This window comes from Protopterus annectens, chromosome 3.part0 (genome assembly GCF_019279795.1).
Source record: "Protopterus annectens isolate FY-2018-M chromosome 3.part0, PAN1.0, whole genome shotgun sequence".
Lineage (NCBI taxonomy): Eukaryota > Metazoa > Chordata > Ceratodontiformes > Protopteridae > Protopterus > Protopterus annectens.
In genome coordinates, this window is record NC_056731.1 from 1,305,367,300 (window position 1) to 1,305,439,388 (window position 72,089).

Here is a 72,089-nt window from a genome sequence, read left to right on the forward strand (position 1 = left end):
CCTGTGCCACCCAGTAGATGGCCTTGCGGAACATCACCCCTAGCAAACCTTGAGTAAAGCTGTGAAGTGAGCCAAATAACTATGATAACTCCCTGAGTTGCCTGCACAGACATTGAAAATTATCCCTTGGGCATTACAGACAACTTGGCAGTTAGTCAGATTCCTGTTTGTTGATGTGTGTCCTTCCTGTTTAGAAGGTGGTGCTTGGTGCTTTTATTTCTATGCGAGTGCAGTCTATGGCACTCAGGATGTCAGGGAAGTGTGCTATAGCATAAAATTCCTGCATTGATTTTGCTATCTCCTCTAGGGTGTGTGGAAAATAGATGAACTCCCTTGCAAGTTCTAGCATAGCATTACATAGCATTGAGACATTGGTGAAATACTCTGGAGGTTGAGGCCTGTGACACCTCTAGTATACCCTGTGCGGGTCTCTGGAATTAACAGCAGCTGAAATCCTTAATGCTACACATACATTAATTTCCACTTGTATAGGTTCTCCTCGATTTCCCCTGGGTCTGATGTGGGTGTGGCAGATGTTGCAGAGTTCCTGTAGTATTTATCAACCCTCTATCATTCTACTATTTCAATGTCACACAGTCCATGATATGTAAAATGTATTCTGAACACCATTTTTCTCCTTGGATAAGGTCTATCAGCTGCAACAGCAGAAATAGATTTAAGCATGTTTTATATGCACATGCAAGAGAGCAACAGCAGCTCCTAACATTGTTTTTTTTTCTAAGTGTGCTGGTGGCTGTATTCCAAAAGGTTTTAGTGTCATGGCAAAAGGCTACACCATCTCTGCATGGTTATTTTATAGCTTCCTGACTGGATCCACCATGTTGGATTGGTTCATTAGCTTGTTGTTCAAGTGATTATGCTTTTACTAGCATAATCTGCTTTTTTAACTTTGTAGAGCAATTAATGAATTCAAAATAGCATGATATTGTGTGTGCACCTGATAGCAGCAAGAAAATTAGTTGTTCATGAATCCAGCCCATTAACTAATAGTTTGCTTTTGTTTGTTTGTTTTTTTTGTTTGTTTGTTTGTTTGTTTGTGTGATGGCCATACCCTGGCCCAGCAATCAAGGAGCCTCAATCCTCACCACTAACACCAGTGAGGGGTGTCTCATATAGGAGGAAAGGCTAACAAATACAGACAGTAAAGTGCTATTTCCCTTAAAAGCACACAGAGATCACAGTCAGTCCAGGGCTGGTCGCTCCCTTGCTCTCCAGGTCCCCAATAAGACTCCCCACTGACAAAGCTATAGGGTCCAGATCTCAGCCTAGTGGGCAAGCTAAAACCTCCAGCACCCTGTCTGTCCAACCAGTGCTTCGTGTCCCTGCCCAAGTAGCTGACGCACACACACACACACACACACACACACACACACACACACACACACACACACACACACACACACACACACACGCACACACGCACACATGCACATACGCACACACGCATACACACTTTGAGAAGAGTTTATACAACCACACAGACACTCCTGGGGAAGGCTGGCACAGGTTCTCCAGCTGTGTCCCTTTTTCCCAGACTATATGGTAGTACCAGCTGCCACCACCCACTAATATTTATCAGCTAGTCAAAGGCCCTTATAAGGGTGTCCAATTATTACTGTGCAATATTATTATTCAATTGGTAGTATAGCCCAGGGCTAAAGCTATTGAAGTGGCTTTGTACAATTTTACCAAAGGCATACACGTATTCTAAAAAGCATAAATTATCTCTACAAAAACAGCCACAGCTGGAAGAGTTTAAAATATTTAATAACAAATAGTCAAAACATAAGACAATACTTTTTACTGCACAGTGCTAGGCAAGAGTTCACAGATCACAGAGAAATGCTTAAAATAATTCAGTAGTACAGTTCGTACATCACAGAAAAACACTTAGTCTAATCTTTCTAGTTTCTAGCTATCTCTAAGAGAAAACACAAGTCTAAGATAAACGTACATATAGAGCAAGACAGTGCTAGAGAGTTGGATGGTCAAGACAAAAATGCTTAATGCTCTTTGATTCTCTATGTTTTTAAAATCACATTCCTGGTTCACATTACATCATTTTTCACACTTCTCTGGGTTACATTACATCATTCTTCACACTTCCCTGGGTTCCCAGGCTAAAAGAAACTACATTTACATTCTTCACCTCTGGGTAGAAACCAGAGCAATAAAGGACATGTATGCATGCAAATTCTGGCCATTAACTCTGGCCTTAAAATAATAGGCAGGATGCCCCACTCTAGACTCAATGGCTCCGAGTCCTAACATCAAAGGGTCACAACATGCTATACTTGGTCAGTAGAGTGCACTGTTGTTACATTTTTTTCCAGTTCCACATGTAACACTGTTTTTGCCATTTAAGACAACAAGCCTGCGGTTTACATTAATATTTACAGATGACGGAAGTATCTCCAAAATTCTATCTGGCTAGGCTGCCAGCCTTCATCTATTTTCATCCAATCTTCACATATCTCCCCACTTGGAGAACTCAAGCTAGTTTTTCAAGTGACCCTTGAGAAATGCTGCTTGAGGGACTTAGGTCTATCTGAATATACCTTACCCCATTCCCTGTCTTGAGAGCCCATCTGCATTGGCATTGCTAATCCTACTGCAGTGCTGCATAGACATATCATATGCTTGCAACCACAGGATCCATCTTAGCAACTTTGCATTTTGCTGGCTGGCTCTGTTTAACCATGTTAGGGGGTTATGATCTGTCAAAACAGTGAATTTCCTTCCATACAGATAAGGCTGAGGTTTCTGCAGTGCCCACTCTATGGCTAGACATTCATTTTCTACATCTGCATAGCATTCCTCCCTGGGTTGGAGCCTATGACTGAGATAAATCACTGGGTGTTCTTCCCCCTCTGAAGAAATCTGGCTAAGTACAGCCCCCATGACATGGTTCAAAGCATCCACCTGCACAACAAATTCTTCACTGTAATCTGGACTGGCTAACACAGGGGGGGTCTTCCCAAAGCTTTTTTAAGCTTCTGGAATGCCTGCTCACATGCTGAATTCCACACTATCTTATTTGGCATGTTCTTCCTTGTCAGGTACGTGAGGGGAGCTGCTATGGTACTATAACTGGGGATGAACTTTCTGTAGTACCCTGCTGTCCCTAAAAATGCTCTCACCTGCTTTTTAGTAACAGGTGCAGGCCATGCCTGAATGGCTTCCACTTTGACAAGTTCTGGCCTTATCTTACCACTATCCACTCTATGTCCTAGGTAGGAGACCTCCACCATACCTACCTGAAACTTGCTCGGCATAATGGTCAACACTGCCCTCTGTAGTTTGCCCAGCACCTCCCTGACATGCTGAAGGTGCTCTGGCCAGGAATGGGTGCAGATGGCAATATCATCCAGGTAAGCAAGGGCAATCCCTCCTGCTCCTATTAGGATATTATCTACCAGCCTTTGGAAAGTCATTGGGAGAGTCTTCATCCCAAAGGACATCTTTGTGAACTCATACAAGCCAAAAGGAGTCACAAAGGCTGACTTCTCTCTAGCACTGGGAGTCAAGGGCACCTGCCAGCAACCCTTGGTAAAATCAATGGTTGTAAGATACTTAGCCCACCCAGCTGCTCTAGGGCCTCATCTGTCCTAGGCATGGGGTAAACATTGGTCTAGATGTGACTATTTTATTTCCTGTAGTCCACACAGAACCTGGTGCTGTCATCCTTGTTTGGCACCAGCACCACTGGGGAGGCCCAGGGACTGTTGGGCTCTTGAATCTCCCCTAGTTCCAACATCTCCTGTAGCTCTTCCCTCAGGGTCTGTATGACTCTCTCAGGCACCCTATAATGGGCCTGCCTAATAGGCCTTTGGAGTACTGTATCCACCTGGTGCTGCACCAGGTGGGTGCTCCCTGGTTTCCCAGTGAACATGTCCCTAAATTCCTGCAACACTGCTCAGATTTCTCGAACATGGGTAGGAGATAGCTGCTGGGACATTGCTATCCCTTTCATGAGGTGCCAGCCTGAGCCTCACTGATGATATCAGTCCCCAGATCTCCCTCAGACTCCTCCTGCAATCCACTACAAATGCTCAGCACAAAGGCTTCCCTATCATGGTAAGGTTTCATCATATTAACATGGTACAATTTTTGCCCTTGCCGTCTGCCTAGCAGTTCTACCATGTAGTTAACATCACTTACCTTTCTTATCACCTTGTAGGGTCCCTCCCAAGCTGCTTGCAGTTTGTTGTGTCTGACAGGAATGAGAACCATTACTTGCTGCCCCTCAGCATACTCTCTAGCTCAAGCATTCCTGTCATACCATACCTTTTTCTGTTGTTGGGCTTCTGACAAGTTCTCCTGGGCCAAGCCCATGAGTTCCCAGAGCCTTGTCATGAGGTTTATTATGCATGCTACAACAGACTTCTTGTGAGACTCGCACTCACCTTCCCACTCATCTCAAATTAGATCTAGATGTCCCTTCACCCTATGCCCATACAGCAACTCAAAGGGTGAAAAACCTGTGGCTTCCTGGGGAACCTCTCTGTAAGCAAACAACAGATGTGGCAAATATCTGTCCCACTCCCTCTTAAACTGATCTGAAAATGCCCATAGCATTGACTCGATTGTAGAGTTTAACCTCTCAACAAGACCATTAGTCTGGGGATGATAGGGGTGGTCTTCATGTGCTTCACCCCACAGGACTTCCACAGACAAGCCAGCAGGTCTGACATGAAATTGGCACCTCTGTCCATCAGTATTTCTTTTGGGAAACCTACCCTGCTGAAAATCTCTAACAAAGCATTTGCTACCTTCTCTGCCTCAATGGAGAAAACACAGTTCTAACATACTACTTACATAAAGAGAGCATAATGCAGTGCTGAGTTGGATGTCCAGGCAAAAATGCTTAATAATTTGTGGTTCTCACTAATTAAATTGAAACTCCAGTTCTGCTAAATATTACATCATACTTTACACCTTCCTGATGTTCCCAGGCTGACAGAAACTGCATTTACATTATTTTACACTTAGAACAATAAAGGACATTCCACATGTAAATTCTGGTCATTAATTTTAGCCTTAAAACAATAGGCAGGAAGCATTCATCTAGCCGAACTGGAGCCGACTTGTAAAACAGCAAAGGCAGTGATGAAATAATTTTAATTTCAAAGGACCAACAAGAAATGCTTGATTTAGCTTTCTTTACAGCAGATGACAATGTTGCCACATTGTTTTAAGTTCAACCTTTCACAACATATTCTTTCTTTTAAGAAGCAAGCCTGCATTTCAACATTTAACAGTATTTACAAATGATAGAATTATGTATAAAATTATATCTGGCTAGGCTGGTCTGAAAATTGACAGTTTCAGCAAATGTGGATCCAAGATAAAATAGTGTGGAGTCATCTACATATTGGATGTTTCTAGAGGTATTAGTCTGAGTTGCCTCCTCCATTACTGTCTAGATAACAGCTCCCTCTTGTTGACTCTTACTCAGGGTTAGGTAGAGCCCCTGCATCTAATATTAAATTATGTTGTGGCTTACAGGAAATGGCCTGATGATACATTTCAGCTATTTTGACAAGAAGGAATAACTGAGTCTTTTCTTTATCTCTCTACCACAGAGCAGAATACCCATTCCAAAAACTATAGACTTACACATTCTTGGAAACTAATTACTAAAAATTGTTTCTCACTCTTTCATACAACATTTCTAAGGTACCCTGACCTACAAAAACTCTCGGAATTGGTATATCTTACTTGCATTTTCTTCCCTAAATTGTCAACATTTCCCTTCCCTAACTTTCCACGTTGTACTAAGTTGTGCTTCCATTATAATCCAGATGCAGTAATTCCATTTATTGATCACAGGGCACTGCAACAAATCTCAGGTTCATAGGTTTATAGGGTCATAAATATACATTAGGCTACCAGGGCCATTATAAATCTAGCCATGCAGCCCAATCCAGCTGTGTCTCCAATTATCTTGAGTGTTTATATGGAGAGGTATGTTTGTTATGAGGCTGCTAGAGGTTTTTTAGGGGGGGTATGTTAGTTAGGGAATATTTACTGTCGGCCTCTGTCTGTCAAAGTCATGGGGGTCATGGGGGCCAGACCAAGGGTGAATTTACAATTCACCCTTGGTCTGGCCAAGGGTGAATTTACAATTTCACATCCAATGGTCAAAGTTACATTTCAAGAGAGTCAGGGATAAACTCTGCTTTACATGAATGGAGATCCTATTCCATAGCATGGGGACCTTTTGAGACCCATATCAGTCTCACCAACATGTTACATTTATGTCACAATCAAATTTAAGTTCCGCGAATCAAGTATTTTGGATACAATTCATTTTCCGTTATGCAAGAGATTCATCAGCGATGGATCTGAGGATGCCTTTTATGGCAGGCATAGATCACCCCTCAGTAACCTGTAGGAGATAGAATATAGAGATAAGGACTTAAAGAGATCTGAGTAGGATAGTGTGCTAATTCCCTGGATCCACATGATGAAGAACCTTTGTGAGCTCTCCATCTGTTTCATATGCCTGGTCAGGTACATCAGCGAGATCATTGTACTCAATGATGGGTCTGAAAAGGGCTGAATAAAATGATACTATAACTTCCTTGAACTTTGATGTTATACCCCTACTTATGAGTTGGGTGACTTAGAATAATTTTCTTAAAATCTTGGTTATATGTTGGTCAAAGGACACATTACTATCTACATGTGTCCCCAGATCCCTAACTACCAGGTCAACTGTTAGGGGTGTTTTTTTCAATGGAATAATTAACCTGGGTGGATGTTGTCTCAAAAGGTACTATAATGCACTTCCTGACATTGACTTTAAATTTATGGCTTTGACACTAATCATTTGACTGTGTTAGACCCTCTTGCAAGATTGTAGTGCCAAGGAAAGACTTTATAATGGCTCTCAATTTACAATCATTTGCAAACTTGGTAAGTCAGAGGCCCCTGACATTAGCCTTGACCTCTGAAAAGTAGAAGATGCACAGGAACAGTCCCAGCATGGAGTGCTGAGGTTTCCTGATGATGACCAGTTTTTTGGTGGAGGTGGTGTCACCGCTATTGACTTCTTGGTTTCTACCTATGAGCCAGATGGCAATCCACGTGGTTATGTAAGGATTTAAGCGTAGATTGGTGATATTGTCAACAATAACTAAGATAGTTATTGCATTGAATGTCATTGTCAGGTCAAAGTAGGTGGTATGCACACCTTCCTTCATCCATTGCCATGGTGACCATCTCAAAAAAGTCTATCAAGTTAAGTAGGCAAGAAGTCCCTTTGACAAAGCCAAATTGGGATGGATCCAGTGTCTGTAGTTTGCCAATGTCTTTGTTGATCATCTCCATAAGAATTTGACCAATGGCTTTACATATTCATCTGGTCAGACAGATATAGTCAGACAGCCTGTATTTTCCAGGGTCAGTTGATGGACTACCTATGTGAAGAGGGATAACTGTTGCAGTCCTCCAGTCACATGGTATGCAGTCTGTTTTGAGGATGTAGCTGAAAAGTTCCTCAAGTGGTTCTGGTAGGTCAAGATTTAGACTACTCAGGATGCAACTTGGGATATTGCCATGACCCACTGAGGCAGTGTTTTTGGCCTTAGTGAGCACCTACATAGCCTGCTCCCTGCTATTAGTTGGGGATGGGGAGGTGAAGTTTGAGCTGAATTTGTCAGCCAGCAGATATGGTAGCCATTTTGCTCAGTGAAGGTGGTACCATTTATCACCAGTTTGGCATAATGTTTTGTGTTACCTTTAAGGTTTTGGACAAAGCTATTGAAGGCCTTGTGGTTGTCCTTAGGCTGTGATGCTATCCTGACCTCATACTTGGCCTTCTAGGACTTAATAACTTCTCTTAGTTTCCTAATTAATCTAATCAGTGAACTCTTATTGATATAAGAGTTGCTCTTTCTGATTTTGGCCATAACTTTTTTTTTCCTTTTGTTATATAGTCCATCAAAGTTAGGATTCCACCAGTGTAGTTAATTTTTGGTAATCATTATGAGCATACTTCTGGTGGGGACAGCAGCCTCTATGCAGTCATTTACATGGTTATACTGGGTTTCTTTGAACAGTTCCACATAGGTTGCTGTAAATTCAGAATTTGGGGAGTATTGAATTTGACAAGCCACCACACAATAGGGTGTAGTTTGCTTTAGAATCATTCCTGTCTGTTACAGGTTTACTTGGGTTTTCCAAGTTAATTTTTTTTTGAAAGCGATAGCTTCGGGGTCCAACCTCTTCAATGAAGATGTGACATGGAAGGGAAGGTGCATCTCTCTCTCTCTTGTTGATGAGTTTTAAGTCCAATATATTTGAACCTCTAGAGCACAAAAGTTCTGGTTAAGGGTGTTTGCATTGATAAAGTCTAGGAAACATTGTCCCTGCTTGTTGAAGGCAATGTATGCTTCCCAGTCAACAGAAGGGTAATTAAAGACACTCATGAATAGGGTATTAGGTTGGATGGTGAGTGTTTCCAGTAGTTACAGGCATGAGTTATGGAATTTCTGGGGCCATAGATGGTGACCTACAGCATGGTAAGATATGGTAAGTGACTTTATCTACGGTGGTTTACATGTGGATGTACTCCAGGGTACCATCCTGTTTAACCAAGTTAGAGGTATATTTGTTACTAATGTTGATCAAGACACCTTCACATTTAGCTCCTGTCTGTCCTCCTGGTGGTCTAAATGTGTGGAATGCACTGAAGCCTTGAACTGCCAAAGTACTTTCTGCAGCTTTAAACCAAGTCTTGGTAATGCAACTGATCCCTATATTTTCCAAATTGAGGAGAGCTTGTAGGGTGTGGAGTTTCTTGTTAAGGCTCCTCACTTTAACTAGTAACATCTTTACATTCCTTGTGCTTTATTTGCTATGTCATTAGGTTTGTCATCTGGCATTGCCTAGAAAAGGCTCTAAGGTTTAGCCATTATCTGTAAGCCCAGAGTAGACAGGGACAAACCATCCTTTGGAAAGCCACTCAGTTTGTTAGCCATATCCTCGCATGTTGAGAGATATTAAATCCTCCAGGAATGACATCAGAAACTAAGTCAATTGTTAAAATCATTCATTTTTTGATCATACTGTAGCATCATATTTGGTGAGCGAAGAATGCTGTTCAGTTGAAGGCACATACCTGTCTGTGATACACATTCATTCAGAGACATCCATAATGTCTGTCTTCATATAGTCCAGTGAGATACATCTCTTGTCATTTACATGCACATGAACTAAGAATCATACTGGACCCTGTGGTGCAATGACCTGAGTGCTTGTATAATGTGACAAATCCTGGCTCCAGATAAGCAACTATCTTTTACCATCTCATTGTCCAGTCTGGTATGTGGGACATCTGTGCGTCACATAATGGAGTCCCTTATGATGAGAATCCTGGATAACGTGTTTGTTTGCCTTATGGGCTTCATTCTTGGGGGATCATTGTGTGGTGGTGGTGTTGCTGTCGGTGTGTGCTTTGAGAGTGCTGAGGATAGGCTTTGTTGTTTGTAGGCATAGGAGATCTTTCAGGATTAGGAAGGTTACTTTTTAGTGCCTCAGCATAGGATAGTCTATGTGTGTGGCGAACGGTGTGTGTGATGGATGTAGTGTGTGTGTATGTTCTTGACAACCATGTTTGTACATGACATTTTTGCTTCCAAGGAAATTATATACATCTCTCGCATACTGTGTTTGTGCCTTTAAGGAGTAAGTGGTTGTCTAAGAACATGAGACAGTTTGTACATTCTCTCAGGATGCCCATATGGTCCAAGCTGGCTATCGAGCATTAGGAAATTGCATATCCATGTTGTCCAGTCCTGAATTAGGGAGACTATTATGGTTTAAGGACTGGGTTTTACAGAGGTCTGCTGGGGTGGTTCCTATGATTAAGGCTAGATGTAGTGAGTTTTAAGAGATGGCATTAGGGCTGTTTGAATGCACAAGCTAACTGGTCTATGTGAAGATCCATGCAATACCTCATTAAGTTACAGATTATAGTCCTAAAACTAGTTTTATAGGGAAAGCTTACTGTGTAAGCATTTGCATCTCTACAGGCACTGCCAACCATTGCTCTGTGGTGAGCAGCTCTGCTCAAACATGCCTACTTTTTAGCAAACAGGAAAAATAAACATTAAGGTGTATACAGTGGTGATATGTGTACTAACAGAAACTGAAATGGGAAAATGAAGTAGAAATGAAGCACCAGGTCTTGTTAAGGGTGTGATGGAGTGCAGAGAAGGGGGAGAAGTAAATAAGGCCCTCTGTCTTGGGCTTATATGATTTTAAGTAAAATGAGAGGAAATACCATAAGAATATGAAGAAATCATGGCTGAGGAATTAGGTACTGAGATAACTGAACAAGAATGGTCTCAGGCTGTTTGAATAATCAACATACACAATGAAATATGGATGCTTCAGAATTTTTGCATGGATATGCCTGTAAAGGTATTTTATACCCTCTAGAGGCTGAAATGTATGCAGTGACTGAAGTCGTATGTCAAAGATGCTGCGGGGAGGGGGGCGGGCAACCAAGTAACTGAGTGTACATCTTTTTAGAATGCCAAAAGTTACCATAGCATTTAAAATGTGCATAAGTCAATCCATACAGGACAAAATGTTGACAGTGGTTCAAGGAACATAACTTTACATTTCACAGAATTTTGGAGGTTTTGGTGTAGTTTTTTTCTTGTGGTATACTGCTGTTTTGTGGTGTTATTAATATTTTGAGCTATTTTATATCCAACTGATACTGTCTCTAACAAGGCATTCTTAGGTTCTTCTGAATTACTCAGAATATTCCATTGTCTGAAAATTATATTTTTCACCATCCTACCATCCTTTTTAAGTTAATGCTGATCTAGTTTGCTGTCTTCATTGACTAATATTAAGCTCAGAGATACCATTAAACAAATAGCGTCAGGAAACACCTAAGTGCTTTTACAATGCTACCAAGTTCAACTATGAACATAATTCATGAATAGCTCCACCTGGTTTTAATTAAAAAGTACGTTTGTGCTTCTGGGTTTGTTTTATATCTGGAGGAAAAGGTGTATCCATAAGCACTTTTGTGGCAAATATATATATATATATATATATATATATATATATATATATATATATATATACATACATTCAAATATAAAAGTATCAAAGTGGAAAAATGAATATATTTTAACAAATATAATATATTTTTAAAATTGGTACAATTTTATAAAAAGTTTGTTGATGATACTTTTATGGGTGGCCACGGTGGTGCAGCAGTTAGTGTTGTCACCTCACAGCAAGAAGTTCTCTGGTTCAATCCTCAGCTGGAGTGCCATCTGTGCGGAGTCTGCATGTCATCCCTGTGGTCGTGTGGGTTTTCTCTGGGTGGTTCAGTTTCCTCCCACTTTCCAAAGACATGCTATAGGTGAATTGGACACTCTAAATTGGCTCTAGGCTGGCAACTTGACACTGTAAAACTCTACTACCAATCATGAGCAGACAGGTGATCTGCTGTGGTGACCCCTAACCAGGAAAAGCCAAAAGAAGAAGTTGATGATATTTTTATGCTTTGGGGTGGAACACAGGATGTATTTAATGAAGAACACAGGATGTATTTAATGAATTTTCTGTTTATTTGACTGCAACTATAAGTCGTTTAAAATTTAAGTTACCTAATTCAGGAAATAGTATAGATATATATATGTGTGTGTGTGTGTGTGTGTGTGTGTGTGTGTGTGTGTGTGTGTGTGTGTGTGTGTGTGTGTGTGTTTTTCCCTACATTTGGGAGAAGTTGTAATTGTATGTCTGTAGGTGAGAACAGGAATACAACTATTAGATGAAGAGATATGAGATCTAGAGGAATGTGGGGAGGAATATGGGAGGCAACACAAGGGTGGAAAATGAAAAGAATGGTATACGAGGATGGGTAATAAGGAAAGCAATAAGATCGGTTGTTGGACTCAGCTATGGCTTTTTGGGAAGACAGGGTATATGATATCAGATAGATTACTGTTACAGTTCCATGGCTGAATATTTTCTTTCAGTGCATGTTTAGCTATCTTGGGATGATAAAATTTTGTTTATTGGTAAAAAATATGCAAACTGCAGTCTTGGTGTGGACATCTTGTACCAGATAGATAAAGCTTGTAGATTAGGAATATGGTAGGCTGTTCTCTGGAGTGATTCCAATATGGACTGCACAATTGATGTAGCCTGATTGTGATCATGAAGTGAAAATAAACATAATGATGTTAGAAAACATAAATAAAGGACGATGCGTAACAATGATTTTGCTCATATCATTGCCCACATAACTCATATACTAAAATAATACCACATTTTCCCCATTGTAGTGCTTTATACATTGGGAAATGCACAAAATGCTCCTCATTTTCCATTGTGTTGAACTCACAACCGCCACTGCAAATGGTGTGAACCTCTGCATCCACAGACAGTATATGTCAAGTCCGGCAAGTACATTTGTTGCATGGGTAGGAAGTGGCATACATTAGTGTAGTCCTGTGTTTTAGGGTCTGACTACACATTATTATATATACATATATGACATCTCATATGCAATTAACAGCATCCCTGTTAGTGGTGAGCTCAAGGTACAAAAAGCTTTATGGTCTACATAGTTACTGCCCATGCTGCAAGGTCAAACACTCAACAAATCCTATTATGACATCTGAAGCCTGTATGCAGTACACCACGGATACAAATGGAATTAATAGATAAACCTGTAAAATATCTTATGCACAGTGCAGCATGTGTATTTGCCATAGCTTTATATCCAGACACCTGGCATGAATGTCAAACATTGTATTTGAAGTTTATTACTATTAAAAAAAAAACTTCACTGTCTTAACTATACGTGCTAATCATAACCTTAACCTTACCCCTGTCCCTAACCCCAACCTTGCTCATTATGTCTGTAAACACCCTTTCCTATGAAAGGAGGCACACAAGCACACACAGACACATGCACTCTTCAAACATACCAGAATCCAAGCCCGACACCTCTCTCCCCTTCACTAGCCATTACTCTATCCTTAATCTGCAAAGACACACACACACACACACACACACACACACACACACACACACACACACACACACACACACACACACACACACACACATATGCAACTCCAATGCTTAAAATTATGTTACAATCAAAAGTATGAGCATTACAAAGCACTTCTGCTTAACTAACATTTGTCACTGCACACAAAGCATGCATTCAACCACTTCTGACACCAGGACATCCTCTGAATATCTGAAAGTTCATCTGCACTTAAAGAACCCATGTTTATATCTATATCTGTATCTATATCTATATCTATATCTATATCTATATCTATATCTATATCTACATCTATACCTATACCTATACCTATACCTATACCTATACCTATACCTATACCTATACCTAAATAGTGTATACATGAACGAAGACATGACATTCTTCTTAATACATTGTACATATCATTTAACCTCTCTGTGAAAGTGCAGACAAAGAATATGAGGTGTGCTGTCACCGGTGATGTATTCAGATATCATGGGATTATATTGCTGGACCCTATATATGCACAACAGTTACCTGACACACCCTGACATAGATTGTGTGAGCCTTGTGCAGTGATATTAAGGTTCTATTTTGCAGATATGAAGTTACTATAGCACAGATGCACATAGAGCTACTGCATAAATCATTGTTAGAAACAGAAACATTAAATGAGATTTAGCATGCCCCAACTAGCCTTTTGATAATAATTCCAAAAAAAATGTCTGTTGGACTCCTTGTCCAAAAAAAAAAAAAAAAAAAACAATAAAAACAATTTTGAGAGATAACACTGAGGAAATAAAATATCATCCACCTTGAAATGTATTCTAGTATCTTGCAGTCTAAAAAGATCCTATAGATTAGTATCTCCATGAGTATGTCTGAAACAACACAGCTTCTGGTCAAGTTGTATTAGACTGACCACCTTATGAACCCTCATTAATACAAGGCATGGTTAAAGGATTTTTCAATGGTGCCATTTTTGTCATTTTTAGAAAAGCATTTGAGCTCATGAAACACAACATCCTCCTCTAATACTTTGTTGAAATAGACATTTGATCAGACTCCTTTCCATGGTCTCTCCAACCACCCATTCTATGTCAAAGTCTATTCCTTTGTTCTTGCCAGTGCAGTGTTGTACAGGGATAAAGCACTCATTATAGTCTAGACAACCCAGGTTTGATTGAGGTTGTCTGAAGCACTGGCAGGGAGGGTTGAGCATGCCGATTCTCTGGTGAGGGCGGGAGTGAATTCATCTAGGCATTCCCTATGGGAAGGCATGGCCGATAGAAGGGAGTAGCCCTTGAAAATAAAATAGATGAAGGAAGTGGGATAGGGTAACTAAGGGATAGGACATAAATGAAAACATCCCCAGGTAGAAGAAGTCAGTGGCATGACCACCCAGAACACCCTTAGGTTTTACAACAGCCATAGCTATAGAACTCACACAGTCTGAAGTCTATAGTACAGGATGATAGACCCAGGGAAGGATAAAGCACTGCTTACTGGAAATAATAAAATAGATGGGGAATAAAAAACAAACAAATAAATAAAGTCAATTCCTTTTTTTCTCACACTTCTAGCCTTAAAAATTGGGTTTCACAATAGTCGGTACATGCCCCCTGCGATTCTCTATCTATACATAAACAAACTGCTATTTGTTCTATCTCATCTCTGCATTTTACTGTATGCAGACATTATCTCTTTCCACTGAAATCATTCCCTCACTAATCTTTAGAAGATCTCCATTCCAACTTCCTCTTACTAATCCACTGGATCAGTAACAAATGACTCCTACCCAACTTAAAAAAAAAATAAATAAATAAATCCATGCTCTCTGTGGACAAGAAAAAGCTTAACAAAACTCCACATCCTTTGCAAGTTTGTGATCATAACAACACACTTATACAAAATGTCTCTTTGAATTACCTAAGCCATTTGCTGAACTGAGCTCTTATAGTCTACTTCCACCTTAACAATAAAAGAAAAAGCATTAACCCCATACTATTTTGGGTTATTAAAAGGACAGGAATAGGGAAAGTCAGTATTGCATTCCAGTTGGAATATGGCTTCGACATATTGCATCAGCAGCAAAATTAAACTCCTGGAATAATTTACCACTATAAGTTAAAAAGGCAGTCATGTAAGTACCTCTGAGGCTAGTCCTTATGACAGGATGGGTAGACACAAATTTACATCTGGATTGTCATATATAGCCTTGCTTGATTCAGGAGTTAAGAATTATTAAGTGCTGGAAAAGGGAGGTACAACCTTTAAGCCTATTAAGTCCTTGAAAATGAAGGCAGGGGTGGATGAGCTTTTATTTTTTGTGTTTTTTGTTTATGACCACTTGCCTGCTATTGCTCCTATGTTTCTAAGCTCCACACAAATCCTAACAATTGCTAATTAAGTGCGCAAAGTCATTGCGCTCACAACAAACTACTGAAATCACTGCTTAACATTGGGAAGAGTATACTGGCCAGTAAAACAAAAAGCTGACATTGTATTAGGATCACAACTATTCCTTCTGCAAACGAACCAAACATTATTTCGCCCTTAGCAGCCAAGCTAATTAGGCTCTTCATCCTACCCAATATTCTGAACTTAGTAAATGGCCTATCTCCAGAAACTCATAAAATGCTAATGCCTCTCTTTTAACCACATCATTTAATTTATCCTTCCTTCCTTTCTTTTTAACACCCACTATCTTCCCTTAACAATACTTAAATCTATTTCACAACTCTTGCACCACAACATCTTATTTACCTTTCATATTTCAAAATTTCTGATGAATCCATGCATTTATAATCCTCTGATACATTGAATGTCATATCACTTACCTTGTTTTGACCTTATTGTAAACATTTTAAAATACTACTGTATATAGTCATTCAGTCCTGTTTTGTATATAACTGTCATGTAATCTTCTTAGAATATTCTTGTTTTTGCTAAAATGTAGATCCCTCTTCTTCTAGTTAGGCTAAGAGTGGAACAGTATTTTTTGATCAATGCTCAACCTCAGTTTATAAATTTAAATCAATCATCAATCAATCAATGAATCTCAAGACTCTCAGAAGAATTTGTCATTCCTAGCATCACAAGCTGTTTTTAGCTTTTGTCTAGGTTTTCTTTATCTGAGGGGGTACAACTGTAAGATTTTTCATCTAAGATTAGGCAGCCATTCCTGCATGTATTATTTTTAAATGTCCTTGTATGCTGTCATATTTTCTGATCAAGATGGCTGAAGACAGACACGAATGAAAAGCTTCATATTCAAGGTTTCAAGTGATATAGCGTTTTGTATTTTGTGACATAAAAGCAATGATTTCTTCATTGGAAAAAGTGAAAAGAAGACATAATAAGTGAGTTAGCATTTTGTATAATTACTAATATATGTTTTTCAAATTTTAATTTATCATCATCCAGGATACTCAACTCTAAACAGCATTCAGAGTTATCAGTGTTATTCAAAGGATGTAAGCCTTGTAGACAGTTAAACTCTTTTGTATTAAACCCTAGGTGCTTCTGCTTGCTCACTGATGTACTGAATTTCATTTTCTTAACATCTGTGAAGACAGAGGTGTAGATAGCTGTTCTTGTTCCCAATACTCAACCCCTTGGCATGCCCCTCCCCAACATTTAGATAAGGAGGCAAAAATAAAAAGCTTCCTCAGACTTGTGGAGTATCTACTACAGCTTATCTTGCACATGGAGAGATACAGAGCATCAGTTCAGACTACAAATAATGCCAGTAATGCACTTATATGATGCCAACCTTGGCCCCAAACACTTTCTGGCAAGAGCTGCTGCACCCTGCACCTCATCATAGCTACACTTCTTGGTGAAGAGCTCAGATCTTCTAGATTATGATGCTAGGTCATGATTGCATTTTCAGCACTGAATATTCAGTTCAGTTTTAACCTGTCTGCATATTAAATGTGCCACATCTCAAAGAGAAAAAACCTAAACCTTGTAAATAAAGATAGAAAAGAGATTTGTCTAAAACAAATATTTATTTATGTATTCATTATTAACTGATCTAGTTCCAGTAGGCAAGTGGCCTCTTTTCAGGGGAGACCCAAAGTGGTGTTTATATTACTTGAAGAAATTTGGATAGGACAATGAGGAATTTCCCCTACTCATTTCTGGTTAGCATTAGTGCCAGAAGGCCACTACTGGAAAAGAGAGCAGTTATGTAGAGAGAGCTGAAAGAGCATTTTGAATGCTGGGCAGATGAGTCAATGTATTCAAATGATGTAAATGTGGATATTACAACTAATACAGAAAACTGATGACTGCACTTGCAAGTTACTTGCATTCAAGGTGGATTAGATAATAAAACCCTTAATTGGATTATGTACTTTCATGATCTACTATAATTTGAAAGATGTTTTTCAGTTTTAGAAGAAGCATGCATTCAAAATGATGATGTGGGCTTACTTTCAACAAGGGATTGTGCTTTAGATTGAAAAGGGGCTCAAAATAATGATGTGGTACAAGTAAATATAAATAAGGTTAGTCTGAGTACAAGCAAGATGTATGCTGCTGCTGTTGCTATGACCAAAGTTGGTAAAAAAGATACAAATGTTCAGAACTTTTCTTTTATTAAGCAATGGCCAATAATTTGTTATGAATCCAAAAATGTGAACATAATTAACAGATTCTCATGGGATGAATTTATTTCCCCATTAGGTGTTTCAAATGGTGATGTTCATGCTTTTATACATATTGGACTGAGACATTTTGCTTTTTTTTTTAAGTCACATGATGTGGCTAAAAAAATAGTGGCTTAGGACAAAAAATAATTTTTTGTGCCTTGTAATTTATTTTTAGTTAAAGGTTATATGTTAAGATTGAAATTTATAACTTCTGAAATGATGTAAGGATAAAAAGTGGGTTTAATTACCACGTGCAAACAAGATAATGAAGATAAAATAATTAACTACACCATAATCTAAAAAATCCCCCTATCATCCCAATCCACAACATCATCCATCACCTCGAAGGGATATCAACTGTACTATCCCACTATCCAACAATAACCACCCAACACCACTTCACCAAATCATAAAAAATGCTAAAAAGCTAATCAACTACACCAGAGTACCCTACCTAATCCAGATGCTGCCCACCACCCAAACACAGCTGGCTAAGACCCCAACACAGCACTACCTACACACCAACACAATAAACCACAACAAAAAAACAAAAAAAAACAAACAAACATGTCATCCTCAAAGTTTCCCTTCCTACCTATCACCAACTACTCCAACAACACTACAACAACAACACAACAACTCTAAAACACAACACAAAAACAACCACACAACCAAAAAGTCAATCTCTGCACAAGAAATCAAAAATCAAGCCGCACCACACAACTCAACACTATTACCTAACACCCTAGGGGTTCCCCAGAGCTCCATCCCAGGACCCTACTCTTTTCTAGTCCTACTCTACATTCCTCCTCCACATATAGTCACCCTCCTGTCCATCACCACACCCGCACTATTTCTATTCTTATAAAACTAATAAATTATTATCCAAAACCCAAAAACAGTCTCACTGCAGTTGAAGCACTGCACTTGAAGACTAAAACAAACTATTACATTTAATCCTTTACTTTAAAAAAAACTACCCCATTTACCTTCCCAATACCCCCCCAACTTCCCCCATACCCAATCTTCTGTTCAAACCAAAAACTACTATATCCCCAGACTCAAATTCCAAATTACTAGACACTACCACCAACAACAAACACAAAACCATTAAATTAAAAAACAAACTATTAAAAAAATTAAGAAACTTAGAATAAGATCCTTTCTTACTCCCAAAGCAAGAGAAGCCAGAAGCCGCAACCCGCTCTCTCCCTCTCCTCTCCTCCTCTCCTCCTCACCTCACCCCCCACCAACAATCTGTACAAATCTGACCTAAATAGCCTCTGCTACATTTTGCTATTTTTGTTAGGATTTGTTTACACAAAACCATAAAACCCATCCAACCTGCACCTAGGCTCAACCCTGAACTAACCTAACCTAACCAACAAAACTAGCTAAACTAATTAACCAAGATCCTCCATCATCCAGATTCCATCCCTGCACTCCATCATTAATCACCCCTAATCACAACTCTAACTAGTCTCTGTAGTCTCAGTTCAGCACTACTACAAAACAGTCAAATCCTGTAACTGTAAACTCTGAGCTGTCTGCTGTTTGCAAATTCCATTGGTAAAATTGGAAAATTCAACTCACCACCATCACCACCACCTCATCAATCCAAAAAATCAAACTCCTTCACTTTAACTTCAAAAAAGCTGCTCTGTCAATCTCTAAAGACTAAAACTCCACCCCTCCAACCCCCACTTCTCCTCATGTTTCTCCTCATCCTCTTTCCTCTTCTCTATCTAGCATTTTCTCTTTCATTTTTTCCTTATTATATGTTCATCATAATCATAATGTACCTGTACCTACTACATATAATATTAGTTTTATATGTTTATCATTTACATAATCTTATCGCAATAGTCTTAGTAAAGAGCAGTAGTTTCTCTGTTCACTTATCTCTTTATGTACCTGTGTATTAATATCAAACATAAAATATATTCTCTGTTTATAAGTAACGTAAATCAATCAATCAATGAGCTTTTTCTCTCCTGCCTCCGCTGAAAAAATGGATGTATATCCAGTCGGATTTTCCCGGTCAACAAATGTAAAATAAATAAAATAAAATAAATAAAAATGTTATGGTAAAAGAGGTTTGTAGAATTTTACATGGGTAACTGAGTTGCAATTGGATTGTAAAGATTGGAATATTTATCATTTACCTAATGTTATTTCTATAAATGGTAAAAAGGGAATGTTAAAATATAGGGGACATCCCAAACATGTTTTTTTAATTGTGTTTCTTGCAATCACTTGATGAATGAATGTCTTAACAGGGAATGTTTTTAGTGTGGGAAGATAGGATATGTGGCTAAAAATTGTGTAGAAGGTGTGCTGCAGCCAATCTTTTTTTGTTTAATTGTGATATAGTAAACGGAAATGGGAAAACTGGTGAATGACAAAGTAACCGGTGTAAATTAATTTGTTGGTACTAAAAATATTATGAACATGTGGAGTCAAGGGTTGATGATGGGGAAAATGAATGCACAATATTCATATGCAAAATCTATTTGATTTATTAAGCATTGAAGATGATATAAAGGTAGAAAAAATGAAGGAAGTGATAAAGATTCAATTGCTAAGGGAATACATAAAAAAGATAAAACTTTCACAAAATGAAATTGTTAAAATGGGAAAGGAATAGCATTAAAGTACTTTCTTAAATGTTAATAGACTTGAATGGCAAAAATGCTGTCAAAAACAAGTTTATGTTATTTTTCTGCAGGAAATTAGTAAGTTAAGTAATTTAAGAGGGAAATATACTGAAGCTCTATAGGGAAAGAGACTAGGTGGAGTATTGGGGATTATGTATATTCTCAAATTTCATTTTTGTTAAGAAGGAGTGTATCAATATTTTAGATTTGAATGTTGTTATTCCAAGTAGATGCGTTGTGTACAACACAAGGGATGGTACATGTATATAGAGTTTAATAGTAGCATATGTGTATCCACATGTTAAAAATAAGAAAAACTTTTCCAAGAACTTAAGATTTATTTGATGCCAAAAGTGCATATAGTTATGGTAGGGGACTTTTACTGCAATTTAAGGAAGCATGATGGGAAAGCTGAGAATGATGTTGAACAAGTAAGCTACTGATCTCACAAGGACAATTTCAGTTAGTCAAAAGAAGAGATTTTAACTATGTTACAAGTAATTAAAAACAAAGATCATTTTTTGCAGAAGGTTTGATTGAAAAAGACTGTAAAAAATATGAGGTATATTTTTCTGATCATTATGCTATTAGGCTGATTTTTTTTACTGTTAGCTAGTACATTAAAGATGGTAATGGTGTTCAAGTATTTGACATAGAAGAAGAGACGGAGGGTTTTAAGACTGAAATGAATAAGCTATGGGAAAGATCATTTTGCTATGATATTCTATGATACTTTAGAACAATGGTGGATAGTTCATAAAGAACAATATTGTAAATAATATCTTTGAATAGAAGAGGCATTTTGCAAAACTAAAACAAATTATATATAATGAGATATTGTAGAAATGTGAGGCTTATTTAATTAAAGACAAAAGCATAAAATGCAAAAGAACAAAAGACAGATAAATGAAGATAATGTATTAAGAATTATAGAAAAAGTATGTTTTTGGTATTTTGGAGGAAATGCCACCCATTAATGGGACAAGTAGCAAAATTGATAGTGGCAGGATGATATGTGTTAGATCTAAATATGGAGAATGGGAGTTTGAACTAAAGGGCATTTTGGAGGATGTTAGAACATATTTTTTAAATGTATATAAAGAATTTGTTGAATGCAACACAGATGAATTAAATATTAAAGAAAATCTGAAAGCAAGATAATGATGGTTAAAATGATAGATTTACAAGAACTGAATGATGTCTTGCACATTGTTAAGAAGTCAAATATGCCAGTCTCTAGTGGTATAATTTATGATTTTTATAAGAAAATTGATGAAAAGAAAAAATATATTTTTTGTTGAGATTGTTAATTACTCACTAGAAAATAATATAAATGACAAGAAGATATGTGAAGGTGTTATTAAATTTATTTTAAAGAAAGGTGGTAGAAAATATATTAGAAATTATAGAATATTGTCTTGTAATAATGTAGATTAGACAATTTTTATGAAAAATAAAAAAAAATATTAGTGAAGACTATGAAAAATAATTTAGATAAAGTTATATATGCTATAGAATGGAGAAAGGCAAAGGAAATTGTGATTATTGTCAAAGAGTTGGAAAGTAATTTTACTCTAAATGAAGTGAAGCAAAGATTACAATCTGTGATTCTAAGAAAGGTTATGATAATGTAAGTCAAAGGTAAGTTTTGATATTATGTCTTAAAAAAGTTGGTATAATAAGTTACTAAATTTGTTACGTCTGCATATAATAATTCCTTCAACAGAGATTTGATTAATGGCTAGTTTACAGAAGAAATCTAGTTTATGAGATATGTTAAACAAGGTTTTCCTTTTACTATGTTTTATTTACATTAATAATGAATATTGTGACAGAGAAGGCAAAAAAGGCTGCATGAAAGAGTTCTTGGATTTGTGATAAGTTAAAGTACATCTTTCTATGACATATGATGATGAGGAATGTATTAGGTATGTATGTTTGAAGAATAAAATATATAAAAATAAAGCTTTTAGAGACATTAACATTTCTAACACTTTTTAAAAGCTGAAGTTCGCTTACTAGATTTAAACATTGGTAAAGTGGATGTTTTATATACATACACACACACACACACACACACACACACACACACACACACACACACACATACACATATGTAGAATGACATTTGGTAGAAATAAAAAATACTTGGTGCATGGAAAAACTTTGATTTTATCTTTTAAGAAAAGGATGTTTTTGATTCATTGTTAAGTGTTACACAAGATAGGTTATGGTGGGAATATTTATCATTTTCATGTTGACAAAGAAACAGAATTAGTAGATATTTTTTACCTCTATGTAGGGGTTGAGATCAAATCCATTTTGAATTGTGAGGGATTGTGAAGAAAATGATGGTGGACTTGGATTGACTACTCCTGTTGTGTTTATTGCTCCCTTAAATTTATTTTGGATTAAAAAAAATAATAATAGAGTTGAAAAGAGCAGTGCAAGAAGAATTTTGAGTTAAACATTTAAACAGGAAAGGTAAAATGCATTTGATTGAAGAAAAACAGGATTATTATTATTTGATTAAAAGATGGAACATTTTGTGGAATTAGATGCTGGATGCAAGAAGCAGTTAGAGTTGCCGCCTCACAGCAAGAGGTTCTCTGGTTAGATCCTCGGCCGGGGTGCCTTCTGTGCGGAGTCTGCATGTCCTCCCTGTGGTCACGTGTGTTTCCTCTGGGTGCTCCGGTTTCCTCCCACATCCCAAAGACATGCTGTAGGTGGATTGGATACTCTAAATTAGCCCTAGGAGTGAGTGAGTGTGTGTGTGTGTGTGTGTGTGTGTGTGTGTGTGTGTGTGTGTGTGTGTGTGTGTGTGTGCCTTCCGTGCAAGGTTGGGCACCAGGCTGGCAACTCAACACTGTAAAACTCCACTGCCAATCATGAGCAGACAGGTGATCCACTGTGGCGACCCCTAACCAGGACAAAACGAAAGAAGAAGAAGATGCTGGATGCAAGAAAATATGTAATGAAAATATCATGAATAGATTTCATTATATACATGATTGGGAAGGTAAAGATGAGATGATTAAGAGGTTGATAGGAGATAATAAGGAAGTTTTAAGAAAGATTTAGAAATGCATAATTCTATGTGACATCTGATAATAGAACATTTACCTACTAAAGTGGAAATAAAATAAAAGCAAATGTTGGATAAGTTGTATAGAATTTGTAATGTTAAAGAAGCCATGGAGAATTTTTTTTCATTGAATGTCAACAAACTAATGATATGTGAAATGTATTTTGAAAGACTTTAATTATGGTTATTTTTGTTTTTTAAAAATATTAATACAGGTACGATTATTTATGTGCTTTATGGGGGGTTCTTTTTACGCATTTATATTATGCTGTCAAAAACTCAAACTGTTGACAGCGTAATAATCAACACGAAAATGTTGAAACCCCTGAACATCGAACACACAAAAAAAAAAACACCCAAACACAACACAAATTGCTCTATGCAGGGGGGAAAGCCCACCTGCACCTGCCACACCCCCGCTACTTAAATATACCAACTCCGAGATCACACTACATTGCAGTAAATGGAAATCTCCCCTTACTGAGATTTCCATTTACACGTGCGATGACTTTTGCTTTCGACATTTTGCTGCCAACAATATCAGCTTTGATATTGTCGGCCTTTGACAGGGTGAAGTAGACCCCTTTTTACTAATTTATGATGTTTATGGATATGGGATTCAAGAAATACAATCAAATCTGGGATGCTTTTCTTGTTTTGTTTAAGATTAATAAATAGTTATCAAAAAAGGGTGGGGTGGAATTGAGTGAAAAAAATGCATTTGTTTATGATATATTTCATGCAATTTTAATTATAATGTGTTTATGTGGTTTTAAAAAGATGTCTGAATAAATAAAGTCTCCTACTCTTTTTGATAGTTGTCAGGGGAACTTTTACATGCACCTGAGCTGAAACAAAGTTAATCAGATTGGACCTCAGTTTGCTGTATAATCTGAAGGATGACACAGTCAGGAGTAGATTACCCCCCCTTATGCTGCACTGCATTCTCAGCAAACCATCTGCCTGGTGTGAGAATAGAACCCTTAGCATGTGCTACCTCTTGCACAACTGACACTGCCACAGTGTTTTTGGGGTACATCAGATAAGACAGAATTACTCAGCAATACAGTTGTTATACTTTCCAAGACAAGCCTGTCTGACAGCTAATATTAGGTCTGGCCTAAACTATATCTCTTCATAGCTTTGAACTGTTTGAATAATAATATGTCATTTAAATTCATCAAAAGCTTTCAATGTTTCTAAATATACACCTCCAAAAATTCAAGAGGGCCTTAACAGCAACATGATGAATATAATGGATGCATATCATACCTGTGGAAGCATGGAGGTGTTTAGGTGAAATGGCAGATTGTTTAAAGAAATTTTGGAAAGTGAGAGGATGCCTGAGGAATGGAGAAAAAGTGTTTTGATACTGATTTTTAAGAATAAGTGCGATGTGCAGAGCTGTAGTAACTACAGAGGGATTAAATTGATCAGTCACAGCATGAAGTTATGGGAAAGAGTAGTGGAAGCTAGGTTAAGTAGGGACGTGATGATTAATGATCAGCAGTATGGTTTCATGCTGGGATAAAGCACTACAGATGTGATGTTTGCTCTGAGAGTGTTGATGGAGAAGTACAGAGAAGGTCAGAAGGATTTGCATTGTGTTTTTGTAGACTTAGCGAAAGCACATGACAGGGTGCCTAGAGAGGAGTTGTGGTATTGTATGAGGAAATCAGGAGTGTCAGAGAAGTATGTAAGAATGGTACAGTATATGTACGAGGGAAGTGTGACAGTGGTGAGGTCTGTGGTGGTAGTGATGGATGCATTTAAGGTGGAGGTGGGATTACATCAAGGATCAGCTCTGAGCCATTTCTTATTTGCAATGGTGATGGACAGGTTGACAGACAAGATCAGACAGGAGTCCCTGTGGACTATGATGTTTGCAGATGACATTGTGATCTGTAGTGAGAGTAGGAAACAGGTGGAGGAGACCCTGGAGAGATGGAGATATGCTCTAGAGAGAAGAGGAATGAAGGTCAGCAGGACTAAGACAGAATATATGTGTGTGAATGAGAAGGAGGATAGAGGAATGGTGAGGATGCAAGGAGTAGAGGTGGCAAAGGTGGATGAGTTTAAATACTTGGGATCAATAGTTCAGAGTAATGGTGAGTGTGGAAGATAGGTGAGGAAGAGAGTACAGGTAGGATGGAGTGGGTGGAGAAGTGTGTCAGGAGTGATTTGTGACAGACGAGTGCCAGTAAGAGTGAAAGGGAAGGTCTAAAAGAGGGTGGTGAGTCCAGCTATGCTATATGGGTTGGAGACAGTGGCATTGACAAAAAGGCAGCAGTTAGAGCTGGACGTGGCAGAGTTAAAGATGTTAAGATTTGCACTGGGTGTGACGAGGCTGGACAGGATTAGGAATAAGTATATTAGAGGGTCAGCCCAGTTTGGAAGGTTTGGATACAAAGCCAGACAGGTAAGATTACATTGCTTTGGACATGTGCTGAGGAGGGATGCTGAGTATATTGGAAAAAAGATGCTAAGGATGAAACTACCAGGTAACAGGAAAAGAGGAAGGCCTAAGATAAGGTTTATGGATGTGGGGAGAGAGGACGTGCAGGTGGTTGGTGTGACAGAGCAAGAAGCACAGGACAGGAAGAAATGGAAACAGATGATCTGCTGTGGCGACCCCTAATGGGAGCAGCCGAAAGAAGATGATGATTAACTTATTTTTAGGAACCCATGCAACTTTTAGCATATGATATTCAGCTCCCTACAGTTCTTTCTCATTATGCCAATACACAAATGTTCAGTTCATTTAGTGACGTTTGCTCAACAGAATAGTAGTCTTTGATGCTCAGATAAATCATACTTGAGCCTAACTTTAGAAATCAAGACTTACACTTTATAACCTTCTGCCTATCGGGAACCTTATTTGTACAGGAATATTTATTAAACCTATGAAAGTCATCAATGTAAGATAGTAGCTTTTTAATATCAGGATTGGCAAGACTATTTATCAGATGATTTTTTTAAATTTATTTATTTTTTATGTTTGGTCTGATAAAATTGTACATTTACATTGTGGAGACATTGTACTACTTAACCAGGATGATGTAGGAGAGTCCATATATTTAAACAGTTCAGCATCAACCCTGAAGCCTCACTGTAACAGTGATAATGAGTGAGAAGAGTATTTAAATTCACATACAGTTTTAGCCTGCCTCTGATGTTTATACAATAATGATTTGTGTTTATGGATATTGTAAAAAATACTATGCTCACATTTTCTTCTTTAAACACCTTTAAAAACTTTTTTCTTCCTTTGGGCCTGAGTGAACAGAAAATGTGATGGACTTGTTAATAATAAGAGCATTTTATAGTAAGTCTTCATTTTTTGCAGGATTTAGTTACACATTGTGTCAAATGAAATTATCCGATCATGAGGTTTAGAACACAAATGTCTGTAAGAGAGTGCATGGTTTAAAACAAATTTAAAACACTGAAAGCAACAATGCTGCTAACTGAGGCTAAGGAGCAAATCTGTTATTCATATTCAGGTTTTACAGTGGTGTAAGCTTTCTGTTCTGCTACTGATTTATTGTTATGTCATGACCCATTTAGTGGACTAACAGATCTAAACTGGTAAGCAATAAGCAGAAGCCATTCTCTGGTGTGTGGATTTATTGCCAGAAATACAAAATCCCGCTATTGAGGAAGTGCTGCAAAACTGTGCTTGCAGGTACTACAGTGTGTCATTTATATCCACTTCCTGCCTCTGAAAATACTCCAGTGGCAAGAACATTGGCTGCCATCTTTGTTTTGGATTTTGCTGTTATTGAACATCCTCAGACAGTATGCATGCTCATATAATGACACAGGCCACATGGTCAGGGGTACAATGATCACATGATTTAGGTAGAATCATTCCTGTCTGTTACTGTTGTACACTGCAGTGCACACATTATCATTGTTGTCTGACTGGCTGCTAACTCTGCAGTCTGCTGCATTACTACCATCAGTGATGATTGACGCTTCATTCATGTTGATAGGGCTTTGGTTCTGCATTTCTATGCCATACCATTAAAACATTTTTTTGAAATTCAATATTAAAATGTCAAGCCTTTCAGTTGTGACTTGCCTTTTATGGATGTGCAAGGTTATGGCCATGCTCATTTGTTCATACACAGTGTATGTTTTCTGATCAAAACATCAGTATCCAATTGCTAGTGCGTGATATTGCATTGAAATATTGTGCTGCTTGCTACAGAATTTGTTTTCAGTTAGCAACACTACATTGGTGTGGACTATATATGTAAATCCAGACCATGCATTTTAGCTTTCCATATATGCAAAATAAACACAAAAACCAAGGCAGGGTCTGTCTTTTCTGTATAGCTTCTCTTCATGGCTACCTGTAACATATAGCTAGTATGCTGTACCATTGTGTGAGTTAGCATGCAACAGCAACACTATGTCATTTGGCACTATTTGCTACTACACTATGTAGCATGTCATTGCCACTGTCACATGTTCTTATCTAATAACATATAACAGTAACACACAGCTTGTATCATCTGCTACTGTAGGAGTCAAAAGTCCTTTTTACCACAGAACTGATTCAGTAGTAGGATAGTGTGAAAAAATTAGGGAATTCAGTAACAGTATCAATAATTTAAGGTTTAGTCTCCCATTTCAATACCTTCTCAAACCTATCATTGACATTTCATATCCAATCTAATATGCTAGCTTGCATATGTATGGAATGACTCACAAAATATTCCATGTCATGTAATACATTCATTTTTCATTTGAATGTAACCTTTAAACAACAAGGCAAATCTGAATGCAAACTGGTATTTAATATAATTGACTTTACATCAGTTTTTATCATTTGCATTTATGCATCTTAATTCGTTATTTTGTCTAAGAATCCCTTTGATGCCACACTTTGGAATGCTACCAGGGATCATTCACAATGTATCTATGACAAAGGCTAAAACTATGAATAAAAAGTCCAGTGGTTATGAAACCCATTTTATTAATGAGAATTGGGTATACTGATGCAAACAACTGAAGGAAAAGCACAGAGGTGCAATGAAAACAGAACAATTATGGTAGCACACAGTAGTTGCATTATAATTCCAAATGACTAGTGCATTGTAAAATAAAATTAAATAAAAAATAAATCGTAAGAGAAAACAAATTGCAAAAGTTCAACTTAATCGCATTATATGAAAGGATGTTAATGAAGCTGGTTATTTACCTGGATAAGTCCCTATCCACATTTCAGGTTAGGAAAAGCCGAAAATAATGCCAAGCTGCCCATGAAGGAATTAAAATTTTATCACAGCAAACCTATTTAGTCAGCACACATAGTGAACAAAAAACCTTCCATGTGCCCTAACAGTAAACAGGCATTAGGCAATGCAATAGAAAACCAAATCACTGGATGGCAGAAATAAAAGACATCTAATATACATAGATTCCAACAAAATGATAAAGTGAATGGGCATGCGAAGCCTAAGAAAATGGTGACCGGATCTGTTTTTGTGTCCTGCGTTTCTGAAGGAACTTGGCAAACACTACTGTGAGGCAGAACGAATGACGCACGACAGAGCTATACCCACCGAGTGAAGCTTGTCATTCATTTTGTTTCACATTTATTCAAAATTGGGCCTGCCTGCTACTTGCAGTTTGGATTCTTTTGTGGGTCAGCTGAACCTCGCAAGCGTACTTACGTAGGATCTAAGGGGGTCGCTACTGAGTATTTTTTATAAATCGGAATATATGTTTATTTATTTATTTTGTGTATGTCTAGGTGTGTTTCCTGCTTTCTGGTTGATTCCACACTGTATCAATGGCAGGGCTGAAGAATTTGTTATCTTGCTGAATAATTTAGCAGCTGCAAAAACACACAATTATAACGCTACGGTACACAATTCAAAAACAACCAAGAAACTGCAAAAACAATTTGAGCGCCCCCTTTTTCATTAAAACAAAGTTTTACTGTCTCCCATGAAAACAATTCAGTAGTCCTGCTTTGCAGATGGTGAAATCTTGCAGTGACCTCATGATTGGTGCATACCTCTCAACATCTTAACACAAGAAATCTGGACAAAGCCAAAAATAATAGTGTGACAAAAGTCCAAAAAAAAATAGATCTTAAGTATTGCTCTTATGAAGTTGGAAAGTTGCTACAGTAAAAAGTTTTGTGTTGCCATGAATTTTCTGGAGGATATGAAGTCTGAAACTCAAATGTCTTGTCATTCAGTTGACAAATACCTTGTTTAATTACTACTGCCCTTTACTGTTTGATGTTTTGTGTAAAGCATACCTTTGTTACCACAGCTAAACTCTCCTTTATAATATAACATATTTTTGTATATTGTAATGCCAAGACTTAATATTGTTATTTGTACTACACTGTTTGTGACTTATCTCTGCATATATTTGTAACTAAGACTTGGACTTAATTTAGACCAAGACTTAAGCTCTGATGGACCAATTGTATGCTGTAATTGTCTTTGTATTTGCCATCTTTGCTTCCAAACATACTCCTTCTCTCATAATGTTACACTATTCTCTAATACCCATACTGCTGGCTACTTATGTAATCAATTTGTATGAAAACCAGATGCTTATTGATTATCAGTACCCAAATGGCCATACTATCACACCAGATGTAAAACAGCCCACCTTTAGAAAAATAATCAATATGGGTCCAACTCTAAGCCCTGCCTACTCTTTCAGCATGCAAACCCCAGGCACACAAGCTGTAGAGCCAAACAATATTACAGACTTTTAAACAAACTCCTGAAACTTATCACTAAGTATAGCCCTAGTCTTATACTTGGTGGTGGCATTCATCCCAACCCTGGCCCATCCACCTCTGATATATACACATATATATATATATATATATATATATATATATATATATATATATATATATATACCCCCTCTTTCTGCCACCAAAGCCACAAAACTACATTTAGTAGACCTACCAACTCTCTCATGGCCTGTCACCTCAATATTAGAAGCATCAATAACAAGGTACATGAACTGCATGCACTCCTGGCTGTCCACTCCCCTGAGATTCTCTGTCTATCTGAGACCTGGTTAAAACCTACCACAACTGACAATGAAGTGTTACCACCTGGGTATAACATTCACAAGCTAGACCGTGCTTTCAGGAAGGGGGGTGGGGTAGCAATACTCTATAAATCTGCATTGAATGTGACCATAGATGTTAATCAACCACCTCAAATTAATAATGCAGAAATCCTGGCCACTAAATTGCAAATTAACAAAAGTAAATGCATTGACATTATCTGTATGTATATTCCCCTGGGTAATAATATAGCCACATACGAAGATACCCTACACTGGATTTCATGTCATTACCCACAAGAAACCCTATTAGTTGGTGGCTTTAACATAGACTGTGCCACCTGTTCCTCAGAATCCCCTACCACCCACATCAACCTGCATGCATTTACTCAAATCATAACCACCCCAGCCAGGCTAGGTAATTCCAAACATAAAGAAAGCATACTAGACTGGGTACTTGTAAATAGCAACCCCCAACTATATACTGCTGGTACCCTCCCCGATGATCTGAGTGATCGCCTTCTTACTTATATAGTTAAGCAAAAAGTCATTATTCCTCATCACTCCTTACTCAGGAAAGTCAGAAACAAAGTAAACTTTAACCCTGTCAAATACAAACAGGAACTTAACTCCTGTAACTGGTCTATGTTAAAACACCTCCCCTTAGAAGAGGCAGTTGCATATTTTAACAGTAGAGTTCTTGATATCCTTGACTTGCATGCACCTGCCCATTCTAAGTGAACAAAGGCAAAAACTGCCCCATGGCTGTCTAAAGAATGTAGACTAAAAATTTCAAGCAGAAACAAAATCTGGGCTCTATGGCACTCCACTAAAGACCCCTACAATCATGTTAAATACAGGCAAGCTAGGAATGAGACTAAAACATCCATTCTACAACACAAAATACGGGTCTATATTATATCATTGAATGCTTAAAAAAGCGAACGCTGATTGATCAACCTAATTTAAGCGAAAGCTTACAATCTCGAACTGCCAGATCAGCGATTTTTTTTCCCAGGGAAAAAAATCACTGATCCAAAACACATACACACAACACAAGCACACCAAACAAACAGAAATCCACACACATACACCTAAAATCTGATACCTAACCCTACACTAAACTATGCGCACACCACTAACTACCCACTTACCTTAACCCAAACCCTAACCCTAAGGTTTGTCACTATCGCACACTCACCTCACTCACTCCCTAACCCTAACTCACTTAAATCCGTCCTAACCCTCATGTCCACTCAATCGCACACACACCTAACCCGAGCCCTAACCCTAACTCACCTAAATCACCCTAACACTCACATCCACACAATCGCACACTTACCTGAATCCGACCGGTAACTTTCCACCATAACACTGAAAATACCAAAGCAACAGAAATGGACAACCAAATTCTTTCCCTAGGAAAAAAATTTGAGTTTCTGCTGCTTCAATATTTTGCAGTTTTGCCAAAATAAGTTTGATCAATCAGCGTTCGCTTTTTTAAGCGTTCGAGGATATAATATAGACCCCAAAATACAATACTATTGTAATTTACAGACAGCAAACCAGAACAATCCTCAGAAGTTCTGGGCAGATCTGAATAATCTACTCCATCCTGGAGAAATGTCTACCCTATCCCCATTGCTACCATTGATAAATCTCCTGAGGATGTCTGACAGTTTTAACCATTTTTTTACAGAGACAATTCAAGCTGTAGCTAGCCAACTACCTCCCAGGTCCCCTGGCCCTGACAGTACCACCCCTATAAACCTACTCTCTTTCAGCTTCCAACCCAATGTCCACATCACTTATCCGTACCTTGCTCAAAAAAATTAAAACCCACCACACTCTCAGCTGATCAACTCCCTGCTGAGTACCTTAAAAAATCAGCTGATGTCATAGCCTAATCAGTATCTATACTAATTAACTGCACCATAGCAGAGGCAAAAATTCTGACCATTTGGAAAACATCCTAAGTAATCCCACTACATAAAGGACGTTCCTCCACTGAATTCTCCAATTACAGACCGATAGCTATACTTTCTTCACTAGCTAAGATTATGGAAAAATGTATGCACAAACAACTCATGCACCACTTAATTCAGAATCCCCTCATGGCCGATACCCAACATGGCTTCCGTCCACACCACAGCACAACCACAACCCTACTAGCATTCACCAATACCATTAATAATAATCATAACAATAATCAAATATCCTCAGCCCTCTTCTTGGATCTTTCAAAGGCATTTGACATGGTGGATCACCAACCTTTGATTCACACCCTGCAATCTTTCTGTCTAAATACCAGTGCCATTCAATGGTTTAAATCTTACTTCAGTGGGAGGCATCAAGTTGTCCTCTGGCAGAACAAGCTCTCCAAAATATTACCTAATATCCCTGGAGTGCCCCAAGGCTCTATATTAAGACCCCTACTGTTTTCCATCTTTATAAACAACCTGTATGCAATCATCCTGAATGTCAGCTGTATCCAATACGCTGATGATTCCACCCTGATTTGCTCAGCCACATCTCCCTCAGAATTAAGGTCTGTTACCCAATCCACCTTTAATACTATAGAAACCTGGTTCTCTGAACGTCGATTGTTGCTAAATCCCCAAAAAACTACAATGCTGCTATTCTCTTCAACACAAAGGTCCACACAGTTTACCTTCAGCATAAATGCAAAAGATGGCACAATAATCACCCCGAATCCTCTACAAAACTGTTAGGAATAATAATTGATAATAACCTAAAATTTGACCTTCGTGTAAACCAAATGATCAAAACCATCAATAAAAAACTAAGGTCACTGTATAGAATAAAAGCCTCTCTAACCCCTCCGACTATGGTTGTCATAGCTCACTCCCACCTGCTTTCAGCACTTTTATATGCATCCCCCTTCTCTCTAATCTAAATAAAACTATACTTAATAGACTCTCAATCTGTTACAACCACATTGTCAAGTTTACCACTGGCCTACCTTTTAGAACACACCATTGCATCAACCTTAAACAGCTTGGGTGGCTAGAACTTCCCAGTCTAATCTAATATAACTTTTTGATTATGGCTAATAAAATCCTCTATTATCCAGATAGCACACCAGCTCTTAAAAATATGATCACCCCCCACAACAATCCAAGACTGCTCCAATCCTCAAACAGACTACAAATGAAGACAATTCAAATTAACAATGTGGCTGGTGACTCCCTCTTTGCAAACTCTGCAGGCAAAGCATGGAACCTCCTTCCAGCTAACATTACTTTGCTCTCCTCCCTATCCCAATTCAAAGCTAAACTCAAACAACATCTGGCACTAAACTGGCTTTGCCACTGTAACAAGCCTGGCTAATTCTCACCATGAATGTGTATAATCTATTAATTAAATTACTGTTATTTTTTCCTCTGACTGTTACCAGGGGTAACTCAAACTTGTGATATTGTCTATTTCATGTCTGCTTATGTCATTTGTAAATATCTCATCTGTAATATGCCTTCTTTGTTATTACTTATCTGTCTACCGCGGAGCTTTTCTCCCCAGGCCTCCACTAAAAATGGACATTAATCCAATTAGACTATCCCGGTCAACAAATGTAAAATAAAATAAATAAATATTGTCATTCTCATTTGCAAAATATGGACCCATCCAAATTACTGCAGAGATTCTCTGATTTTGTTTTTGAATTCCCATTTAGAAAACATTTATACTCCACTGCAGGATTGCAATCTATCTGTAAAATACTTGATTAATTGTCTGGTTGGAGATGGCATCTATTTATCTAGCATAAACGTCATGCGCCTCTGTTCCCATGATATATGCTGTTTTTTATATTTTTGTACTGTAAGTGATTTGTTAAAATTTAGTTTTATTTGGTATTTTCTCATTCAATATTTATCCATTTGCTTCTCTATAATGCCACTAAGACATCACAGAGGACATTAAAATCATACAATACCACAAAATAAATTTAGTCATACTATGCATTTTTAAATGTTAATGTCCATAAAAACAATCCATCTGCATAACATATGCAATAAGGATCATTATCATATTAATCATATATCTGAGTGTAATTCGAACTTAAAATAGGAATTAAATGATTACCAATTACTATTGTCTCATTTCTGCAAAAAATGTCAACTATGTAAATCTTTTCTAAAAGTAGAATAAACTATCTACAATATATGTGTAAGGAGTGTCAAATCACACAGACTGATTTTGGTTATATTTATATACTCAAACTTCCTTTTATGACATAGCCAAATTCTTCTAAAGAGAAAAACTTTTAATATCACATAGTAGCACAATATTGCAGTTTGCATGATGGAAGCTGAAGATGGTAATACATTTACAGCACTCATGCGCATACTTCCAGATCAGTAAGAATGCTGAGTTTCTGTTTCCTTATCCAGTGAGAGTGTTCTTATTCCTTAATGGCATTGCCTTACCCCAGTATCTGAGGCAAGCATGGAAGTTCAGAATTTAATACGTGTGATGTCAGCCCATGTAATGCTGACTGTACATAATTCTGCCCAGATTGCATTGCAAATTGTGTACAGAAAGTTCTGTTCATTTTAACTGTTTGTTCATAGGTTCATCGGTTGGTACTAGGCTATCAGCCCTGGGGCCTATACAAGCCTAGCCATAACAATTCCCTGGCTATTTCTTCCCAGAGTATTTACTTCCCTAGACCCCTGTCTGTCAGGGTGACTGACATGATCCCCGGGGTGAATTTACTTCACTGGACCCCTGTCTATCAGGGCGACTGATGTGATCCCCGGAGTGAATTTCCTATCTCCCATCCAGTCATCAAGGTTCCTTTTGAAGAGGGACAAAGAGGCGCTCTGCTTGACATGTATGGGCAGTCTATTCCAGAGTCTGGGGAGTCTCTGGGTCAGGAACCTATCCCTCCAGCATGTTTTGTTCATTGTGATGACAAGGTTTAGATCCTTGGAACATGTGTCTCTGAGGGATTGGGATTTCTTTAAGTGTAGCATGTCCAACAGCTCTGGGTTTGACATGGCCTTGTATGTTAAGCAGAAACCACCTCTGAGTAGACGATATGCGACAGAGTATAGGTGGAGTTTTTTTAGAAGGTCATAACAGGGCATCTGCTTTAGGCCTGTGATTCTTTTAGTGAGGTATTTCTGCAGCCTTTCCAGTTGTTGCAGATGTCTTGAGAGGTATATACCAAATGGGGCATTGTATTCTATAATGGGTCTAATGAGGGGTGAGTACAGTGGGGCAATGACCTCCTTTTTTCTGGATGAAAAGCCATTAGTGATGAGGTGTGCCGCATAGAGGAATTTCCTGACTTTTGTGGTGATGTGGTTATTGAAGGTGAGACCACAGTCCACCTGTGTCCCTAAGTCTTTTATCACACTTTCAGTGTTTAGTGTTCTGCCATCTATGTGGTAAATCATGGGTACATGTTTTTTCCCAAAGGGGATAACTATACATTTCTTGGCATTGAGCTTGAGCCCATGGCTCTGGCACCAAGCATCTGTTTCTGTAAGGCCCTTTTGTAGAATATCCACATCATTTGGGGATTCAATAATGGCTCCCAGTTTGCAGTCATTTGCGAACTTTGTTAGCCAGAGTCCCTTAGTGTTGGCCTGTACTTCAGAGAAGTAGATGCCAAACAAGAGCGTTCCCAGGACTGAACCCTGAGGTACTCCACTTGTCACTTGTCTGGAGCTAGATTTGGAGTCAGCTACTTTTACAGTGTGGGTTCTGTTAGAAAGCCAGTTGGCAACCCATCAAGTGAGGTAGGGGTTAATTCCCAGCTTAGTAAGTTTATCTACGATTCCAGAGTGGGGGATGGTGTTGAAGGCCTTGGTGAGGTCCCAAGGTACCTTTTTCCATGGCTATGGATACTGATTCGAAGAAGTCAGTCAAGTTCAGGAGACAAGATCAGCCCTTCACAAACCCAAACTGTGTAGGGTCCAGTGTTTGAAGGTTGCCAATGTCTTTGTTTATAAGTTCCATGATAATATGTTCCATGGCCTTGCAGATCAGGCTCATCAGACTGATGGGGCGGGAGTTCCTGGGATCCAAGGTGGATCCCCCCTTGTGGAGTGGGATAATGTAGCTGTGAACCACTCAGTGGGCATGAAGCCTGAGGTAAGCCTATGATTAAACATGACACTTAGGTGAGGTGCCAATTCATTTTGTAGTTCATGTAGTACACAGCCTGGGATGTCATCTGGTTCCATGGATGCTGTATTCTTAACTTTGGAGAGTGCGTTTTTTACCTATGTGGCAATTATTACCGGAATTTGGCAATCTTTCGGTATTGAGATGGGCCCTTTAGGGTGTGAGAGGGGGTGAAGTTTGCACTGAATCGATCTGCCAGGATATTGGCAATATCCTTGGGATCAGTATATTTAATGCCATTCTGTTGTGGCTCAAAGGAGATCTGAGTATTGCCATTTAGATTTTTGACATAGCTATAGAATGCCTTGTGGTTGTCTTTGGAATCTTTGACAATTTTATTTTCATAACCAGCTTTGTAGGATTTTATGAGGGATCTCAGCTTCTTACTGAGGCTGGTAAGGGAGTTTTTTTGCATCCTGGGATTTTCCTCTTTTCTGCAACAGTTTCTTCCTTTTGTTGTAAAGTTTGTTTATGGCAAGGGACCACCAGATTAGCTTGCTTTTTTTTGGAGGAGAGTATCTTGGTTCTACTGGGGATGGCACAATTCATGCATGAGGGGATGTACTTGTACAGTGCCTTAGTGTAAGATTCAGCAGTCGAACTTTCAGTGCCCATCTGCATGGGTGTCATGAAGTTTGTCACTTCTAACTTGAGTAGCAAGAAGTTGGCTTTTGAGAATTTTTTTTTACGGAGGTTTCCTTACTGGGGGGTGGTGGTGGTGGGATGTGGATGTCAAGGGTGATTAGCTTATGGTCAGACCTGACCAACAAGGGGGTGACCATAGGTGTGGAGCATCAATTTCCCATATTGGTAATGACCAGGTCTAGGATATTGGAGCCCCTGGTGGGACTAAGGATTAGTTGATCTTGAGCATTGGAATTTATGAATTCCAAAAATCGTTGGGCAAAGGTGTTGGTACACAAGTAGTTTTCCCAGTTAATGGCAGGGTAGTTGAAATCACCCAGTATTAGGGTGTTTGGTTGTATCTTAATCTTTTACAGTATGTTTAGAAAGGTATAGTGAGAATCTTGGGGCATGGTGGGGATCTGTACCAAGCTTCAATTTGGACTGCAGTCTTACCTAGTGTTAGTTGCACCTGGAGAATTTCAGACGCATTGTGTTGGGCAACTAGCCTGGTGTTGTGAATATCCTTGGTGAATACGGACACTACTCCACCTTTAGTGTTTTGGTCCTGGTTTTCTGGCCAAAAAATGTGGTAATAGTTCTAGCCTGGTATTGCAGGGGTGCTCTCTGGAGCCCTGAACCAGGTCTCAGTTACTGCACAGATATCGATGTTCTCCATTTTTAGGAGTGCCTCAAGAGAGTGCATTTTAAGGTTTAAACTTCTAGCATTGATTAGCATTACATTCAGATTTTGCATGCTTGTACCTGTTATGGTGGTGGATTTGTCATTTGAACTTTGTCTAAAAAAGGCACTATAGGGGTGGCAAGAGCCTTAGCCAGTAACCTGAATCCCAGGGGCGACAGGTGGCAGACCATCTCTGGCAAAGCATCGTGGTCTGTCGAACATGTTGTCCCAGGCAGACAGATACTGGATCCCCTCTGAATGACACCAGAAGCCTAGCCAATTGTTGAAGTCAATCATTTTGTCCTTATACTGTGGTACCATTCTGGGTGAAGGCAGGATGCCACTTAAGGCTAGGGTCATATCTGCCTGGGCCACATGATCCGAGAGCTCTTCCATGTCTCTTTTCATGTAGTCCAGGGAGGTATGTACCCATGTAGCTAAAGTAGTTAGGAAGACAAAGACTCTAAAAATCCCTACATGTGAGGCAGAGCACCTACGCTGAGCTTGTTGGTGCAAGAAATCTTGCAAATAATGAGGAAATCTTGACCAATGGATGGGAGATCCAGGGATTACCTCTCAGATTACCAGTGTCACTGCTCGACAGAAAAACAGCAAAATAATGGGTATAGGGCAAGGTCTAAAAAAAAGGAACGATGGGCTAGGCGCATGGGGCTAGGCTTGGCAAGATAGCCGGGCAGACTAAGTAATTCACTCCAACATCGACAATGACAGAGTCATATTTGTACTTGTTGTGGAGTGACTTGAGTGCATGCATTATGTGGCATATCCTGGAACCCGACAGGCAACTGACTGTAATTTTCTCCTTGTTCAGCCTGGTGAATGGGACATCAGTGTGCCTGACTATAGAGTCACCTATGACTTAAGTGTTGGGTACATTGTCTTGCCTTAGGGGCTGTTTTTGGGTGGCACACTGGTGTTATGAGCTATGTGATACTTTGGTTGTGATTGGTGTTTGTTTGCATTTCACTTTCGGATGTCCTTGTTGCTTAGTCAGGTTACTGTTAAGGGCCTCCACATATTTGGGTTTAGTGTTGCTATGTGTGGGTGTTGTTGGTGTGGGTTTAGAAGGGATATGTGTTGCTTGAGTTTGTAGTACAGGTGTTAACCTTCTCCTCTTGACTGTCTAGCACAATCTAGGGTAGAGAGAGCTTTGCTTCCAGTTTGGCTAGGTATGCACTTCTCTCGCAGGATATAGTCTTGAGTGGTAGGAGGAGAGGGTTGTCTGTGTACATGAAGCAATTGCTGCATTGCCCCAGTATGCCCAGATTCACCAGGTGGACAGGAGAAATTACTGGAAGCTGACCCTTAGACATGCCTGGTTTGGTGCTTTTTTTTGTATAGTACAAGAGCTGTTTTCCCTTACCTTAGCAAGGTACTTTGCAATTATAGGCTTAGTGCCTATGATTATTTTCTCCTTATTAACAAGGAGAGTTGAATGCTTGTATTGTTTTAAGACTTCCTAGTGCTTTCCAGCAGGTTTTAAAGCATGTGCTAGTCACAGAGATGTTTAAAGTGTGCACTAGAGGAGTTAGATGTGAAAGTAGGTAACTTAAGTTTTACCTGTCTAAACAGTTAAGTTTTAGTGGAGAGTCACTATTTTTAAAACAGCAAGATAAATTGAAAGGGGGTTGTCACTTTTGTATTCTGGTACTATGGAATACGTAAGGATGGCCAATAAATCTAAATAGTTGAAGGGGAGTGATTTCACAAAATGATAATTTTGTGCTTACTCACACAAGCCAGTCAAAACAGAGAGGACATGAGATATATGGTCAAATTAACATAAGGGGAAGGCAACTAGAAAGACAATGGTGTTTAAGAAGACTACAGTAACTGAGTAAGAGGGTGGGAAAAAATTCTACCTGACTCACAAGAGACAGAGCTGTGGTCTCTTTTCAAGTTTTAATATGCAGTTAAAAGCAGAATACAAGTAAAACACAAGGTAAATAAAACAAATCACAGTATTCAAAATAGAAAAAGGCAATAAAGTAATACCACAAATAAAAATCAAACTAACCTTTCCCTCACAGCTAAGAGTAGCAGAGTCTGGGTGAGCCTTTCTAGTAACGCTCTGAAATGCTTTATTTAACCCCTTAAATAGAAGGTTCCATTCCTAGCTCCACCCCCTCAGTTCACAGATGATTAACCTTAACTGACCTGTTCTATTGGCCTGTACTAATTTCTGCCTGACTCACAAGAGACAGAGCTGTGGTCTTTTTTCAAGTTTTAATATGCAGTTAAAAGCAGAATACAAGTAAAACACAAAGTAAATAAAACAAATCATAGCATTCAAAATAGAAAAAGGCAATAAAGTAATGCAACAAATAAAAAGCAAACTAACCTTTAAATCACAGCAAAGTGTAGCAGAGTCTTAGTGAGTCTTTCTAGTAAAGCGTCTTAGTACTTTCTTTCCACAGGTTCTAGTTCCATTCATGTGACCCAACATGGGTATAATGCCTGACCTCAATCAAAGTGCTAAAATTGTGACCACATAATATGTACACATAAATGACTATTTTGACTTTTCTCATGTTGAATTTATAATTCTATATTTCTTCTAATAATGATTTGTACCTTAAGAGCTGCAATTTCATGAATAATCACTTGCCTAGCATGTGTATATGTTAATGGCACTTGGATAATCAATAGCATTCACAATGATAAATATGTTATGGACATTACACATAAACATATTTTGCAGTGTTGGAAAGAGGTCTCTCCCTCTTCCTCTTTCACCTCAGGGAGATAGATACATTAATAAGAAATGTATAGATGTTTTTTTTTTGCATGTATATAATGTGACTATGTCGAATAGTACAGCTACTTTAAAAGATACCATGTCCCAAAATTTCTTGAGTCTGTTTTGACAGTTACTAAAGTGTTTAATTCGAGTGAAAGAGATGTATCATTCTTGCTCTGCTGCCATTTTGTGAATGTTGTGTTTAGAATAAAGGTCTTGTTCCTCACTGCCTATGATCTGTCCTATTATTTAGATTTTGATTCTGTAAGTGATAGGTTATTTTTTTTTTCTGTCTGGTGTTTTCCCATAATATATATATACTCATGTGGTTCTTTATAATGTTATACTTAAGACAACACAGAGGACATCAGAGTCATAGAATACCTCAAAATAAAATTGCATGTATGTATGCATTTGTTATATGTTATGGTCATTTAAATTGATAAGCATGTGCAACATATATAAGAAACAATTGATATAAAACATACATACCGTTTTACCATGCTAATCATATAAATGAGTGTCATTTAGAATTAAAACAGAAATAAAATTATTACTGACTGCTATCGTCTATATTCTGTAAAATAACTTCAAATGGATAAATTGCATCTAAATGTAGACTAAACAATGTACAATGACCCACTTATAAAAAAATGAATGGCAGTGTAGGACTATGTGTTGACTTGAAAAAGCTTTATGATGCAGTCATTTGACGCACAATTATTTTACCTCCTCTAGAAGTATTTGCAACTTACCTGGCCAGTGCCAATGTTTTCACCACATTAAATGCTACCAGTGGGTTTTGCAAATATGCCTAGATACAGACTGTCAAAAGCCCTCAACCTTCATTATTTCAGTGGAAAGGTTCTGTTTTAAAAGACAACCATGTGGTATAACTACATTACCAGACATACTTAACTATGAGATGGATTGAACAAGTAAGAAAGTATTGTTGCTGTTGTAAATAATGAGGTGTTTGTTTTTTGTCCTAATAACACGCACACAACTTGACATTAGAGGCAGTGTTTCATGCCAATTAAAAATGATTTCTGAAACTGAAAAAAGACAAATGCTTCTTCAGAATGTCTAAACTTCAGTTTTTCTTTCACACCATAACTGATAGCAGAATCAGACTTAATACAAGTAAGGTCAGTGCAAAAGTAGTGCTAAGGAGACCAACCAGTGTTGCTGGCCTAGGAAATGTTCTAGGTGGTGACAACTTCACAGACAAGTTTACATCAAACCTGTCTACACTGCTACATCCACTGTCAGACTTATTAAAGAAAGAGGTAGCCTGGCCATGTAGAGATGCCAAGCCAAACTCTTCAAGAGTATAAAAAAAAATGCTAACAGCTGTTTGCTATCATGGTATGATCTCACCAACAATAGAGACCATTGATGCCCATCCCTGTGCCCTAGATGCTGCATTATTCCAAATGGATGAATAAGTGTTACAACCAGTTGTTTTTTTAAATAAGAAAGCTAAATGATGCTGAAAAGAGATGCAGATGGGATTTTGTGATAAACGCTGAGCATCAAGAGAACATGACCAATGACTACAAAATTTCTAGAAATGTTGTAGCAAGTTACCAAGAATGACTTTAGTTAAAGATAGTTAGCAAGTATGCTTGAGACAGATTGCCCAAACACCAAACATAGACAAAAAAATCCAATGTACAAGTATTACACAATCAGAGCACAATTGCCAAACATGATAGCTTGTTACTATAGCAACACAAAATCGTAGCGTCCTTAACAAGTATCTGAATTTTTTTTGTCAAAAATACTTTTATTGAAGTTTTCTGATACAGTAAAAACAGGATAAAACAACAACAATATACAACTTGCATTTACAATACATAAAAACTATAACTATATACACATTTACAATAGAAGTCACCACAGAGAGCATTAATAACTCTAAAACTTGATTACAAAGACTGAGAAACCAAAACACACTTATGCAATTAGGGAAGAGAAAATAATAGGGAGAGCATATCGGAGAAAAAGTATGTGGATTGAGATTGCTGAATCCAAGATAGAAAACTGATATAATGTACGATTCTTTATAATTATAGTCATAGTTTTTGTTTGGAGCAGCGAGAGATATAGACTGAATGTTTTGTCACAAGTTAGGAGCATAAACAGGTGGGAAGAAATGAGATAATATCATGTATTGCTTCTTGAGGATTAGGTCTAGCAATAGCTCCCAATATTTGTGATAGTACTGTTTATGTTTAGTGTTAATGTACGCTAATTTGTGAAAACATATATACTTTATAGCTAAGGTGCAGAAATCAAACCATGAGATTGAAAATTGATCTGTCCATTTTTTGGTGATATAGAATTTAACAAGGGCGCAAGTAGAGATAAGAATATGTTTTATGATTTTGGGGTATTTGGGAGAGATGCTATGTAATATAGCTGTTTCCCATGAAAAGGTGGATTTTTCTTAACCCATCTTCTCTAATCTTACTCTTAGTGAGCACTATAGATTATACACTTTTTTACATCCTTAAAAAACATGTAAGATATCTGCTATTTGGCTTTGGCAAAATGGACTTTCTGCTGAGAATTTAGGATTAAACTTATGACAGATTGATGGTGTGTAATAAGCTTTGTTATTGACCATGATTTGGGTGTATAACAGGCATTTAAAGGGAATACGTTTAACAGTATTTTCTATGGCCAATTTTCTATTTTCAACCAAAATTAGCTGGTTGTTACTTTGCCAATAGATTGAGAATAAAAGTGAGCTTGGATCTTTTATGTTTATAAGTCTTAGAGATCATTCTATCTTTAGAAGCAAGGGTTTGTATTATTAAAGTAGATAGGCTGATTTCTTGATGGTCTATTTTGGTGCGGGACAGCTTAATTTTAATTAAGTAAAGGATTTGTGAGAGAATAGTGACATAATTCTTAGGGAGTCCAAGTTTCTCACTTAATTGGTTTCCTGACATTCATATAAATCCCACATTGTACAGTTCTTTATAGGAGGGAATTTAGTTAGGTTGATTGGTTGATTGTTGATTGATAAATTAGAATTTAAGTGGATCGTCGACGAGAAGACAGGGAATGCCTTTAGAACTGTCGAGGGTGCAGATTTCGATGTGGCGCTTCCGGAAGTCCGTCTGTAATAGCAGTCCCCCATTGCAAGTATTCTGCATGGTTTCTAGGCTTAGAAACCTGACAGGACTGGTTTTTAACCTTGTAAGGACACTTTAACATCAAGTAATGTACTGTTTCGATAATTTAAGCACATAAGAACATTTTTAAACACTGGTTAATTAGTTACTAATATAAACCCTGTCATATATGGTAGATTAAAAGGCTGTATGCAGTACTGTTAAATATACAGATTTTAGTACATTTTGCAACTTTATAATATATAATTTAACCTTTATACTTTTACTCAGGGGTGATAGCTAAATATTACATTATTTACATATTAGTTTATATGAGTAGAAAATAGCAATAGTTTATAATGTATAAATAACGAAAATGTTTATTTAAAGGTATGTGTGTTTTTATATAGGGTTATAACTTAGCTTTTTTCTATAATAGAAGGAAAACTTGTCCATTTGTTAAACTTGTATTTTTTCAAATGTTATTTTATGAGTATATAGGTGAGGTTTAGTATGTATATATAGCACACTAATCATAATTACTAAAGTTTTGTAACAGTAATTTATATCTTTAATATGATTTCTTTTTTCAATAACAACTAATCCAAGATGTAGACAACAGTAATATTTGTTAGGGAATGTTTAGAATAGACTTTGTAATAGTTAGGTTAGTTAATATAGGTCTTTACTATAGGATGTGTTTAAGATTTTATAATTTAAGATTTTTTTGTTTCTGTGTTTCTTTGACCCTTTCAGTCTTCTATGTTATGCAAGACCTATGTATGTCCTGGTCCGGGGTTAGAGTGGATAGGCACTGGTATAGGACGGGATGTCAAGAATGCTTCCAATGTTTTTCAAGCTATTTTACCTTTCCTTTTTGTTTTCCCTTTTAAACTTTTACTTTATAACAACTTTTTAAATGTGGGAAGTAGACTCATGGAACATTAAAGGACTCCAGAACTTAAAGAAGAGGAAGTTCATTTTACATTTATTGTTGCAGGCTAAGGCAATGTTTATATTACTTCAAGAAACACATTTAACTAATGATCAATGGGTTGATATCCAAAAAAGAAAATGGATTAGAGAAGTAATAGCCTCAGAAGGTAAAACTAACAGTGCTGGGGTAGCTATAATTATTAAAAATAAATATAAGGGAAAGATTTTAGACTCTAAGGCAAATAAAGATGGAAGATGGTGTTATGTTGTTCTCTTAGCTACCCAGTTTGAAAAACCTATTTTATTGTTAAATGTTTATGCACCCTGTAATGACCAGCATCTATTCATAACATTGTTATATCCAATTTTGACGCAATATGATATATATTATACAATTATTGGAGGAGACTGGAATTCTTATCAGAATCCGAAGTTAGATAGATCTTGTCCACAAAGAGCATTTAATAAACAAGTGGTATCAGTATTAAGTGATGTTAAGGAAGACTTTCAACTATATGATCCTACTCAGTATTTAAACACTGGTAATAGTATAAATAATTATACCTTTTATTCCACGTGTCATAAAATGTGGTCCAGAATAGATTTATTTTTGATTTCAAGAATAATGGTTAATCTGGAACCCTTAGTTGTTACACGTGCACGTTACTTGTCAGATCATTCAAAAATGTCATTAAGTTTTGCTAAAGATCCAATGGAGGCCCAGCGGCAAAGAGGTTTTAACTGGTCTCTTAACCCAAATTTGTTGAATAAGGAGGAAATATTGCATGAAATTATAGGTCATCTTAAAGAGTTATTAGATAGATTAAAAAAACAGCAAGGTGTACCTGACATTGATTGGGCGACAGTTAAAGCACAACTAAGAGGGATCTATTTGCAAAAAGCTTCATACTATAAAAAAATACAAAATAGAGATATACAAAAATTGGAAGCTAAAATTAAGACACTTGATCAAGAATTGAGTCAACATTTTAACACTCAAACAGAGGTGGAATTACTTAAATGTCAAAAAGATCTCTTCTTAATACAAAATAGTAACTTGACATTTCAGGAACATAGGATGTTAGTGAGGTATGCCAATCATGTGCAAACACCAATAAGGGCATTAGCTAGGATAATTAATCAGTCGAGAACAGCAGTACAAATTTCGGAAATGCATTTTAGAAATACAAATTATTTCAAAACTGAAGATATCATAAATGTCTTTGAGCAGATATATACTAGTACATATGGTGAGCACAGTGATTTATCCCCCTATAGAACTAGCAAGGAATTTTTACAAAATATTAAATTTCTGAAAATAGAGGACAGTATTCAAAGAGATTTGATTAAACCGATATCTGAAGAAGAAGTGATATATACAATTCAATATATGAAATTGCATAAGTCACCAGGTCCTGATGGTATGATGGTGGAATTCTATAAGAATTTTGACAATATCTTTGGCAAAATACTCTCACGTGTATTTAATTATATAATGAAGAACAAAATTAATGATCCCCAACTCAATGCTTCAAAAACTATTTTTTATGCCTAAACCTAATTCTGATTCTCAAAACCCTGACAATTATAGACCAATTTCATTAATAAATGTAGATATGAAAATTTTAACCTCTATTATAGCTAATAGATTAAAAAAAGTTATGCAGCATATCGTGTCTAGCGAACAGGCTGGCTTTATGGCAAATAGACAAACTAGTGATAATCCACTTACATTACATACTTTAGTAGCTTATGTTAAACAGAAGAACCTTAACATGTATGCGCTTATGGTTGATGCACAGACAGCTTTTGAAAGGGTTCATATGAACTTTTTGTTTGAAATTTTACCATATTTTAATATATCTCATGAGTTTGTTGAAGTTTTAAAAATTCTATATAGTAATCCTTACACCACATTGTTATATAAACAGAAATTTTTCTAAAAGAATACCAATCAAAAATGGAACACGTCGGGGTTGTCCTCTGTCTCCTTTATTATTTAATATATACATCGAACCGTTATTTCTATACATTAAGCAGAATATACACCACAATGCCCCACTAGTTTATGGAACAAAAATATCAATGGCAGCGTTCGCAGATGACCCGAATATTTATTGTACAACTCCAGTCTCAGACACTAAAAAGATACTAAAAGCGATAGAGAATTTTTCAGACGTTTCCAACTATAAAATTAATCTAAAAAAACCTAGTATTTCCCCATTGAGAACTCCCAAACCCTTTTCACTGTTGCCTCTGATGGGACAAATAATGTGTAAAGATAATATTAAATACTTGGGTATTGGCTTCACTACAGATGATAAGGATTTTTATGTTACCAATATTAAAACAGTTTGGGATCAAATAGTATCTGATTTGGGGAGATGGAAGAATCTACGACTACTAGTTTTATCGAAAGTATCAGTTATCAAAATGAACATATTACCACGATTATTATATATTTTCAGATCTGCTCAGGTAGTAATTTCAAAAACATTTTTCAAACAAATTCACAAAGAATTAGCTAAATTTATTTGGGAGTCGAAGAAAACAAGGATTTCGTATGAAAAATTAGTGACTCCAAAACATAGAGGTGGATTGGAGTTACCAAAGTTTGAAACGTACTATTTTATAGTAAATTCAAACAGGCTTCTAAGAATCGCTAATTATAATATAACTAGCACTAAATGGATTCCTACCTGGGTAGTTCTGAACTATAAATATATTTTACATTTGAATATTAATCCTAAAGCCATACCCTTTTTAGGTAAAGAAACTTTGAAACTATATGGGTTAATGGATCACATTAAACTACATGTAACATCCCTACAAACCTTATTTCAATCATTAGATCTTGCTCAGTATATGGTGGCTTATCAAGCCTTTCATAGAAACCCTAACCTGAGACTAAATAATAAATTAATTGATCTTAAAGAATTCCCCTTAATAATCAATTTAACTTTCATAGATATTTATACACTTCTTAAACTCTCGGCTAATCATTCAAGAAAATAATTAAATTTACCTAAAAATTATCTCGTTATTGTAAGACAAATTAGGGAACTTTCCATAAGTTACTTTAAAAATTTTAAACCCAGAGAAGAGAATATAATTAAATGCTCGAATTTGTGGCAAGCTCTCCAACAAGATATTAAATTGATAACAGCAGCAAATAATTTAATAAAGGAGTTTAAATTCCAAGATAAAGTTCTTGTGTCAAAATATTGGAAAGAGAAAATGCCAGAGATAGAAGTCAGTCATATGATAAAAGGAATCGACTTAACTATAAAATCTATTTCTCTTCAAAAACTGATGTATACCCAGTTGATTATATGGAATAATGCATATTATACATGCCTTAGCCTGCATAAATTTAATTCCAAAAATTCCCCAGTTTGCCCATACTGCAAGGATCAATCTGCAGATCTTCTTCATATGTTCTAGAGTTGCAAATGCATATACAAACTTTGGAACTCACTAAAGATTCAACTTCAGAAGATGGGTTACCAAAGTACAACATTGTCATGGGAATTCATGATTTTACATATTCCCCCAAAAGAACTTTCTAAATCTCAATGTATTGTATTAATCAATATCTTCTTATTAATGAAGCTATACATAGCTACTAATTGGTTAGACCCATCCAAAACATCATGGAATAATTTTAGAGTACTAGCAATAAGGCATATAGTAGCTCACAAATTACTTTTGAAACAATCCAAAAATATGGGAACAAGTATTTAATATTGTATTAGCGTAACATCTCATATTTGAATTTAGCAAGAATTGTTACACTTTTAAGAGATTCTGTAACAGCAATTGTGTATTACTCGAATTGATCTTAACCACTTTTATACTCTTTGGGTAGGATTCACGAAGGCTTGCACGGAGTGTAAGAGACGTGCAACACTCCATGCAAGCCTCGTGATCCAGGAACAGCCCTAAACTCCGTGTAAGAGACCAGCTAAAACGTCTCTTACACGGACTGGGCGTGGACATGCTAAATACCTCACTTGCAGCCGAAAGGTATGCAAATGAGGTATATTAGCGATCCACGAAGCAGAACCCAGTCCGTGTAAGAGACGTTTTAGCTGCAGAAATATACTCAGTTGACAACTGAGTACGTTTCTGCAAATTCCACAATGGAGCCATGTCAGCTCCAAAAAAAGGGTGCATATGACTCAGGCAGCATGCCAATGGCCAAATATGTGGCCATTGGCAAGATAACCCGATGCCAAAATATTAAAAATATAATTTTCGGGCTGTGCTGTATAAAATCATAAAAAAGAAGGTTATAAACCCACAAATGTGGGTTTTATGCAATACATGGAATGACAATGCAGGGACCAGCAGACCAAAAACAACATGGCCACTGTGTAGTGGTTGCTAAGGGGGGAAGCTGAGTCTAAGACATGTAACTAAGCATTAGTAGGCAATCTCATGTAAATGAGGGTTAGGATACTGAATCTCACAGTCACATAGCAAATGAGCACAGTCTGAGTAGTGTAAGAGATACATAAAAGGGAAGGAATAGAGTAGGAGATAGGTGACATCACAGGGGGGAATGGTATAAAGAAATGCAGTTCATTGGAGGTCAGTGTAACATGACAGATGACAGACACAGATCATGGAAAGAGGTGTGCCACTAGATAAGTCATGGAAAGTCAAGAAATGAAAGGTGTACACTGTTACTTACACCAAAGTTTCTTGCTGGGCCTGCATGCGCACGTGTGCACACCATGAAGCGCGAGTAGGGCAGTGTGCGCGCGTGTAAGGCAGACTGAGCATGTGGGAGCATGTTGGGAGATGTTTAGCACTGTTTGCACAGGTGTGCACGCGTGTAGGGCAGGCTGAGTATGTTGGAGGCTGTTGGCAGACGTGTAACAGTGTTTGCACGGGTGTATGCACGTTTTAACCCGAATAAGTAGATTATGAACCGTGTAAGCACGTGTGCGCGCGTTTAAGCCACTGTGAGCATGTTTCTGATGGTATGCACGTTGCTCCCCCCTGAGGAAACAGAGAGGAAAAAGGAAGCAACAGAATTAATAGGAAGCTAGCAGGGATAACTGCTGAAGCTAGCAGGTGAAAACAATTAGAAGTAGGCAATTACACAGGCAGAATAGTAGCCCAGCCCAGCACTTAAAACTCTGCAAACAGTAGTGCAGGATGTTTCTCTCAAGAGACACTGCAAGACAGGAGTAAGCTATTAGAAGTGAAAACTGAAAAAGCTTAACTCAGAGCAGAAATGTTAGGGGCTGCCATAGCTGTCATAATGAGACATAGGCGACTTGCTGAGGGTGGTGACAATGCAGATGGTGCCAGACAACCCACAGTGAGGAGACGGAGAAGAGTGTACAGGCCCAGGGTCACCTACCATGGGTGACATGAGCTGGAGATAGTAGAGCACTATAGAGTGGACAGAGAGCTTCTGCAGCAAATAGTTGAGCTGTGCAGGCCACGCCTCACACACAGAACCAACAGAGGGGAACCCATCCCAGTGGAAACCAAGGTATGTGTTGGCCTAAGAATACTAGCAACAGGTACCTTCCAGAGACCAACTGGTGATATGATGGGGATATCACAGGCATCAGCCTCCAGGGTACTGCACCAGTTCTTGGATGCCATGTCAGCACATGTCGGTGATCATGTATATTTCCCCAATGCCCGTGAGGTATTGGCCAGCAATATGCGTCTCTTCCAGCAAATAGCGGAATTCATTGAGGTAGTGGGTGCAATAGACTGCACGCACATACGCATCAAAGCACCAGCCGGTGAGCAGGGTAGGGCCTACATTAACCGAAAGGGCTTCCCCTCCATCAACTGCCAGGTCATGTGTGATGCCCAGGGCATAATAATGAATGTGTGTGCTGGCTGCCCTGAGAGTTACCACGATTCCCACATCTGGCATTTGACGCAGCTGTACCAGACATTTGCCAATGGAGACATCCCACACGGACACCTAGTGGGGGATGCAGATTATGCACTGGAGCTGTGGCTGATGACACCCATCAGAAACGCACACACACCTGAACAGGAATGCCATAATGAGGCACACGCACAAACACATAATGTAATAGAGCGTGTGTTTGGGCTGCTCTAGCCACGGTTCCGGTGTCTGGACACATCTGGTGGAGCCTTGCAGCACACACCAACTACATGTACCCAAATTGTCATGGAATGTGCTATGCTACATAATATGATCTTGTGAAAACAGCTGCAGCAGGACCAGCATAGGTCCAGGCCAAACAGCCCCCCATCATTGCCAAGGCCATCACAGGCAGAGCGTGACACGGAGGAGGAACAACCTGAGCCTGCCCCAGTAGGCAGAAGGAGGCGTGCCCAGCATGCCCTGGCCTTGGCAAAGAGGCAATGCATAGCACATACACTGGCTCAGTAGGAACCCTGGGAATGTTACCCCCTCTGACTCACTCAAATAATACCATGGATGCCTAAAATAACATGACCTGCTCACAAACATGTACAGGGAAGTGTAATATGCGCATCCGACAGAGGCAGCCCTGCAGCACCACCTGAGGCATGAATACCATGTGTTAAGTAATGTAACACCATGTAATATATGCACACATGAGCACCCTGACTAACATCCACCCTCACCAAGCATGAAGCCAGAAAATGACGATGGGATGATCAAGTGCAATAACTGGCTGAAGTAATGCAGTTTGTCAAAGGGGAGCCAATGTGTTTCAGGCTGGGATGACATGCGGAGCATGACATGATGCACCACCTGCTAGGGGTGGCGTGCACATACCATGCCATGCCCCATGGATACTGGCAAAGGCTGTCAGTACCCACAGCATGCCCTGAATAGGTAAGTCTCAAAACACAAACCCACCTTCATAGGTTCCACAAGGGATAGGAACCTAGATGTAATGCTACCCAATGACAGATGTCTAAACAGCAAGATGTGTGCAGTGTAAACACACACAGTATGGAAAATGTAGATACCAGTCCTGTAATAGAGAACTGGGTCAAGGCTCACATCAGCACCCTAACACTACCAGGTCACACCTCATACTGTGCAGTACAGCCGCAAAACATGGAACAAGCTACAAAAGGAGGGTGACTAGCAAGAAATGTCAAGGATAACCACACCCCCATGTTGGTACCACAACAAGAAGCAGCATGGATTAGCCATGGTCAAATACCACTGGCTAAAACCGCCTCCCAGTATATAGCCTGCTGCAGACTACTGTCCTAATACCACGAACTGCACCTGGCCTATGTCGGAATACATGAATATATCAAGCCCCCCAAACCACATTATATTGCTTGACTGAAAATACCCAGACATACACCCGGAGCATTATACTAGCACCAACACAGTAGGAGAAAAGTTCCCAGAATCCATAAACCAAAATGCCCAGGAACAATGTACCACTCCCACAAGAGGGGTAAGCATACTGGATGTGATAATCAGCAACATGTGTACTGGATGGCAAGATGAGAAGTGTACCCCTCACCGGTAAGACCAGACCATAGAGTAATCACACTGGATATACACATCCTGACCCCAGTCCATGGCCAGACTACCACAGTGAAAAACATGTGTAAAGCATAGGTTGCAGCCCTCCAAACTGATGTTGAATCCACGAAAGGCCCTGTGCAAGTGCAGAATATGGGACACACCACAGAATATGTTATACAGGCATTCCATGAACACAGCCAGGAATGCTTGGAGTACGCAATCACAAATAACAACAACACACAATGCCATACACGCAGGCATCTGGCATGCTGGACTCCAGCCATTACCAAACCATGCAAGAGAATGAGGAAGCTACCACATGATAGAGCAAACATAAAAAGGGAAGTAATCACTGACCAGTAGTATGGCAATAACATATGTCCACACATACAATCCACTAAGTCCAGCCACAACAAGTAGAATCTGTGAATCCAGAGGCAATGTGACACCAGTCCCAAGTACACAGACAACCACAACAACCCCCAATAAATACAAATATATGTGATAGCTGCAACCATGTATCCAAACCAGAGGTTGAGCTCCACCAACTCAGTACTGTCAAAACTAGTCAGGAGGAGAAGGCAACCACATACACCACAAACCCGGTCCCACATAGACCTACCACAACTGTAAACCAAACACATAAACACAGACAAATATTCCCGGAGGCCTTAATTACAAACACACCACACCAACAGAAGCCTCCAAAGCAGATCACAAGCAACCACAACCTTCAAACATAGCACATGCAACTAATAGTACGCAAAGCTGGTGTGCCAAACAGTCACAGGCCAGAAGGAGAAACAACATGCCTGATACAGTTGTAATAGGTGTCTGTATAGGCAGACACACTGCTGTCCCACTCACCAGACTGAACAAGGGAAAGGGTAGAGTAAGCTGCCTGTAGGCTGCCACAAAATGCCACATAACACAAGTACGCAGGTCACCCCAAAGCAAGCAGAAATATGATGCACTCAATGTCCATGCTGGTGTGAATTACCTGAGATGTACCTCCCTGGTCAACATGAAAAGAGACATGGATGGTCCCTCTGAGTATGTACCCCAGGCCGGTATGACACTGGCTGTGTGCAGCATCCAACCCTCACCAAGAATGATGCCACAGTACAAACACAGAATGCTCATGTTTAACAGCTGGCACAGTTACAGCTGTCAGTCCAAGAGGGTCCAATGTCTGTCTGCTTGAGATGTCAAGCATGACAAGACATGCTGCTGTTCCAGGGATGGCTTGCACCTGTTACCCGTGTGCATCTGGATAAGGCCTTTGCCGTCTCCATAGAGCCATATGTAGGCAAGGCCAAAAAGACTACCCACCACCGTAGAAAACATAAGTGGTAGGAAACATAAGGGTAATGCTGACCAATGCCAGATGTGTAAACTGCAATATGCATGCCCCTGAGGCACTTCCCATTATGGAGAACATTGATGTCTGTGCAGTGACAGAAGCCTGCTGCAAGCCTAGTAATAGCACACCAGCACTACTAGGTTATACCACATATCATGTGTTATGGCCCCAACATCTGCACCAAAACATCAAAGGAGGGGGAGTATCCATATGCAGCACAGACACCCATATGGCCAGGTAACTGACAATGCACAAAGCAGCGGAGACCACCCATGTGCACCTAACTGTAGTCAAAACTGCTGTACAGTCTGTAGCATGTGACAGACCACACTCTCACACACAAGAACTCCACCCAGACATCCTGAAGACACTGGACAGTATGAATGTCCCACCAAATACCAGACAAGGTACACACAAATTACCACATAGGTGGGAAACCATTATGTATGCAAGGAGTAATCAGGGACCTAGGGACACAGGTCGACAGTAATCTGTCATGTGACACTCACAATGCCAATGTGGCTAGGAAGATTGTTGATATTGGACACCGTATCATGAAAGGATTCACATCTACATCAACAGAGGTCACTGTGCCACTGTACTGTTCCCTTATCAGACCCATAATCTAGTACAATGACTCATATGGGATGTACCGTACGTGACACCTGCAGCGGTTCGGAAGACCTCATAGTTACCCCACCAACAGGATAAAGGGTGTGAAATATATGTCATATGCTGCCTGGCTGTAGACACCCCAGCTGAATGCAGTCACAGACTGCCTACACAGAGGCATTGTATGTCTGTTGTACAAGGCCATGTCCAACACAGGAATAATGGACATGCTCCACCACAGGAAATCAAAGCCATTGGAGCTGTGAGAGTAACAGATGTCAGCCTCAACACATAATGAAATAAGATGTGCTGGAGGGAAAGATACATAACCCAGAGGCTCCCCACACCCAGAAACAGGATCCCAATCCATGGTAGGCAGAGCCCCTCACTGACACCCCTCAACAGGAATATTGCCAAGTGGATGGATGATCGTACATGTATACTGGGGGTCTTCACTGTGTCACGACCAGACAGAGGCACAGTGAAGAAATTCATAAATGGCCATAATAGAACATAGCAAGGGGTGGTGAAAGACACACACACTCTGGCTAGGCTTACTAATGGCCTAGGGTGTATAGCCTAGTATGAACCCATGAACCTATGAAGATACAAAATGTACAGGACACTAAGGATAATCACAAGGCTTACCCAACTGATGGTAGGAACCATGTTGGGCATCCACAGGTATGCTCCAAATCACACAGATATTACAAACAACATACCAAACACACACACATATTGCTAACATACAACCTGTCAGGTGCAATGCAACCTCCCCCCCCCCCAGAGTGCAAAATACCTATCCCAGCAGACTGATTGTCCCCTGACATTGCAGATGCTGAGGTAACAGCCATCATCTGAAAATCAGAACACACAGCAGCAAAGGTATGTGATGGTGTCCTGTGCTGAGGCCAACATGGACTCCAAGAATAATGGAATGCCAAATCACACTACTGCCCAATGTCAGCCTTACCACAGGATATGTACCCAAAGAGCAGTGTACAACAACAGTGGTCCATCACAACAAAGGTGTTGCCTGAATGGATACTCCAAACTACCACCCCAGGATCCTGACAAGCTTGTTCTGCACAGCTATGGAAAGGATCAGTATGTACCGCAGACAGAAAGCTATTGTGGACCTACTGATACTGGACCCTACACAGTGTGGCTGTCATAACTGCAGATCCTGCCCCTAAACATGTCTGACCCATGTGAAGCAGTCATTAAGATCATTGATGAGGGCAATGTGGTCCACACAGAGTAGCTGAACCGTGCAAATGCTTCTAGACAATACCGTACGAGTTCGGTATGGATATGTTCACCAGCTTAAATATATACCCCTATGTCAGTAGAGGGGTTGCAAACCAGACCAAGGACAGAACTGACATGGTCAGACATGCTGCATCCGTGTCAGACTACAAAGCAGATATGAGTGGCATCCCACAAGGCCTGGTCTTGCCCCCCCCATTCTGTATATATGTCCCATAGGTATAGGCCAACATGGAAGGACTGTGACTGAACATGTATGCAGAGGAGTACAAACAGCCCACCATATCCGACCCCCAGCTGACACAAGCAACCCACAAAAAGGCCACCTACAAACAGACAACTGTAGTCATAGCCATGTCAGCAAGCTAATTGCAGAACTGTGTATAGACAACCACCATGGATAGGTGTTAACCCATGACGTACCTAACATGTAATGTGAGACCTGGGTACAAAAGGTGATAGATATCCTGCACTGGACAAACATATGGCTGTAGTGTTCGCAGAAACATATACTATATACCCACACAAACATGAAGGTTGGCAGATGTAGATAAGGGGAACTCACTGTGGCTCTGCAGTCATCCTCCATCAGCGTCACAAGTGACTACAATAGCCCCTGTGGGATATACCGCAGCAGACACCTCCATCAACTGTAAAGTCCACAACAGTACCCCACCAGTAGTAGCAAAGAGCATGAACAGATGCCATGTGTTGCCTGAGTAAACAAACCGCAGCCCCACACACCACCATACTGCCCAGCTACAGGCAAGCTGTGCCTGATGTATGAAACCATGTCCAACCTGGAATGAATGAACATGTTGCACCTTGTACAATCTGAATGGCAGTGAGCTATGCACATGAGAGACCTGAACCCCAGCACTGACATACATAGGACAAGCTGTACAGAATGATCCATAACACAGAAGGCACCCCCACTCTTCAGTAAACTCCTGGTACAGGTCAGCCAGAGAGTCACATATCGACACCCCTCAAGAGGAATCCTGATGAGTGGATGGGAGATGGGAGGCTAACCCTGGGTATCATTGTTATGTCAGAGGTAGAAGGAGGCACAGTATACTAACCATGACATATGTCATGGCAAACTCCAGTTACAATGTGTGTCGCAGGACAAACACACCCTGTGACTAGCATCAGAAATGGCCTAGGGAACATTGCTAGTGTTTGCCAATGTCCACCCATGTTGTGGAATATACCAGCAATGTTGGACAAGCCTGGTGTAGGTAGTCCATATCTGAACATAATGCAACATGGTCACATGTGCACAACTGGCCCCTACACAGTCTGTTGTGCTCACTATGAAGATGTCAAGCAGTAATAGGACTAAAGCCCAGGATACTGTCCACCACAGTGAAAGTACTGAACCAGTACACTATACGGTACTACAGTGTTAGGTCATTATGAAAGTATGTTGAGAACTGTCTGCAAAGTATCCCATGCAATCCCTGCAGGCACAGTATAATCCCTGTTGTGGCAGACACGAAGCAGTTGGCCAGTTAGTACACAACATGACACCCAACACACAACCATAAATGTGAGATATTGTTGAAGTTCACACACACCCAAATATGTGGTGGACTTCAGAGTGCAACATATGGAAAGCTCACACTGGGCATGCTCGCACACTTTGATAAATGAGGCATATGTCAGACAATATGCCATGGAAAGGCTGAACTGGGCATGCTCACACACTTAGGCCATATCTCCGTTTAACAGTTGGCCACACATATCTGGTATTTGTATGTGTCAGTCCAGGAACCAACCACAACACAGCAATCTGCCCAGTGCACACAGTAAATGACTACAGAGACATAAGTGATAGAGTGGATCGCTGTCATATGCAAACATCTTCCACAGATACACAAGTTGGTCATAGGAACAGGGAATGCTATGGCAATAAAGACCTGCAAACAGTAGAACAGCACAACAAATATTGTGCATGCGACAATTGAACATATGGGTGTAGAGGTCAATACTAGGCTTGTTGCCCTAGGGAATGACAGCTCAGCCAGAGTGTGCTTGGCATCTGCATTCCCAGGACAGTAGGCTACTGTGCCACTGTAAAGTAGGTCACAGAAGGCAACATGTGAGGCTAGTGAGCTGTGCCTCTGTCAAGCAGGGGCACCATGGAGATCCCAGGGATTGAATGTGCTAAGCCACAGCCATGTTGTCGGTGTGTGCTGGGAGAGGGTTGCTGAGGATCTTTGACAGTAGGTGTCCGTCAATAACAGACTGAGGGGAGCCCTATCTGCATTCTCTGGACGATTCCACTGTCAACACTGTGTTGTAATGATTATGTGTGAATGAAGTGCCATGCCGGAACTGTTCACAGATGTCCTCCCTCTGTGGGCTACAGCTCTGCAATGTATTAGGTCACTCTGTCTGTTGTACGGCACATATATGGCTGGTGTACAGCTGACAGGTGTCTTGTTGTGGAGCAGTCATGGGTATATGTGGGATAGCATGATCAATACAAACCGTATACATGCTCATATAATGCAATTGTCAAGGATTATGCTGAGTGGCCAGTATAGTCCCCCAGCATGGGTCCTCTGAAGTCCTCCACCCCATTCTTCACAAGTGTAGAGTCTGCTTATGTCCAGGAAAGGTGGGTATGGTCAGATATCAACAATGGTGGTCTACCTCTGTGGAAACAGTGAGTACCCACGTTGCAGATGGACAGGTGCAATATGTATTCCCCATGTGGCTGTGGTGTGCCATGTGGCACAGCACAGACCACAAACAAATTGCAGTGGCTGTAGGGGTAAAGTGGTAGAGGCCTGAGAGGTTCTCACACACAATATGCCTGTACCTGATGTTAACAACTGAATGGTGTATGTGAACACCTGCATATCCTGGCACTGTTCCCAGGGAAGCTAAATGTGTGTCCTGGATGTGGGTGTGGTGTTCTGGACTGGTTGTGTTGTGTGTTACAGGTCCTGTGGTCACAAAGCATGGTATAGAACATAACCTGCCAGTGCGATGTGCATATCTGACCCTGACGTAGGTGGCTGCAAATGCATATATATGCTATCCCCCACCTGACAGGTAGTACTACATGTACATACCTCTGTAGAAATAAAGATGTCAGCACCCTATAAATACTGCAGGTGCAGAGCAGATGCCCAGTAATTCGGATAGTGCGCTCTGCTAATGCGTTTCCCTCAAGTGTCATAATATAGTTAGGTGGGGGTTTAAATCCTGCAAATGCTCAGTGTGGGTGGGTGAGTGGGGTTTATGTGTGTGAAAGGCTGTGAGAGGGAAATGTCCCTTTTGGCAACTGGGAAGACACACTACAGGATGCACATTCCCCTTTCTAAACACAGATGATGTCAGCACCCTATAAGTACAACAGGAGAAGGGAAACCTCCCAGTAATGCGAATAGCGCACTCTGCTAATATGTCCCACTTGAGTGTCATCACATAATTATGTAGTGGTTTGAATCCTGCAAGTGTGTGTGTTTGGATGAGGGGGGTTAGTGTGCATGCAATTTTGTGTGAGGGGAATGTCCCTTTTGGCAACTGGGGGAACACACTACAGGATGCACATTCCCCTTTCTAAACACAGATGATGTCAGCACCCTATAAGTACAGCAGGAGAAGGGAAACCTCTCAGTAATGCGAATAGTGCACTCTGCTAATGCATCCGTCTCAAATGTCAGAACATAGTGAGGTAGGGGTGTGAATCCTGCAAATGCTCAGTGTGTGTGGCCGGGGCTAGTGTGTGTGCAAGTCTGTATGAAGAAAATATCCCTTTTGGCAACTAGGAGAACACATGACAGGATGCACATTCCCCTTTCTAAACACTGATGATGTCAGCACCCTATAAGTATAGCAGGAGAATGGAAGCCTCACAGTAATGCAAATAGCGCACTCCGCTAATGCGTCCATCTCAAGTGTCAGAACATAGTTAGGTAGGGGTTTGAATCCTGCAAATGCTCAGTGTATGTGGAGGTGTCTAGTGTGTGTGCAAGTCTGTATGAAGAAAATATCCCTTTTGGCAACTAGGAGAACACACGACAGGATGCACATTCCCCTTTCTAAACACTGATGATGTCAGCACCCTATAAGTACAGCAGGAGAAGGGAAACCTCTCAGTAATTCGAATAGCATACTCAGCTAATGCATCTCTCCTGAGTGTCATAATATAGTTGGTAGGAGTTTGAAGCCTATAAATGACATGTGTGTGTGTGTTTGGATGTGGGCACTCTGTGTGTGTGTGCAATTCTGTATGAAAAACATGTGCTTTTTGAAATCAGGGGATCACACTACATGATGCACATTACCCTTTCCAAACAGTGATGATGACAGCACCCTATACATACAGCTGGAGAAGAGACATCTGCCAGTACTCAGAATAGCGCAACCTACTGCAGTGTACTCTCAAGTGCCATAACATATTTAGGTAGGGGTTTGAAACCTGCAGGTGTGTGTGTGTGTTTGGATGTGGGGAGTTTGTGTGTGCATTTCCGTATGAAAAACATGTTAGTTTTGGCAATCAGGAGATCACACTACCTGATGCACATTACCCTTTCAAAATACTGATGATGTCAGCACCCTATAAGTACAGCCAGAGAAGAAGAACTATCCGGTAATCCGAATAGTGCGCTTCGCTAATGCGTCTCTCTTACGTGTCGTGACTTAGTTAGGTAGGGGTATGAATCCTGCAAATGGCAAGTGTGTGTGGGGGTAGTAGGGTTTGTGTAAGTGCAAGTGGGAGAGAACAGATCCTTTTGGCAAATACTACAATACACCAGATGCTGCATATTCCCCCAGTAAACACAGGGGATGTCACCACACTATCAGCACAGCCAAACAGGGCTAGTTGGCTAGTAATGCCAATAGTGCGCTCTGCTACTGTGTCTATTACCATTGTCAGAGTACAGATAGGTATGTTTTGGTAACCCACAACTGCAACGTGTGGTTGTGTCACACATTATAACCTTGTGTGGGTCTTTGTACATAACAATGCATGCCATTGCCTAAACCAGCGATGGCATTGCACACATGATGTATGTGTGTGACACATACACATAAATACCTGTGACCTGCAGTAGTTACCATGTCTGACACATGCCTTGAGTGGATAAATGGTATTTGCAATGTATACCAATATGACTGTGTCTTACTGTGCAGGGTCTGCATGTTGTATGTGTCTATACAGTATATTGTAAAATACCTACAGCAGCGGATACACATCTGGTCTGGACCATATAGTGTACATGTAGTCGATGTACAGGTGCTGCATGTTCCCACCTGTTGTGGTAGTGGTAACGTCATTCCACTGCAATTCAGTGACCACATGCTGTGAACCCTTCAACTAGTGTGTTGTAGCTACAGTATTGCTCACGCACAATGTTTGGCTGGATGCAGTCCAGCCATATAAAGACAGTTCTTGAGACTGTCATATTGCCAGTGTTGTTATGGAGGATAGGTGGTCTTCCTGTGTATGGGAGGGTTGTGTGTGCCAGGCTATGAACCAGATGGCAGTCCGACACACTGTTAGCTGCACATGATTAGGCCCTGATGCTTTGTGCTGTGCCAACAACCTGGAGGTGTATGTATCTGTGGTGCCTTGGGATACCACCCCCCTGTCCATGTGTGTTACATGTGTAGGGGACGACAGGCATGGTATGGGGCATAACCTGTCAGTGATGGGTAACACCTGTGAGCCATGAATCAGGACTCTGGTACTGCACAGACATTGCAGTTCACCGTGCTGAGGACAGTGCCCGCTGCATGCATCTTGCGATGTACACTGCTGTTGTTGTGTAGCAGCACTGTTAGTGTCCTAACCTGTGTGATGCCCATGGAGGTGGCTATGTAAACCGTGTCCTGCAGCATAAGGCAGTATGTGTGTATCAAGGAGCTTTGCCAATATACAACGGGCCATGGGTGTCACGTGCAAGATGACCCTTGCACATCATTGTGGTTTCCCTAGCATGTAAGCATACGTTGACAGCCAGCGGATACCCTACGAAAGACATTGGAGACTGAGCATAATGTAGACATACAACACCCTTCCCACATATAGTGGTAGCATACCTGGTGAGGGTATGTTGGCAACCAAGATCAGGCTCATACTGGCCTGTGCCACATGCTGAGAGATCCATTCTATGTTCCCTATCATGTAGTCCAGGGAGGTATGTCTCAGGTCAGCCATACTGGCATGGTCAATGAGTGAGTCATATGTGTCCATGCCTCTGACTGACCTGTATGCATGTGTTCTGTGGTGGACCATAGTGCCCCTGAGGCATACCACTGTGACCTTCACCAGATACAGCCTGTTGAGCGGGACCCCAGTGCAGCACCCAAGACAGGTACCTGACACGTCTGTAGCAGGTGTGTTGTGTAGCCCTACAGGCTGTGAGTGTGTGGCACACAGCACAACAGCAGGTACAAATACGACTCAGTCATTGTCCACGCTGGTGTAAACGACCTGAGACATACCTCCTTGGACTACATGAAAAGAGACATTGAGGAGCTCTCTGATTATGTAGCCCAGGCAGGTATGACCCTGACCTTGAGCAGTATCCTACCTTCACCAAGAATGATGCCTCAATACAGAGATAAGATGATCAGCTTTAACAATTGGCTTAAGTACTGGTGTCATTCAAAGGGGATCCAGTGTCTGTCTGCCTGGGATGACATGCTGGACAAGCCACGCTGCTTCGCAAGGGACGGCTTGCACCTGTCACCCTGGGATTCCGGATATTGGCAAAGGCCCTTGCCACCCCCATAGTGTCTTTTTTAGGCAAGGCTCAAATTCTAAACCTACCACCCTAGAACACAAAAATGGAAAAACTAAGGGTAATGCTGCTCAATGCCAGAAGTCTAAATCTCAAAATGCACGACTCAAGCCCTTCTCAGTATGGAGAACATCGATGTCTGTGCTGTGACAGAAACCTGGTTCAAGGCTCCTGAGAGCACCCCAGCACTATCAGGTTTTACCTCATATCATGCTCCGCCCCAAAATACGGACAATACTAAGAAAGGAGGGGTATCCATATTCATCAAGGACACCCACACCTCAAGACTGGTGGCAACGCATGATGCATCGGAGACCATCCAGGTGCAATTAACCATAGGCAAGACTGCTCTGCAAATTGTAGCATGTTACAGGCCACCCTCACAAACTCAGGAACCTCACATGGCCTTCCTGAAAACACTAGAGGGGATAAATGTATCACCAAACACCATCATACTAGGTGACTTCAATTACCCTAATATAGACTGGGAACACTACTCAAGCCCAAACACCCTAGCCCAAAAGTTCCTGGAGTTCATAAACTCAAATGCCATGGAACAACTAGTCACCATCCCCACAAGAGGAGATAACATACTTGATCTCATCATCACGAACATGGGAGCACAATGTTCAACACCGAAGTATACCAGTCACTGGTGAGTTCAGATCGCAAACTAATCTCGCTGGAGGTCCTCATTCCACCCCCACCTTGAATAAAAAAGACCACAGTAAAGAACTTCGAAAGCCGACTTCACACTTCTAAAGACTAGTGTGGTCTCCTTTAAGGCCCCCGAGGCGGAAAACAGTACTCAAGCCGCTGAATCACTTACAAATGCCTTCTACCAGCACCTGCAGGACTGCATGGATAAGGCAATCCCAAGCAAAACAAAGACTCTCTGTACCAAAGGTAAGCGTCCAGTCTGGTGGACCCCAGCCATAAACAAACTCTACAACAAAAGGAGGAAGCTACTACAAGATAGAGCAAAATCCTTAAAAGGTAAGACACCCTTGATCACTATAAGTAAAAAACTAAGAGCTCTCATAAAATCATCCAAAGCAAATTTCGAGAGAAAATAGCTAAAGACTCAAAAGACAATCATAAGGCCTTCTTTAGCTATGTTAGAAACCTGGGAGGAAACTCCCAGATATGCTCAGAACTAGTTCAAAATGATGTGAAGATTACTGATCCTACAGACATTGCCAACATACTGGCTGACAGGTTCAGTGCAAACTTCTCCCCCACAAGGAGAGATATCTATACCAAACGATTGCAGCCCCCCAAACATCTCCAATGCCCAAGTGAGAACTGCTCTCCAAAGCAAAAAACACAGCATCCACGGGACCTGATGGTGTCCCCGGCTGTGTGCTCCACGAACTCAATGAGGAATTAAACCCACAGCTAGGACAGCTGTTTTAATCAAAGTCTTACCTCTGGATATGTACCCAGGGAGTGGCGCACTGCAACTGTGGTCCCACTTCACAAAGGCGGTGCCTCCACCGACCCTGGAAATTACCGGCCCATTAGCTTGACAAGCCTTATCTGCAAAGCCATGGAGAGGATCATAATGGACCTCATAAATAAAGACATAGGGAATTTGCAGACTTTGGATCCAACCCAGTTTGGCTTTGTCAAAGGCAGTTCATGCCTTTTAAACTTGGTTGACTTTTTCGAAACAGTCACCAAAGCCATTGATGAGGGAAAGGCAGTCCATACAGCCTACCTCGATCTGGCTAAGGCCTTTGATACAATACCCCACTGCGGTATCATTGAAAAACTCATCAGCTTAAATGTTAACCCATACATTACAAGATGGGTTGCAAACTGGCTGAGTGACAAAACCCACAGGGTCAGAGTTGCTGGCGCCATGTCAGACTCAAAGCCTGTCACAAGTGGTGTCCCACAGGGCTCAGTCCTGGCGTCACTCTTGTTTGGCATCTACTTTTCTGAAGTACAAGCAAACACAGGAAGGTTATGGCTGACAAAGTTTGCAGATGACTGCAAACTGGGCACCATAGTAGAAAATACATCTGACACAGATATCCTTCAGAAGGGTCTCACAGAAACGGATAACTGGTGCCAGAGCCATGGCCTAAAGTTGAATGCCAAAAAATGCATAGTCATACCCTTCGGGAAAAACAAGGTTACCCCTAGCTACCAAATAGGTGGCAATCCACTGAGCACAGAAGAAGTTATCAGGGACCTGGGGACCCAGGTTGATAGTAGTCTGTCATTCAACACCCATGTAGCTAAAGTAGTTAGGAAGACCTTCTACATTGCCCACCTTATCATGAAGGGATTCTCATCTAGATCAAGGGAGGTCATAGTCTCCCTTTACTCATCACTCATCAGACCAATGATTGAGTACAATGCCCCATTGGAAAGGTGAATGGCCCCACATTTACAGCAGCTGGAGAGGCTGTAAAAGTTCCACACAAAAAGGATAAAGGGTCTCAAAATCTGTCCTATGCTGCCCGACTGAAAGAACTCCAGCTCTATTCAGTCGCCACCGCTTGCTCAGAGGTGACCTTTGCCTAACATACAAGGCCATGTCAAACCCAGATTTGATGAATATGCTTCACCTCAAAAATCTAGATCCATCAGAGCCACAAGGGCGGGAGACTTAAACCTCGACACGGCTATTAATAGGACATGCTGGAGGGATAGATTCATCACCCAAAGACTCCCTATGCTGTGGAACAAAATCCCGGTATATGTGAGGCAGAGCACCTCGCTGGCCTTGTTCAAGAGAAATCTTGACCAATGGATGGGAGATCGCAGATATACCCCAGGGATTACCTCAGTGTCACTGCTCGACAGAGGCACAGCAAAATAATGGGTATAGTTCCCCATACTAAAGGGGTGGCGTAAGCCACAAAACGATGGGCTAGGCTTGTAAATGCCCTCGGGCAGATAGCCTAGTATGAACCTATGAACCTATGAACCTATGAACCTATGAACACGTGATGTGTGTGCCATGTGTGGCATGTGCTCTGTTCCGACGGAACATATGCCTGTGTGCCAGCTGCGGAGGTGTGTGATGCTCAGGCAGGATGCTATTCTGAGTCCCCACGTATGCCCCAGTGTGTTCAGCATGCTCTCAGTGCGTGTCAATGTCTGACTTGTATTGTAGTCACTGTAATATTTTTTATTTATTTATTTATTTATCTTACATTTGTTGACCGGGATAGTCCGACTGGATGCATGTCCATTTTCAGCTGAGGCCCGGGGAGAAAAGCTCCAAGGTTAAGCAGATACAGCATTACATAATACCAGCATTACATATTACAAACAGATTATTTACAGAGATTACATAAGTAAGCAAGTTAAACATGTTCCACAGGTTAAAGTTAGTCCTGAGCACAAGTCAGGATGAAACTAAATTACACAGTAAACTGGTTAACAGAGTTTACACATTCGAGTTAGCCAGGCTTGATACATTGACATAGCCAGCTAAGTGACAAATGTTGTTCGAGTCTAGTGTTAAATTGACCTAAGGTGGAAAGTAAGGTAATATCAGCTGGAAGTGATTTCCAGGATCTACTTACAGAGTTTGCAAAGAGAGAATCACCGGCTGTGTTATTAAATTTGCTAGTCTGAATTAGTAGTTTGTTAGAGGATCGAAGTGGTCTAGGATTGTTATAGGGGGTGATAATATTTGAAGTGCAGGAGTATTGTCCGGATTATAGAGGATTTTATAGGCCATAATCAGTTGGTTATACTGTATTAGGCTGGGTAGTTCAAGCCAACCAAGCTGATTTAGACTGATGCAATGATGTGTCCTAAAAGGCAGCCCAGTGGCAAACCTGGCAATGTGGTTGTAGCAAATTGAGTGTTTGTTAAGGACAGTCTTGTTCATATTCGAGAGTAGAGGGGATGCATACAGAAGGGTTGAAAGAAGGTGTGAGCGAGCTATGGCAATTTTAGCTGGAGGGTTAGGAAGGCTTTTATTCTGTAAAGTGACCCTAGTTTTTTATTGATGGTTTTGATAATTTGGTTAACATGTAGGTCACATTTGAGATTATTGTCTATGATGACACCTAATAGTTTAGTAGATGGGTCAGGGGAGATTATTGTGCCATCATTTGATGTTATGGTAAAGGTGAAAGCGGTAGACCTAGGTGTTGGGGAAATATCAGCAGTTTAGTTTCTTTGGGATTTAGGATCAGACGATGTTCAGAAAGCCAGTTTTCTATTGTATTAAAGGTGGTCTGGGTAGCTGACCATAACTCTACTGGAGATGTGGCTGAGCAAATCAGAGTAGAGTCATCAGCATATTGGATACAGCTGACTTTTGGGATGACAGTATAAAGGTCGTTAATGAAGATGGAGAACAGCAAGGGCCCTAGTATAGAGCCTTGTGGTACTCTGAGGGTGTTAGGTAGAAGGTTAGAGAGTTTGTTCTGCCAGAGACCAGCCTCCTGTTGACCATGCAGGTAGGAATGAAACCATTGGAAGGCTCCAGTATCTAGACAGAATGTTTGCAGGGTGTGGATTACAAGTTGGTGATCAACCATATCGTATGCCTTGGAAAGATCCAAAAATAGGGCTGAGGATATATAATTAGTGTTGCAAGTATGGTTTATGGTTTTAGTAAAGGCTAGGAGGCCTGAAGTAGTGCTGTGATGAGGACGGAAGCCATGCTGAGTGTCTGCCATAAGGCGATTTTGGGTTAGGTGGTGCATGAATTGTCTATGAATAAAGTTTCCATAATCTTTGCAAGTGGAGAGAGTATAGCTATTGGCCTATAATTGGAGAATTCAGTAGAGCTGCCTCCTTTGTGAAGTGGGATTACATAGGATATTTTCCAGATGGTGGGAAATTTAGATTCTACCATGGTTCGTTTGATTAGTTTTGAGACGGGGTAAGCAATAGCATCAGCTGATTTTTGTAGGTACTCGGCAAGGAGTTGATCAGCAGAAAGTGTAGTGGGTTTTACTTTTTCAATCAAGGTATGGATAAGTGAAGTGGTGACTGGTTGGAAGCTGAACGCAAGTAGTTTTCTAGGGGTGCTACTTTCAGGACCAGGGGAGCTAGGAGGTAGATGGCTAGCTAGGGCTTGAAATGTCTCAGTAAAGAATTGGTCAAAACTATCAGAAACATCTTCAGGGGTTTTATCAATAGTAGCAGCAGGGATTGGGGTTGAAGTTTGTCCAGGATGTAGTATATATGACATGCCACCTGACAGGGTATGGCATTACTGGGTTCAGAGAGCTCAGTCCCCAGATTGGCTGTGTGGTGGCATCCCACACATGTGTTGTACGTTCCTGGCCAAGGGTGATGGCTGACTGCATACATGTGGCAGCTGTGACATTGCCACATGACTCACATAAACCACAACGGGACCATAGAGGTAATTCACAGGTTACCTTTGCACATGCTACCCTAGTAGTGTGATTGCCATGGTGAGTACCAACACATAGGGCCAATGGGGAACAGCATACTGAAGGTGTGTATGTGTGGGTGTACTGCTACTGTTTCATAGCACTGGCATATATGACTGCACACGTGGGTAAATGCCAGGTAAGACATGCGCAATGTGTCACAGGCAACGTACATGCGTACAGGACAGACAGTGATGTTCTGTCATGTGTACAGTTGACATACGTATAGTACGCTATACAGATGTCACTAGGAGTCTACAGAAGCACTGTAACTCTGCATTGCAGGTGTAAGCAGTGTTCCAGGGAACCCCAAGCGAACATGCATGCAAACAAAGCTACAGTAAGCAGGGCTGGAAGTAGTGCATTGTACAACAAAGAAGGGGAAACAATAACAGTAAGTAACAATGCAAATATGTAGGCACTATCAACATGTACCCAGGAATACACAGCGCAGATGCCCATGGTAGAACTCATATTATGTCATAGTTATTTGTGATTTGGATTACACTGGTACTGCACACATATCTACATGCACAAACATCCACATTGCATAGTCGTTGTGGGCAACTTGACACCATTACTGTACATGTCCACCATTGCATATCACTACTTGTGTTAGCTTCCCCCCTGTGCTACCCATGTATGCGACTATCTGTTGACATCCTTACCACCGGCATGCAATTATGTGCAGCTGTTACACTTTGCTATGTACTATGGGTGCAGATAACAATTCAGGACATTCATACAGTTACTGCATCAGGCATGCTGGGATATACACACAGTCATAGCAGCACACTGTACTGTTACCAACATGATACTACTAATACACTTCTATGTAGTCACCCTGTGCATCAGCAACATGTTTACCTGTTCCCGCAATGATGTTGGAGATTGCAGGAGGTGGCACAGTGTCATCATATGCACAGGGTGTGAATTAGGTATGCCTGAGTCAGCCACTGATACCACCAATTGACATGTGTGTGTCTGTGTGTTGGTGAGGGGCAGCAGTACAGGGTGGGGCAGTGTTGGTGCAGTGTGTGCGTGTATGTGGTCACCCTAGGTGTTAACATTTCGCATGTGTGTATGCACGCACACAGTTCCACCTCATGGCTGCCATATACAGGGGTTTGTGGACAGCCACAGACTGCACCTGGCAGGTCATACAGATCAGTGTCTGTGGGCACGGACACGGTACCTGTGCCTGGCAGGGGTGCTACGGACCGTATCCAGTACTAAGCCAGACTGGGTACTGTCATCAGAAGCGGGAGTGTGTTGACTGGACACAGGTCCCTGTTGGGACTGTCCAGAGCCACGTGCACGTGGTCTCCTGGGGCGTTCCGATGATAGCACAGACCCAGCATTGCTGGGGCTGCTGCTGGCACTATGGGGGCGTGCACGGGCCTGTTGTCGTCTGCGCCGACTGCCAGCTGGTGCTGTTGCTGGCATACGGCTACGTCGACACCGCAAATGCCCACCATTGCCCTGGATCATGGACATTTGGTTGTGGAACTGCTGTAATATGTCCCCACAACGTCTGTCTATGACATCGGTGAAATTACGGATAGCATCCGCGATGTCACGCATACTGTCTGTCATGGCTGTGCGACATGCTCTCAGCTCCCTCAGACCCTGTCTGGTGTACCTTTCCATACGTGACTGTGCCTGCATGACAGTCCGAAACATAGCTGAGGTTGACAGACCTCTTTGGGCATGTTGGCCAGAGGCAGTATGCCCACGGATGCTCCCACGAGAACCCATGGGCAACTGTCTGTGTGGTACCATCGGAGGACCCTGCCCATGGCTGCTATGTGGGGACGCATGTGCCACAGGTACCACATTACCCTGGTCTATGCCCACTGTATCCTGTCCATCACCTAGGGACAATGGTGACAAAGGATGTACTGGCAGGATGACTGTGCGCAATGATGGGGTTGACAGCTGTGTACTGTCAATTGGCTGACCAATGGCGGACCCTGACACACCTTCCTGTACCATTACACAAATATCATCATTACTAGTACCCGTGGCACAAGATTCAGGTTCCCTGCTGCAGGTCACCAGAGCAGCACCAGAACCTGTGGGAGGAAGACAGGAAACACAGTTTACAGTCTCCAGACATTGTTACCAGTGATGCACTTATGCACACATGCACACATGCACACATGGACACATGCACACATGCACACATGGACACAGGCACACATGCACACATGGACACAGGCATACATGCAGACATGCACACGTGGACACATGCACACAGGCACACATGCACACATGCACACATGGACACAGGCACACATGCACACGTGGACACATGCACACAGGCACACATGCACACATGGACACATGCACAGATTCACACATGGACACAGGCACACATGCACACATGGACACAGGCACACATGCAGACATGCACACGTGGACACATGCACACAGGCACACATGCACACATGCACACATGCACACAGGCACACATGCACACATGCACACATGCAGACATGCACACGTGGACACATGCACATGTGGACACATGCACACATGCACACGTGGACACATGCACACATGGACACATGCACACATGCACACATGCACACATGGTCACATGCACACATGGGCACATGCACACATGCACACGTGGTCACGTGTACACATGCACACATGCACACATGCACACGTGGACACAGGCACACATGCACACATGCACACATGCACACGTGGACACAGGCACACCTGCACACATGCACACATGCACACCCCGCAGTATACACACAGAGCACTACTGAGTTACATTACTGTTACTAGCATTATCAGGACTATTATAGGTTATGTTAAACACACTCACCAGCATGGATGGCCTGCCTTGCTGTAACCCCAGAGGGACCTGCAGAAATGATGAGATTAATGTCAGTGGGCACAACTGTGCCATTGATATTGCATATGATACAGTGCTGTAGTACACCAGTTGCCTTTCACACGTCAGCTGCTGATATTGCCAGTATCACACATGCACAATTACATACTATGATGACAGATACATACCACGGACACACGTTACACATACATAAACTAACAGTGTACAGAACAGTCAAGTGTACATATGGCATATTACCTGCATGCTCCATGTCATGCTGCTGTGTGGATCCAGCCTCCATCATGATGCAGGTGTACTGCTGTTGCTGTTCCGGGGCTGGAGCCACAACACTTAGGAGTAGCCCCTCCAGTCTGGTGAGGGGGTGATGTGTGGCCACCCCACCTCCTGTGGCAACCTGTTGCCTGTGGATATCTGATGCACGCTGACGGACAATTCGGATTAAACCACTGCAGTGATGTCGTACCTGCTCATATGTCCTATTATGCGTGCCAATATCATTTACCCTTCGGACAAGGTCTTGCCACAGTGCAGCCCTCTCCTGCTGATTCTGACTGGTGCGGGAAAACAGGATGTCATACTCCTGCACCAGGCTCTGGCGGATCTCCTCATCTTCCACTGCAGAGTAGGTGGGATTACACTGACGCGCCATCTCCCTGGAAGAGAACACAAACAGGATATCAGCAGACTATGTCAGTAATATATGGCACACATACTATACATGATACTCATGTGTAGTGATATACTACTACTCCCATATGTTGCATGTGTGTGTGTCGTGGTGGATACACAGGTACATGGCCAGATATCAGTGCTCAGCCAACACCTGTGCAACAATACCTGCCACATTCCACACAACATAGTAGCGTGCCCCATTGGTCAGCACACACTGACAGGTCCAATGCACAACCTCACTCTGGGGGTTCATCCCAAGGTACTGTATGTGGGACGCCATCCACTAATGTGATGTGGACACAAGTTACTCGGCCTGGATATACATATCCTACCACCACCACCAGCACAGTAGACTACTTTGATATGTATGTGATTAGACAGTTATTCACTTGTTAGGACTGAGATGGTATCCATGCAGCACACTGGGCCAGTGGAAGTCACAACCCACACTGCTGACCCCTTTGCAAATGCTTACCACGGACATGCCACAGATTGCATGGAACTTGCACACACATTTCTAACCCAGACCCTATGCACAAAGGTTAGGCATCCTGTCCGGTGGACCACAGACAGAGGCAGATTGTATAACAATAGCAGGAGGCTACTGCAGGACAGAGCAGATTCACATTAAGGGAAGGCATCTGTGGTCAGCACTGGTACTATGCTACGGTCTCTCATAACAACGACCACGGCCTACTCTGGGAGGGAAATGGCCACAAACACTAAGGATGACCACAAGGCCTTCTTCAGTTATGTTACACATATGGACCAAATGCCTCAGATATGCTCTGTGTTAATACACACCTACTTAACATTCACCAAACACACAGATATTGGCAACAGTCTTGCAGACACGTTCAGTGCACG